The sequence below is a fragment of the Phoenix dactylifera genome, chromosome 9 (genome assembly GCF_009389715.1).
Source record: "Phoenix dactylifera cultivar Barhee BC4 chromosome 9, palm_55x_up_171113_PBpolish2nd_filt_p, whole genome shotgun sequence".
NCBI lineage: Eukaryota > Viridiplantae > Streptophyta > Magnoliopsida > Arecales > Arecaceae > Phoenix > Phoenix dactylifera.
In genome coordinates this window covers 8,100,009-8,172,097 of record NC_052400.1, presented here as the reverse complement: position 1 = coordinate 8,172,097, position 72,089 = coordinate 8,100,009, and the positions used below count along the sequence as shown (strand labels likewise).

Sequence of the window (72,089 nt, the reverse complement as noted above, 5' to 3'; positions counted from 1 at the left end):
ACCCTCTTTTATGCCTTCTCTACTATATCGGTACAGTCCTGACATGGCACAACACGGCCCTGTACCGACCCGTGCCGTCCGGCAACCGGTCTGGTGCCCCGGTACCAACACAGTAGACTATGATAAGAACCATCCAAGTCCACATCACTCCATCAAACTTAAAATTTGGCCTAGCCTCATGAGTGAGTAGATTGAGCCTCCATTAATTCTCTAAAGATACTTAATTTAGGTATTGATTAGGTCTGGATTGTGCCAAAGTTCAATTTTAACCCGTCCTCCTTGAAGCCTTAGCTCTAGACAGTTGAAATCCTCCATGTGACCTGGAAACTCATGTTCAGCTCCTAGAATCCATGTTGGATACAATGGAAATCTCTCTTTCCCTGCTTTCATTTCTTAGGAAGGGTTTTAGTTCAACGTGCTTAGGAAGGGTTTTGTGAGAGAGCTCATCTCATCATTTACCTTCTCTCTCTCTCTCTCTCTCACTCTCTCACTCTTTCAAGCACAGGCTAGGTTTCACAGCTTACTCTATCAAGATTATAGAACTGGCACCAAGATTCATTAGAGCCACTAGGCCACTATGAGGGACAATGGGGGTAATAGGGACAATAGAGAACCTAAGAAACATTGTAGTCGACAATACAATTCTAATCTTAGCTTTCTTTAAGGTTAAACACACAAAATTGGCGAAGTTATCACCTGTTGTTGTATCAAAACTACAGTAGATCGGTTCTTCCCTAAGACTTCCTGTTGTGTGAAGGAAAAAGAGTAAGGCAAAACAACATCAATTAAAATTGCACAACCAGACACAACCCTGTAGAGCAGTACAATCCTAATTATGAAATCTCTGAAACTTGCATGCAAGCTTTGATAACCTGTAGATTTTGACTGATAAAATGAGGCAGTATGTGCAGCTAAATATTCATAGATGCCAAAAGCATTTTCCAAAAATGCTCCAGCATTTTTTGACACTTCATCGTCGTACGGTTATGTGAATGTGTGTGTGTGTGTGTGTGTGTCTGGGTTGGGTTGGGGGGGGGGAGGGGTCAAAAGAGTTAAGCTAAAATTTCCCCAATATAATGGTTTTGAAATGAAGATAATGATCTAAAGCATTTCAAATACCTTAAAACCAAAAATTAAATGTTTTGGAAGGTTCTCCTCTTATGCTTTCGAATAGACAAAATGGGTAATACCAGTCATGAGAATCAAGAATCTATATCACTATGACCATCCCATCTGAAAACATGTACAGACCAAATGCAGCAGGTTCAATATATACAAATCATAAATTAGATCAAGTCATTACTCTTGATATTGAAAATTATCAATTTTGTGGCCACTTGATGCATAGATATGAAATCTGAAATCATATACCATTTGTTTTCAGTTTTCTACATCATAACTGGTAACAGAGATTCTCATTTTAAATAGTCTATCATGTACTTTGCACTATAAGATTTCAAACAAAGGAGTTGCTCACGAAAAAGAATGCTCACTAGATTTTGAGACACACCCTAACAATATGACTCCCAAGGCTAAACCAACAGCTGTTGTTCCAGTGCCAGCATCTACAACAATTCTAATTTGCTGCTTTGTTCCAAATAAATGTGTTTGAGAAAGGTATCTCACAAGCCGGATAACACCTGAAGACAAAAATTAGAACAGATGCCAGTAATTTAAATAATATAACTTACAGATGAGTAAACTGTCACTCAAGACATAACATAAAAAGTGATTCCTTGAGAGTATGAGGAACATTCAATCGAATGTTATCCGTATCTAAGAATGGGGCTTGTGACAAATCAGAGAAGAAATAAATAATCATGTAGACAAGTATGAACTGATGGAGATTTATTTAGATAATACATCGTAATGGAATTGAGCTAGATATAGAATTAAATAATTGAGCATTATGAAACTTGCATCCAATAGACAGGAAACAAACATTATTTTAAGGATGGTTATGTTGGTTCTAATGTCGTAGCCCAGAATCCAATAGAATTCTAGCTCCTAAAAAGTTGCACATATTCAAGTGTAGGTTACATATAACTGTGTCGAAAACTTTCAGTTATGATCATCAGTGCTGATATGTACTAGGTTAACTCAAAAGGAAGTTGGAAACATAGTACTAGAACTACAAAAGCTAGGTTTCCAATCGCAGTAGATTTACACCAAGGAGGATTTGTTTTAAGCAAGACTTGTCGTCTCGGTACCAGACCCCATAACAACTATTCTATTACAGTGTCAATACACGGTATAGTACGAGATGGTGAGGCAAACCGAGTATCGATACGGTACGAGACTGCATATTGGTTCAGTACTAGTACGATAGAATACTGACCAGTATGGTACGATACCGACCGGTACAGTGAACCTTGGTTTTAAGTCCTTATGTTTTTCTTCTCATTATAAATGAGCTTATTAGGCATATTCAAAACGATATTTCTTGATGTATGTTATTTATAGATAATATAGTCTTAGTGGAAGAAACTAAGATCAAGGTTAATTGTAAGTTGGAACTATGGAAGAGTACACTAGAATCTAAGAATTTTAGACTAAGTAAGATGAAGATAGGATACATGGATGGAATGTAGTTCAAGGACAATTAGAAATAGAGATGAGGTAGAACGAAAATTGAGGATCATGAAGTTTCTAAGACTAATCATTTTTTATATTTAGGATTATTGTTTATAAGAAAGGAAAGACTAAAGAGGATGTTATCCATAGGATTAAAGTAACTTTGATAAAATGGAGAAGTACAACTGAGATATTATATAGTCATAGCATACCTGCCAAGTTGAAGAAAAAATTTTATAGGACAACCATATGACCGGCTTTATAGCAAGAAAGGCTGTAGCATCCCAAACTGCCCGATTCAAAATGCACCGAGCTATACCAGGGGCGAACCGGCACAGTCGCGTCCCTCAATTCGAGAAACCGGCAAGGGAGGAAAAGAGGGAGAAGAGAGAAAAAGAGAGAGAGGGGGGAGGAAAAAGAAGAGGGAGGAAGAGAGAGGGAGAGGGTGGCACAGAGAGAGGCAGAGGAAGGAGAAGAGAGGGCTTTTAAAGCCCCCTCTCTTCCGCATCCTTGTTTCGCCATAAATATTTCAAAATAGGGGCTGCCAACTTCACTTAAAAAAATTTCAAAAAAAAAATGAGGGCAAAGCACCCTTCTTATGGCGATGTGGAGTAAAGGGGGCTTCGAAAGCCCTCTCTCCCCTTTCTCTGCCTCTCTCTCTGTCTGTTGTCCTCTCCCTTCCTTTCTCTCTCTCTTTTCCTCTCTCTCCTTCTCCCTCTCCCTCTTTCTCGTTGTTTTCACGATACAGTACCATACCATTGTGTATTATCGGCCTACTGACATAGGTGTCGGCTTCGGTACAGCGGACCTTGCTTTATAGTATAAAATCTTGTGCAGTTAGAAAATATGGATAAGATGAATGTGGCTGAAATAAGAATGTTGCGATGGATGTGTGGTATTATAAGAAAAATAGAAAAAGAAATGAAATCATTCATAAAAAGGCACCAATTAAGGACAAGTTGAGAGAAAAATGACTTAGATAATTTGGGCATGGTACAACGTAAAGTCAATGGATGCACCAAGGATAAAGAAGTGATTTGAATATAGGCTTTTTGGTCTTATTTGTTCTATTTTGCTATTGAATTGCTTATTAATTAATATAGTTCATAGCTTTCAAAAATGGAACTAAAAGACTCAAAATGAACTTTCCAATTTTATGCTTCTCCTTAATTTCTAGCATAATTTGGTAGGTTTCTTTATGGAATAAAAGTTGAAACCTGACATATTATATCACAACCAAAGCCAATCATTATATCTTGCCGCCATCAGATTGTCATTTTCATCCACCCCAACTTGCATGAACAGCTCATAACTCTTCCATATGTAATCATTAAAAGTCAACAAATATCCTATCTCCAATAAAAATTGGGACCTAATTTATTAAGGAAAGTTAGTAGTTCATCGCAAGGTATCTAGGTGTCAGTACAGGGGCTCATTGACTTACTGATTCCCTACTAGTTTAGTATGGGCATTGCCCAGTTAGTCCGATACTCAAATCTTGATATCATTCCATGTTAATACATAACCTCCCCTAATCCTTCAATATTTTTTTGGCTAAGTAAGGTGTTTATATTGATAGTAGTAGAGTATTTGTACAAGGACAGCCACAAGTAATGCCTACAATAGGAATACAAGGAAGTAACTCAATAGCTTAACCCATATGCGGCCATAGGAACTCCATACAAATGCAACATACCCTCCAAGAGCACCCAAAATAATATGGGCCATGGGAACCCCATACAAACCCAAATACACTCCATAAGTTGCGATGCACCACAACATGCAAAAGCATGAGGAACTAACCAATGCAAAGATTGTCAAGGACTTGATGGTGGGGAGCAGGGAACAGGAAGCATTTAATAAAGGACCCTAGGGGCCAACCCATCCTAGGTAGTTGATCCTCGGAATAAAAGCCTTAAGAGGATTATGATCTTGTGGAACCCATGACCATCTCGCAGTCCACATGGCCGCTACACCCAAACTATTTGAACAAAACACCTAAGAGATTATGATCTTGTGGAATGTATGTATAGTATTCCATTTATAGCTTCCCCAACAAAAAAAGTTGCAATATAGAAACTACAATTGCAACGTCCAAGCAAATAAAATTTTTGTCATATGCAGCTAAGCTACAGTTTCACTTGCATGCAACTTCTACTGCAATGTATTTCTGAATTGCAAGCAACCTAAACAGCCCCTTGTTGCATCTTGCAAGAACCACCCAGAATAGACTATCAAGTTACCTAGACAACAATTGGAGATAGTCCTAAAGTTCCACCTTGCAACTCTAGATTTTCAAAATAATCATCTCATTTTGTTTTCTGCTTTCAGAGCCTCTAATATCATCCCACAAAATTCAAAAATGCCAAGTTTGCTAACCAAAAAATCAATGGAAACGAAATTGTCATCCTAGGTGGTTTTATGCAGCAAATTGCTGCCTTGGGATGGTAATGCTGCCTTGAGAGGCCAAGTCAGCCCTAATTCTTAGTCTTTTAGAAACATTTTGATGGGTCTTAGACTTCTATACCTGGAGAAAATTAGGTTGAATCTTTGACCTTTTCCTAGTAATCAACAGAAGAAATTAGCGTTTACAAACCCAAGTAAAAAATGCATTGTATATGAAATCGAGTTCATTATTGTTAAATAAAGAAGTGTTTAATTGCATGATTGCCGAGTAAATAGGGAGCAGAGAAGAAGATATTTTAAAAGAAATATCATGCCTAAGCGAAGCAGGTGCTCAAGCAAGATTTGTATAGAGAAGTTGACATAATGTAGCACCCCTAGGTGGAAAAAGTATAGCTACCAAGATAAGGTCATATACACATGCATATACAAAACAACCAAGGGCAATCAAAAACTAAGTCAAGCATGACCATAGATAAATAAGATAACAAACAAATTTGGGTAGTTTAGCAGGTTAGATACATGGTCTCACCTAATAATGCTGCCACACTATCCTGCACCTTCATTGACAATCACCACTCTTCTCGAACCCTCTTCAACCCTCAGCCTGATCAAGACTACCCCTAAAATCAATCCAAATGCCCAACATGTGCACCCTCCAGGTTTGAATTATAACAGTCCTTTCCAAGAATTTCATCAACCCACACAACAGAACCCCTGCTTCCTGCTACTTGACCGGCATGCTGAAGAAGCATCTCTTTCCTCTGCGCATAGACCGGCCGCGCTATGTAGGTCGTGCGACCATACATCAAAGATATCAGGTTGTAGCCAGTTGGTACCTCCGGTTGTTCCCCCCTTAGGAGAAGGTGGGACCTTATTCCCCTCTCCGCACAGCAGACAGCTGCAACAGTCCCAAATCAGCTTCCACCAGAACAATCCATCAATGAAGTTTTGGCATAGAAAAGAATGTCACAAACATAAATGAACACCAATAAAACTACCAACAGCTGCTGTATGAGCACTCTGGCATCCTCCACATGTGACCTGCGAAAGCAAAATCACTATCTTAGCCCAAGAAATTATAAATTAACAAAGAGACAGAAGAAATAGAGAGAGGGGGGGTGATTACAACGTCGGTGGCTGAGTACCGTTGGAGAATTGGGAGCAGGGCGTCGAGCTTCCTGGCCTTGTTGCCATTCACCAATGGATGCAAGAGGTCGTCGCGGACCACGTAGAAGGATGGGGTTTGTTCTCTCGCGCCAATGGCTTCAGCGCCTAGAGCTGGACGGGGTTCGTTCGAGTAGGAGAAGTGAGATGGAGTGAATCCTTGTGGCCGCTGGGATTGAGGGGGCTTCGAGAGGGATATCTTCTGGATTGGGGCGGCCGGGGAGGGTAGCATCCACTCCCTCTCGAGGAGCGACGCCGAGAGGGAGCTCATGGGAGGACGGCGACGGTGGATGTGGAGTTTTGCGGAGAGAAGCCGCGGCGCGGCGAGCCGACACAACATAAGGCCGCCTACGAAGTCGGCTCCTCCCTGATTTCCACCCGTGGGGAAAAAGAGATGCTGCTGCTGCTGCTGATTTTTTTTTTTTAGTACAATGGCGGATTTACACCTTACTCCGCTAACAGTAATACACATTTGGATTCTGATTCTAGTCGTCTTATTTGGTACTTCCGCTAACAGTAATACACATTTGGATTCTGATTCTAGTCGTCTTATTTGGATTCCACGTGAGACCATTTTAACCATCACAAATAAAATTAAACAGTATTCAGAAGTAAAATGATGAGTAAGTCTAGACTAAATTTTTGAAAATCATAACTAGAACATATAATGTTTGATTAAGATTTTTTTAAAAGAATCAAATAATTTTTTGAGATATTTAACGTAATGTCCTACTTTGTAGGGCTAGCGATCGAGCTCAAATTTTATCGTTTGAGTCTAAAATAGGCAGGTTAAACAAAAGTTTCATTTTCAGATAAAATTTTACCAGACATACTCTCCTTCCGAGAAAATCAAGTGAAGTAATAGAAGATTATTGATGGAAAAGTCGAGATCTACCTCCTAAAGAATTTTTGCTTTTTCAAATTTATTTCTTCTAGTGATTTTTATTTTAAAAAATAAAGTTCTATTAGAACTAGAAAAACGAATCCGACTTAAATTATATAAAGGTGAACCTCATCATTATAAATAAAGTTGTGTAGCTCATTTTTTATCATGAATAAAAGAAAATTTAACATAAACTCTACTTTCATAATTTTTTTATCTTTTTATTTATTTATTTATTTTTAAAATTTGAGTTAGGCAAGTTGAGAAAAATCTTATTCCTTCTGATCGGATCATAGGATATCTTTGCTCAGTATTCCATTTCCATCTTGCTCAATGGGCAGGCGGAGCCAAGCTCAACCTAAAATACTATTTGATTTAGTCAGGTCTGAACTTGGCCTAGCCCGGCCTACTCAATGTGAAAAGTAGGCGTACAGGCCTACTTTTCACATTCGAGCGCACTATTTACGACTTTCGAGCGGGACCTCAAGCTGCCTCCCCCTCCTCCACGATGGGATTTTCCAATCCCCATCCTCCTTTCCATTCCAATGGCAAATGGCAACAGTCAATTGAAGGGATGGCGAAGTGGTTCGATGGGATGAAGGGGTTTGGTTTTATCATGTTGGAAGACGGTGATGAAGACCCTTTCATTCACCAATCGTCGATCAAGACGGAGGGCTACCAGATCCTCATGGGGAGCCACGGAGTTCACCATCGCCGAGGGCGACGGTGACCGCACCAAGTCGATGTCATCGGCCTTGATGGATCAAATATCCTGGGTGGCAGCTGAATGGATGGATCTGGAAGCAGGGTTGAGGCATGGGCGAGGAAGATAAGAAAATAGATAAGAAGGACATATTTTATATTTTATAATATATATTTTATATTGTATTATATTATATAAATTCTAGGTTTGGGTTGAGTCGATATAAATTTGAGCCCGGTCTGTTTAATGGGCATGCTCAAATTTTCAGGACCGATCTAACCCACTGGGTTAAAATCCAAATCAAGGACAAACCCAAAACTCGTCCCCGCTCGGACAGGCCGTTTGGCATTTGAACAAGTCTACCCTCTAGGATTTTGGGTCGTTGCAATATACAGCCAACTATGAGAGGAAGACGTGGATTGAAATTCTATTTCATAACTATTTAAAATACTGATCATTTCATACGCCGTAGACCGTAGTACAGTTTTATTTCTTTTGCATGTTGCATTTCTTTCTCATCTGAGTATTTTACATCGAGAAGAAGATTGGTCGCAATACTTTGTGATCTAAACCGGTTCCATGGCAGAAAAAAGCTGTTTTTTTCCCACCCAACACCTTTTTTATCTTTTGAAGTTGAAATCCATCTTTTCTCTCTCACGCTCCACCCTTTCAAATGCAGCCACGGTTGTAGGATTTTGAATGCCATTTTGGTATCATATCAAATTGGGGATGCGAGTGTGATGCAAGGCTTCTAAACCTGTCTCCTAATTCAGAGGATGCTAAGATCTCCAAAGAGGCTGCACACACCACTCAAGGAGTACTATAATTGGTAATGGTGGTTCTTTAACTTTGTTGTTTGTGGTTTCTTTCTCTGATTCTTGGCACAAGCTATAGTAATAAATCTGATTTTCTTGGCTTATATCAGCAAATCAAGACCTTTATAATTTGTTAACATTTTGATTTTTTTTCTAATTCTACGTGAAAATACCAAACTAACGTCATAGGGAACCCCAACCGTAAATGTTAGAAGATATATATACCTCATAATTTTTTCATAATATCAAGATCATAGCAAAAACTAAAACATGTTTCTAATGGGAAAAGTGCCTATTTTGGATAATATATGGCAATTAAAAATAAGAGAAATGAATTCCTTTCAATTTTGGTTGTTTTATTAACGTGTCCTAAAACATTGAGAGATTTTTCATCATAACAAAGGATTTCTTAAAAAACAAGAGAGGAATAATAAGAAAAAAATATGTTGCTAAGACAGATTGGAGACACTCATGTGAAATCAAGTTAATAGCACAGAGAAGGTAAGGCTGGTAGGTCCTCGGTCTTTGTATTTATAGGTTAATAGAGTTTTCATGCCAGAACCTGTCTGATATGAACTTTCACCAATTTGTTTTTAACTGATATAGAAGCGTCCAATTTCATTTGGATGGTAAAAGAAAAGAAAGAGGAAGAGAGATCAATAAAAATTTAGGGAAAGAAGGGAAAAAAAATATTTTACTCTGTTATGAATCTAGTGTGCAGCCCAAGCAATTTTAGCCAACTCGTGTTGCACTTGAAATCACCCTCGGCGTAGGTGCTTCATCACGCTTTTGGGTTGCCGTATTGGTGTAGGCCTTATGTGTTGCCCTATGCTATTTATTGAAATGAGAATGTGCCGCGGATTTTCCATCCCATCTGGATGAATACTGTAATGTCTGGGCCCAATACTTTTGAAGCCCAGTTTGAGGGTATTTGGGCTAAGTATTGTGGGCCGTATTGGACCCATGGATAGCAGCCCATGGAGAGCTGCCACTTCACGCCTAAGGGCAGAAATAACAGGGCCCTAGCTGGCCAGTAGGGAGAAGGCCAGTTGTTGGCCCCTAACCATGCAAATTAGGAGCCCGCCACTTCTCATCCTCGGTTAATGGAGGACTTAGCTAGCTTGAGGAGGGGAGGCAGCTGGAGGCTCCCGGAGCAAGGGAGAAGGAGAGGATGCCACCTCTCCAAGAGGTCATATCTTAAGTTACATTATATAACCCTTAGCTTGCTAACCCACAATTTACCATACCCTCTTAACCTCTAGCCCTCTGAATTACTGCACCAAGAAGCCGGACCTTTGGAGCTGGAGGTTAAAGGAGTGCTGAAACCCTAGGAGAGGAAGGAGGGAATGCGTGAAGGTGATATTGCTCGGCTGCAACCAACCGAAGCAAGGTAAAAGGCATTTCCCTTAAGTAGATAGGGTTCAAATGAGGTAAGAGGGGTGGACATTGATCTGTGAAGTACTTCTCCCCCCTGTTTCAACAGTGAAACAGAGAGGAGAAGACCCTGGCATAGGGAAAAGACTGTCGGACTCCACCACGGGCCGGACTCACAGGTCGCGGGCCGGCCTGAGAATGACCTAGGTCCGACCTAGGCCCAAGCCCGGTGTTCATCCGGGCCGAGCCCAACCGGACTCGGCCTGTTGGTGGACAGGGCACCGCAGCCTTAGCTGCGGCTACCCTAGGGCACAGGGGCGGCCACGGGCCGCCAGGTCTGGCCGAGCCAGCAACAGATGCGGCCACAGGGCCGCCAGCCCCAGCTGAGCCCTCACCTCTTCTCCGGTGAAAAGGTGGTGGCGCCGCTATAAAAAAGAAAAAGAAAAAGAAGAAGAAAAAAGGGGAAAAGGAAGCAGAAGAGTGGAAATAAACAAAAAAGGGGGACGGGGGGCTTACCGGACCCTTGAGGCTTCATCCTCGGACGGCTGCTTTACCTCACCATGGTCAGAGCAGGTGAGGACCTCCCGGAGGAGATCGGGCCTCGGCCCACCTCCCGACCCTCCTTCTCTTCTCCGGCATTACTTCGGAGAAGAGGAAGGGCCGGCCTCCCGTCCGCTGCTGCTCCGAGGTGGAAGCACCACCTCGGCCGGTGGGTCGAGGGAGTCTCACCCCTCCCTCGGTTGCCAGCAAGAGGAAGGGGAGGAGCTGGAGGGCTGCGGAGGAAGAGGAAGAGGCCGGAGGAGGAGAAGACCGGGGGTTTCGGCCGAAGCGGCTAGGGTTCCGAAGAGAGAGACAGAGAGAGGGAGAGACCGGAAGAGAGAGAGGGGAGCGGGAGACGAAGAGGCGAAGCTTCTGGAAGAACCCAGAACGACCCCTTAAGCGGGTCGGCCTAACGGGTCGGATCCGAGTTCGGATCTGAAACCTGTTAGGCCCAAATAACTTAAAATAGGTTTGGTAAACCCAATAAAAATTAAATTGAACCCAATTGAATAAAATGGGTTAAATTCAAGCCCAAATGGCGTCGGATCTGAACCTAACTGAGCCTGAACGAACCCAATTAAACAAATTGGGTTAAATCCGAATCCAATGAAGCTCAATTGAGCTGGGTCCGAACCTCATTCATGTTATGTTAATCACAGCTCAACAAGCTCAATTAATTTTAAATCAGGCCTAGTTCAAGTCCAATTAAATTAACAGAAGGCCAAATTGGCTAGAAAAGGCTGGACCTAATCATAAATCAGGCCCAACCCTTTTATTAAAAGCCAATTAATCTATGTGGACCCAATTTGGTTTTAATTGAACCCCAAAGGCTTCAAATTGGGTAAATTGGATTGGGCTAAGATCCTTGGATGGGATCCAAGCAAGTCCATAGTAAGATGAATTAAATTGTATAATAAATAAATAGAGCATAATGTGACTCTTATGATGTGATTTTAGGTGACTAAGGATCTGTCACCTGGACTTAAGAAATTTGGAATAACGAATTACTGTAAGCAACTTGCCTTAATCTTTTATGGATCATGTTACTTTATGTTATGTCTTCTTACATGAAATACCAAGTATAAGTTATTTGTCCTCATCTAGTTGGATCATGTATGCAAGTAGCCAATTTTTTTAATCTTAATATGGATCATGTGAGCATCATGATTATTAAGATTTTCTAAGTATTATTCATATACATACTTCATATGTGACATATTATGAAAAGTAAGTAACATGCCTGATCTCATAATTTATGGTTATGCATGCATCATGTTTATGCTGATTTTAAAGTATCATGCATGCATGTTGATATAGTAATTACATCTAGCTATGTGTACTACTTGCAAGAGGTACTATGGGCTCTTGATGCTACGGGCTGAATACAACTGAGCCGGCCTTGCTAGTGGCCGAGAATGACTGAGTGATGCAAATAATGGCATGACTACAAAGGAACCCGTTCAAGTTCTAACTGAGCCGGTTACAAGAGCATGAGCTAAAGTGTTCAAGGAGGCATTAAACGGGCTGGTTAAAGAAGTTTGGGCTCAAAGCAAATTTGTGGAGGTCCATTGAAGGTGATGAACATGTTCCACAAAGCTGGAATTCCATAATTCAAGTTGTGGAATAATCCGAAAGAAATCCTCAAAGATTGCAGCACAATTGGCGTGTTATAGGGGCTTAGTTTCTGTCCTTGGTTGCTTTCCCATTTTGACTCATCAAGGAGAATAAGTGGCTGCAATTTCAAGCAATCTTTTCAAGACAGCTCATTTACTTGCCTTATTTGATATTTTAGGTTTATAATTTCGGTTTTGTAAGAAGAAAGAAATCAGAAAATTTCTTGTTTTCTTTTTAGTTGTTTAGGCAAAATTAAGGCAGCCTATTTTGGGGTTTTCTTTTTTTTCGTAGCTGCAAATTCGTGGACCTTTTGTATTTAAAAAAGCCTTTGGCTTATTCGAGGGGGCAGATCATATTTTTCAGAAAATTGGTGAGTTTTTATTCTCTTTGGTTCTTTGAAGGACTATTCGAACTTATCGGAATTTTCCGTGGCGTTCATCATCAACTTATCAAGCAGATTTCCACTATCATTTGTGGCGTCTTCCTTATACCAAGGTTCTTGTTTCGCATTAAACAACGGGTTGAGGTCAAATATACCAAGGTTCTTGTTTTTGTTGAAGCAACGGGTCGAGGTCTCCCAACCAAACCTGATCGTGGGCGTTCTTGGGTTTCCCTATTGTTTGACGGGTCTCGTTATTCTTGACGGGGTTCGCATCACTGAGCCAGCCCCACCAGTGGCTGATAAAAAATTGAGCTGGCCCCGCCAGTTACCGTTAATGAATTTGCAATAGCATCCGAGAGTATGAAGTACGACATGCCGGGGGCACGATTTTTACAATATATATATTTTTATGAAAATTCTTGTTGATATAAAACATGGATTTGTTTACTCAGTATAAATATTTTATCAAGATGAATTGTTAGATAGTGCACATGTCAGCTTCTCAAACCCTATTTAAACATGTTTAGCATTATAATTGATCCGATAAGATTATGCAAGATTACCTACTGAGCCGTGTAGCTTATACCTATTCATTTATATTTTCTTTCAGATCTTCACCAGTGATCGCCGTCAGAGGCACTTTTCTTTTGCAACAGGGCTTCTTTATTTTTGGGGTGAAACAAATATACTTTTATGTATATAAACTGTGTAGAAGCTCTGTATTTTGTATCAACCAGCAGGTTGTACTGCACATATTTTAATATATGAAAGTTTGACTGCTTTTGGCTACCTGTTACCCATGTATGCGGTAGTCGGCAATAGCACGACCGTGTCACGAATCCGGATTCGGGACGTGACAAATACCAGGGAAAATTGGATTCTAGAAAGCTTGGTTAGAGTGCATAAAATGGTATTGAGTCTTCAACGATAATAAAATTGATGTGTATAGCCATGCCACTAGCGTTGGATCAATCAGAAAGATAATAATAAGAATAGAAGAGAGGATAGAAAGTAGCATGGGTGCAGATGCCTTAATATTTAAGAACTTTTGCTATCGTTACATCATTGTTCAAAAGTGGATAGCTGGTGTAGCGTCGGGCTACAGTAAGTGCGTGGTGCTAGGCTATCACAGATATGTAGCATTTGGCTATGGTAGAGATCTAAGTTATATCTACTCTTAGGATAAAATCTAAGATAGAGTAAACTAAAATAAAAGATTTATTTGATTGATTGTCAAAGGTTCTTTTTTTCAACATTATAATCAAATATTTATAAGTGACTCATTTTAATTGGTAACATAAATGCCACCACTCATATTGGAAGCATGTCTTCACTATTCTATGTCATCTAGTCTACTACTATCAAATATGATAAGTAGTTTTATCCCACCTCTTACATCTTGGGTAGTAGAAAGTTGCATTACTCACTATAAACACTTGTCCTTATTGTCGTGTGCCATATTGATCACTATTCCCATATATGGTAGGTAGTTTGACCGCTCCTCCCATATTTGGATAATTGTAACCACTGGCCAACCACCATTCTTGAATTCTACTTCACTAAGGCTTCGTTCTAGGTTGAAAATGCTCGTTCCCTTAGGTATACACGATATTCACTCAACTTGCACTTTTGGCATTTCAACCTATACCTCCCTTGGTGTATCAGCCTTTTGAAATGGCGGCCTGTCTGGATATGATGTAAACAAATGCCCTCACATCCTATCAATCGATGGTTAAGAGGATGATAGGACATGCCTGATATTACAGCCATCGGCCTAATCTTGGACTTAGATATAATTCAACTTGGCCGATTTGAAGACCATGGAGGATTTGATAGAGAAGATTCAAACTTGAGTAGCAGGTAGAAACCATAGTGGCTCTGGTGGAGGTAAGATCCATTGCCGTGCTTGCCCCTAGTTTATTGGTATGGTGGATACAATTGAACAGATTTCTTCCCAGCATCTAGATTTGGCGTGCATGAGGTGGTGCTATCCTTAGAGGTGGTTGCCCCAGGCCCTCGAAACAAAAGTAATCTATACTGCAAGCTCGTTGAGCTGTTGTTCTCTATCTATTGCTGCTTGGAGATGTTCAACTATAGCAAAAGTGACCGGTGGCGACATGATCCACCAACATCTCCCGTAACAGCTATGTGCAAATCAGAAAGAGACAACCCTGTCGAAGCCCTATGGTGGACCGGAAGAACAGTGATGGCGAACCATTGATCAGGATGGAGAAGCTTGGCCCCTACACACAGCCCAGAACCCAATCTATCCAAATCTCAGGAAAGCCAAAGCTCTCCATAGCTCGCCTGAGAAAACTCCACCGGATCTTGTTATAAGCCTTTTCCATATCCAGCTTGACTGCCATCAGACTCTGCCTCTTCGGGGCCTGTTGTAGGTCCCACATTATCTCCTAAGCCAGCATGACATTATTAGAAATCTTTCTACCTCCCACGAAAGTCCATGCTCCTGGCAGATAATATCCAGCAATAAAAGCTTTATCCTGCCCACCATAATCTTCGCCACGACCTTATACAGAGTGGTACATAGGTTGATGGACCTAAACTAACTAGGTTTTGTCGCACCTTGACACTTTGGTATCGCGGTAATATAGATGGCCTTTCAGTCATCTGCCATCACTGCCCTACTGTAAAATAGCTGGACTGCCTTCACCACTGCCCTCCAGATAATACACCAATACCTTCGAAAGAAGAAGGGAGGAAACTCGTCTGGACCGGGGGCCTTATCCTCCGCCAAGGCCTAGACAGCCTCCCGCACCTCCGTATCCGCCACTGGCCGAATCAAGACTGCATTCTCTGCTGCTTCAACTCTGACTTCAGGCCTCGAGACCTGGCCAACTGCCCCTGATCCACTATCCTCCGTCCATCTAGACCTAAAAAAATCGACCATGGCCTATTTGACTGCACTCTCCTCCTCCACCCGTTGCCCCGTGATGAGAGCACAAAAGTGCAATCATCGTACCACCTTAATTAGTATTATAGTAAATTTTTAATGATAAAATTAATGAATTAACATTGTATTTGTGTTTGAGTGCAAGGAATCTAAGAGACCCAATAACATTGGGTTTGAGTCCAATGCCCGACAGCCCGAGCTCAACAAATTCCCCAGCTGCCATACAAGCATGAAATCCTGCGCCATCCATCAGGTCACCTACCAAATCAGTCCCGCATCAAGGCCCCGCGATCATCTCCTTCTCGGCCATCTGCCCAGCCAGTCATCAACATCTCAAATAAATCCACTCCGTCCGCATCGTCAACGAGTCCTCCTAGCATCTCACGGATCACGCCATCATCACAGCCGTCCATCTCGTGATCGGATCAAGCTTCCACACATGTGAAGCATCAGCGCCTCACAAACCGCGCCCAGCTTCATCCTCCCAGCGATCGCGTCCGGCTCCACCCCCTTCCCGCAATCCCATTCTTCAAGCGGTGAACATCCATGGATCAAGCTCCCTTCCGATTTCAAGCCGTGATCCAGCCTCCCAAGATCGCTCCTCCTCTGCCCCATCCGCGTTGCTGCCAGCGCACCCCAACCGCACCGCGCCCAGCTTCATTCCGTGCGATCACGAGAGACCCCAGTTCATCCCACGATCGCTCCTCCTCCGCCTCTGCACCCACGGACCCACGTCCTCCCGGAATCCCAGCCTTCAATGCCGCGTCCGAGCTCCATGGATCATCGACTCCCTCCGTCCGCCTCATCCGCGTCTGCAAGCATCCCGTGATCGGCTCCTCACCACGTCCATCTCCTTCCATTTCCGCGTCCAACCTTCAACATCTCCAAGCTGTGATCCCTTCCTCTCGTCGATCCCACTGCGCTCTTCATCCGGATCCAGCCGTTTCGCCCACGGATCACGCGATCCCCGCACCCCATGTACCTCGCGGCCAGCCGGGATGAGCATCCCGGACGATCCTCTCCACGAAATCATGGGATCTATCACCGGGTGGGGGCGATCTATAAGAAGAGGGGAGGAAGAGCAAGGAGGGAGCTCGGCTGGGTGGTGGCCAGCGGGTCCGAGAAGAAGAAACAGAGCAATGCTCTGTTCTTGGAAAGAAGAAAAAAAAAAGAAGAGTAGTTTATGTTCCATCGTGGGAGAGAAAAGGAATTTTCTTATTTTTATTTTATTTTTTTTTATTTGCAGAATAAAGAAGCATCAGGCTTCATGTCCAATCTTCCTTTTTACTTTTTGTAATTAGTTTTCTTTTCATGAAGTCAAGCAATTTTCTTTCGTGCAATCCTTGTTCTAGGTTCCGTTTAATTTCTGTTTTTTATGCAAAACATTAAATGTTCCTTTATGTAATTTATGTTCGCTTCAATCTTCTTGTCTTCGTCCGTTTTAATTTATGCCAAAGCTTTTCTTTTCCATTAAATATATAAATACTTTTCGAATTTAAGTACCTGTCTTTCTGTTAATTTCAATTAGTAAATCATTTCAACATCCTCAAAATAATACTTTTCTTCTATCATTCAAAAATCAATTTCAAATTCGAGTGAACGTTCTAATTTTTATGCAACTCCAATCGCCTTCCTGTGGATCGACCTCTTACAACCACTATTCTTCAAGTAGGAAAGGTAAGAGTAAAATTTAAGTTTAACTTTTGTTCGTCGGCTCTAACAACGATCTGTCTAGCATATTTTTAGGTAGACAGGAATCGGACGAATAGAATTTTGGCGCCGTTGCCGGGGAGGCAAATCGAAAAGCAAGAACGATCACGAAGATCAAATTGGATTTTGGATGCCCGGAGTGAACGCACTCCTGTAGTAAATTTTTATTTTTCCTTATTTTGATTATTTTTAGTTAATAATTTCGTAGTTATTAAATTCTAAAATTTGAAATTCGAAATTTAAAGTTTTTTTAAAAAAGTAAAAAAAATAAAATTCAAAAAAAAATTACAAAAAATTGAAAAAATTTCCAAAATTCAAAAATTCAAAAATTTAAATTCAAAAGTTGAATTCTGAGATTCAAAATTTGAAATTTAAATTTAAAAAAAAAGTTAAAAAAAATTAATTAAATCAAAAAAATTAAAAAAAATAATTATTTTTGCTAGTAATTGATAGGGTGCAATCTTCCGAGGTTATCATACCTCTATTGGGGCTCCTCACGGAGTAATCTCAAGAGCTTATTCAACGGGCATTCGGAGATTGACTGACGCATAAGGATTGTGTTTAGTTTACATTCAAGTTATTGCTATATAAAAATTTAAATAAAAAAATAAATAAAAAATTAAGAAAATAGTAAATATATATAAAAAAATTTGCTTGCTCATTTAATCATATCAACCTAATGACATTGCATAAACTTTAAAAAATCATTGATTATTTGCTGCATTGAGTATTAAGCATTTGCATAAAATAATTTAAGGGCAAAACTCATTAAAAAGATAAGGTCGGAAGGTCATTAGCTGTCCTTAACCCAAAAATCACCACCTTGCATACTTATCCTAAGCCAAATTAAATTAAAATCAAATTAGACGTTGGCCTTAGAGTTTTCGAGCTCAATTAGGCTCTTAGAAAGAAGTGGCTGAAAGCCACTCCAGTGAGAATTTTGTAATTGATGATGTCTAGAAAAGTTTTACAACAGTGAGAACTGTTACGGGTATTGTGGTATCGGTGTATCCCTTCTAGCACCACCACACACCCCGGGACTTTCCTGATCATTGGTTACTGGATCGCTTGACTGGTAAGCTCAAGCTTAATTTGAAAGGGAGATTAGGAGCTGTCTAATCTAAAGAGAATTTTAGGAACTTTTTAACCTGATAAATCTCTGTGCAACTAGATTTAAAAAGCTACTAAACCTCACTTAATTCTAAGACTAATAGGGTCAAATTGTTGTGTGGTGTTGATTGTGGTCATCTGTGTCTAGCCCTTCTCTTCTCTTAGGATTTCGTTCATTTTAGGAGTCGAGTCTAATTAAGTTGTGATAATGTATGCATGGTAGAAAGTCATTAAGGGATAAGTTAACTCCATTTGATCCTGAGATTGATAGAATTTTTCATCACAACCTGCGAACTGTAAACCAACCGTTGATCTCTACAATGGGTGAACATATTAGAACCATGAATGAATTGTTTGCACCTGCATCCGCTAGTCCCCCTACTTGCATAGTATTACCAATTAATAACGCAGCCCAATTTGAGATTCGGGCTGCAACAATAAACATGTTACCCAAGTTTCATGGGTTCGAGAGTGAACAACCCTACATTCATCTAAACAAATTTTTGACAATTTGTCAAACGTTTAGAAATCAAATTTAGATGAAGAGGGTATTAAATTGAGGTTATTTCCCATGACTTTAGAGGATCGTGCTGCTGCATGGCTATATTCCCTAGCTTCAAATTCCATCACATCATGGGAACAACTATCTAGAAAATTCATGGCTAAGTTCTATCCCATGGTGAAGATTGAAAAAATTAAGGATGCCATCAGAACTTTTAGAAAAAAAATCTGAGGAGGAATTTTCTCAACTTTGGAAAAGATTCCATGATCTTTTGGTCAAGTGCCCGCACCATGGGCTTGATAAGGCTGATCTAGTACATTTCTTTTACAAAGGATTACCTCCAGCACATAGAAACATGATTGAATCCATGCATAAGGGTAGGTTCATGAACCAAACTCCTGATCAAACCTATGAGTTCCTTGTGGACTTAGCTGAAAATGTTCAAAATTGGAGTAGCTACGGTCAGGAGGTAGATAGAGATGATTATGGATCTAGAGAACCAAGTACCTACGGAATAAAAACAGACCCAGGACTCAAAAATGTCATGTCCAATCTAGTGAATCGGGTGAATAATCTAAGCAAAAAGTTGGATGCTTTTACGGTTTCCACTAACTCAAACTCACAAAAAGAGTCAAATTCCATCATGAAAGTGGAACATGAGCCACAAGGCTTATGCATCTTGTGTAACAGTCCTGAGCATCTAGTGGAGTGCTGCCCTAATATGCCCACCATAAAGGCCGAGCAAGCAAATGCTCTAAATTCATATAGTGCCTTTAAGAAGCCCACTCCCAACTCGTTCAGCCCAGTTTACCACCCTGATAATAGGTTCCACCCAAATTTTTATACAAGCAGAATGAACCTATTCAGCATCAAGGTGGTCCACCAGATTTTCAGAGGAACTTTTCCAGGATAGATCCATCACAAATGAACCAACCTTTGGTTCTATCTGTACCTACTTACAATACCCCTGCCCCACAACAATCTTCAACTTTAGAAACCATGATGGCTAATATGATGAAGCAGCAACAAGACTTCATCCAACAGCAACAACAGACCAACATGGCTCAAACACAAACTAACCAATTCCATGTGCAAGCGATTGGAAAACTTGAGGTTAGTCTGAGCTAAATAGCTAACTCTCTAGGGGATAGGAAGAGAGGTGAATTGCCAAGTCAGCTAGTACCTAACCCTAGTAGGCAACAGAATCAAGGGCCGAGAGGCCAGTTTCAGATTGATTCTAATGGAAACCCTAACCATGAAGTTCAGGCAATTACCACTTTACGGTCTGGCAAGCAAGTGGACAACAAGGTCCAACTTTCTGTACAAGAAAAAGAAGAAAAGCATGAACCGCACCCCACTCATAAAAAGGCACAAGAACAGAGAACACAAGGAGTAGAGGAGAAATCAATAGAGACATATACACCCAAGGCTCCCTTTCCTAGTAGACTACAAGACTCAAAGAAAAAAATCTCAATATGATGAAATCATGGAAGTCTTTAAAAATGTTCAAATAAATTTATCCTTCCTAGATGCCATCAGACAGATCTCCTCCTATACAAAATTCTTAAAAGACCTGACCACGGTAAAAAGAAAAACCAGTATTCCTAGGCAAGCTGTTATGGCTGCACAAGCCTCATCTCTTATTCAACAACAGATTGCCCCAAAATACAAGGACCCTGGTTGCCCCACTGTTGAAATTAAAATAGGAGAAACCATCATTCAGAGAGCTCTTCTAGATTTAGGAGCTAGTGTGAACCTGTTACCCTATTCTGTTTACACAGAGTTGGGCTTGGGGGAATTAAAACCCACAAACATCACTCTTTCGTTAGCAGATAGGACGGTAAAGTATCCCAAAGGAATTGTGGAAGATGTGATTGTAAAAGTTAATGAATTCTACTACCCTGTGGATTTTGTAGTCCTTGAAACTGAACCAGTAAAAAATCTAGAAAGTCACATCCCAGTGATCCTAAATAGACCATTTTTGGCCACTTCAAATGCTGTGATTAGTTGCCAAAATGGAATAATGACTCTAGCCTTTGGAAACATGACTGTACAGCTCAATGTTTTTCATAGTAGTAGTCAGTCAACTGAGATGGATGATTTGGAAGAAATTCACATGATTGAGAACATAATTAGCAGTTCTTTTGAAGAGTCAAGTTATTCTGACCCATTAGAAAGATGTTTGGCTAATTTTGGTCAAGATTGTGAGTCAAGTCAAGAGGTTAATGGATTGTTAGATTCCATTCCTATGATGGATACTAGCAGATGGGCCACCAAGTTTGAATCATTGCCTATTTTAGAATCTCATCTAGTGTCATCCAATCTCAAACCTCCGCAACTAGAACTTAAAGACCTTCCCGAAAATTTGAAGTATGCATTTCTTGGAGAAAACAAGACCTTACCTGTTATAATTGCATCAAATCTGACTAAAGAACAGGAAGAGAAGCTGTTAAGTATCCTTCGGAAGAATCAGGAAGCTATCGGTTGGTCTATAGCTGATATTAAGGGGATTAGTCCTTCTGTGGTCCAACATAAAATCCATCTAGAAGAAGATGCAAAAATTTCTAGAGAACCACAAAGGTGACTTAATCCAATCATAAAGGACGTAGTTCGAGCTGAGGTCATCAAGCTTTTAGATGCAGGGATTATATATCCTATTTCTGATAGTCAGTGGGTAAGCCCAGTTCAAGTCGTACCTAAAAAGTCTGGCATCACTGTGGTGAAAAATGATCACAATGAGTTAGTCCCTACTCGAGTCCAAACGGGATGGCGAGTATGCATCGACTATAGGAAGCTTAATGCCATGACTAGGAAAGACTATTTTTCTCTATCCTTCATCGATCAAATGCTAGAACGGCTAGCTGGCCACTCCCATTACTGTTTCCTCGATGGTTATTCTGGATATAACCAAGTCCCTATCGCACGTGAGGATGAAGAGAAAACCACATTCACCTGTCCTTATGGCACTTTTGCCTATCGTCGCATGCCTTTTGGGCTATGCAATGCACCAACTACATTCCAACGGTGTATGATGAGTATTTTCTCCGACATGGTGAAAATTTTTTTAGAAGTTTTCATAGATGATTTTTCTGTATTTTGATCCAATTTTGATGAATGTCTGCACCACTTGACACTTGTTGTAGAACGCTGTAAAGAGAAAAATCTAGTTCTTAACTGGAAGAAGTGTCATTTCATGGTAGAATCGGGTATTGTTGTAGGACACATTGTATCACAAAGGGAAATTGAGGTGGATAAGGCCAAAGTAGAATTAATTGCTAAATTGCCACCTCCTAAGACTATTAGAGAAATTCGATCATTTTTAGGGCATGTGGGTTTTTACCGCCGCTTTATCAAGGATTTTAGCAAAATATCAAAACCCTTATGTGATTTGTTGGCCAAAGATACTGTTTACCAACTTGTGTAACTGCTTTCGAAAGACTGAAGTCTGAATTGACTTCAGCACCCATCATAAGGTGTCCTGATTGGAGTCGTCCTTTTGAAATCATATGTGATGCATCCGATTATGCCATAGGTGCTGTCTTAGGTCAGCGAGTAGAGAAGCTTCCCCATGTTATTCATTATGCGAGCAAAACTCTGAATGACACCCAACTCAACTATTCCACCACTGAAAAAGAATTGTTGGCAGTTATTTTTGCCCTAGATAAATTTCGTCCCTACCTGATAGGATCTAAGGTTCTTGTTTATTCCGATCATGCCGCCCTTAAGTACCTTCTCACAAAAAAGGATGCTAAGGCAAGGCTCATTCGTTGGATCCTATTGCTCCAGAAATTTGATCTCGAAATTTGAGATAAAAAGGGATCTGATAATGTAGTAGCTGACCACTTGTCCAGACTGATTGTTGAGTCATCTGCAGAATCATTACCTGTATCCGAAACTTTTTCGGATGACCAACTAATGATGATTTCCCGTACCAATGTTTCATGGTATGCTGACATAGTCAACTACCTCGTTACTGAACAAATGCCTAGCTCTTGGACCAAACAGGAGCAATTTCGCTTTCTAGCTCGTGTGAAGTGGTATTTTTGGGATGAACCATACCTATTTAAATATTGCCCTGATCAGATCATCCGACGGTGTATCCCTGAATACGAACAAAGGAAAGTCCTTTCCTTCTGTCATGACCACGCTTGTGGTGGTCATTTCAGTGGTAAAAAGACGGCTGCAAAGGTTTTGCATACTAGTTAGTCCTGGTAAAGTCCCCAGACGGCGTATTTTTTCTATTGGCCTACACTATTTCATGACTCACATGAGTATTGTAAAGCATGTGACCGATGTCAAAGACTAGAAAAAATTTCAAGAAAAAATGAGATGCCCCTGAACCCGATCTTAATTGTAGAAATCTTTGATGTTTGGGGTATTGATTTCATGGGTCCTTTTTCCATGTCATTTGGGCACCAGTACATACTCTTAGCTGTTGACTATGTGTCCAAGTGGATTGAGGCTGTCGCATGTAAGACCAATGATCACAAAGTAGTAATCAAGTTTCTTAAAGAGTCTGTCTTCGCTCGCTTTGGTACCCCTCGTGCTATCATTAGTGATGGAGGGAAACATTTTTGCAATAGAATTTTTAAAGCCCTTACTAGGAAGTACAACATCACCCATAAGGTCGGTACACCATATCATCCACAAACAAGTGGACAAGTTGAGATTTCCAACAGAGAAATCAAGACCATCCTTGAAAAAACTATCAATCCATCTCGAAAGGATTGGTCCCTTAGGTTAACAGATGCATTGTGGGCATATCGAACGGCATACAAAACACCAATTGGAATGTCCCCATATAGGATTGTCTATGGCAAGGCTTGCCATTTACCTGTCGAGTTAGAACACAAGGTGTATTGGGCAATCAAACGCCTAAATTTCGATCTCGACAAGGCGGGAGAACATAGAAAGCTTCAGCTCGACGAGCTTGAAGAAATTAGGAATGATGCTTACAAGTGTGTTAAGAAGTACAAGGATCGCATAAAAGTCATGCATGATAAAATGATTTATCGTAAAGAGTTTAACCAAGGGCCAAAAGTTCTTTTATATGATTCTCGATTACATCTATTTCCTGAAAAACTTAAATCTCGCTGGACTGGCCCATACACAGTAGAGAAAGTGCACCCGCATGGTGCAGTAGTAATATGCAATACCAAGAATGGTAGGTCTTTTCAAGTCAATGGACATCGTTTAAAACCATACCTTGAGTATCTGAGTCCAGAAGTCGAGGAGACACTTCTGACCGACCCTGTCTATCGAAATTGTCTGGCTGAAGACATAAAACTTAGCACTCTTCGGGAGGCAACCCAACATATAAATATTATAAAAAAAAATTTGAAGAAAAAAAAGAATTCAATAAATGACAAACATACAAGTTCGGAGGTTTTTGGCCCCAATTGTCACTTTACACACCCATATCAGGTAACTTCTCCTCTGTCCTATTATTACTTTAAATTTTCTTTAACATTGAGGACAATGTTAGATTTAGGTATGGGGGTGAGAATATTTTTGATTTTTCTTAAAAAAAAAGAGGAATTCAAATTTTTAACTCAAAATCCAATCTTTTGGCTGTATAAAGTAGGAATTGCTTTGACAATAGCTTTGAGTTAAGGAATATGATAGCAGTTCTAGCTTGAATTTTCGTCCCACCTATCTTCTGCTAACATGATACAAGATGATTTAGCACCTACACGTAAACACATGAATAGTGGGGTATATATACTTGCAACTAATATGAATACTTTTAATCTTCGGGATAATTTAAAGTTACATGCGTGATGAACACCCTAATCAAAAAAAAAGAAAAAAAAAAAGAGATAAAATAAAATAAAATAATGAGTTTATTTTAAGTCTTCTCACTGAGTAACCGGGCCTCTTGCCTGGCAAGCAGCGAGTGTTCGCATAAAAAGGTGAGGATGATTGAGATTAAACTCTGAGTGACTAATTTGGCCTTGAAGCCTAGTTAACTTGAGTTATTAAGCCTGTTAGGGTGTCTCTACACCTAGTGCCCTGAGCCATCTGGATCAGGAGTTATTGGCCTAACACTCGCTACATGGGTTAGCTAGAAAGCTTAATAAGGCTAGATATTGCACAAGTCATTCTTCTTAGCATTTAGTCTGAAAAAAAATATAAATGAATAAATAAATCCGGGGTGTTCATTACCATTTAACTCTAGAAAGTCTTGAAAAATGGAGTAATCATGTTGGAAGTAAGTAAAAGCCACTCATTTATATGATACTATCTTGCACCTCACTACATTCTTGACTTGTTAGCAGATAGATGGGGTGTAATGAAACTTGAGTTAGAGTCTGTTTAAATATGATAACAACAAGTCTCTATTGTCCTTGCAATTCTAGTTTCATACAGTAATACTTGTTCAAATTTCGAGTTAAAATTTGGAAATTCCTGACTAATGAAGTTTGTGGGTAACTTCTTTGCAAACCCTCACGAGACAACACTCGTCCACTAGGGTAACCTAGGGGTTTAACGGCTTGTTGTACGTGCTAAGTGCAATCGTAATGCTCTACGAAAGTAAGAATTTATCTTAGTATATTTATATAATAAATAACACTTTTGCACTCTTATCATTTTCGCACTAAATTGCTAGAGACTAGCAATAAGCTAGTTGGGGGGTGTGATGAGAGCACAAAAGTACAATCATCGTACCACCTTAATTAGTATTATAGTTAATTTTTAATGATAAAATTAATGAATTAACATTGTATTTGTGTTTGAGTGCAAGGAATCTAAGAGACCCAATAACATTGGGTTTGAGTCCAATGCCTGACAGCCCGAGCTCAACAAATTCCCCAGCTGCCATACAAGCATGAAATCCTGCGCCATCCATCAGGTCACCTACCAAATCAGTCCCGCATCAAGGCCCCGCGATCATCTCCTTCTCGGCCATCTGCCCAGCCAATCATCAACATCTCAAATAAATCCACTCCGTCCGCATCGTCAACGAGTCCTCCTAGCATCTCATGGATCACGCCATCATCACAGCCGTCCATCTCGTGATCGGATCAAGCTCCCACACATGTGAAGCATCAGCGCCTCACAAACCGCGCCCAGCTACATCCTCCCAGCGATCGCGTCCGGCTCCACCCCCTTCCCGTAATCCCATTCTTCAAGCGGTGAACATCCATGGATCAAGCTCCCTTCCGATTTCAAGCCGTGATCCAGCCTCCCAAGATCGCTCCTCCTCTGCCCCATCCGCGTTGCTGCCAGCGCACCCCAACCGCACCGCGCCCAGCTTCATTTCGTGCGATCACGGGAGGCCCCAGTTCATCCCACGATCGCTCCTCCTCCGCCTCTGCACCCACGGATCCACGTCCTCCCGGAATCCCAGCCTTCAACGCCGCGTCCGAGCTCCATGGATCATCGACTCCCTCCGTCCGCCTCATCCGCGTCTGCAAGCATCCCGTGATCGGCTCCTCACCACGTCCATCTCCTTCCATTTCCGCATCCAACCTTCAACATCTCCAAGCTGTGATCCCTTCCTCCCATCGATCCCACTGCGCTCTTCATCCGGATCCAGCCGTTTCCCCCACGGATCATGTGCGATCCCCGCACCCCATGTACCTCGCGGCCAGCCGGGATGAGCATCCCGGACGATCCTCTCCACGAAATCATGGGATCTATCACCGGGTGGGGGCGATCTATAAGAAGAGGGGAGGAAGAGCAAGGAGGGAGCTCGGCTGGGTGGTGGCCGGCGGGTTCGAGAAGAAGAAACAGAGCAATGCTCTGTTCTTGGAAAGAAGAAAAAAAAAAGAAGAGTAGTTTATGTTCCATCGTGGGAGAGAAAAGGAATTTTCTTATTTTTATTTTATTTTTTTTTATTTGCAGAATAAAGAAGCATCAGGCTTCATGTCCAATCTTCCTTTTTACTTTTTGTAATTAGTTTTCTTTTCATGAAGTCAAGCAATTTCCTTTCGTGCAATCCTTGTTCTAGGTTCCGTTTAATTTCTGTTTTTTATGCAATACATTAAATGTTCCTTTATGCAATTTGTGTTCGCTTCAATCTTCTTGTCTTCATCCGTTTTAATTTATGCCAAAGCTTTTCTTTTCCATTAAATATATAAATACTTTTCGAATTTAAGTACCTGTCTTTCTGTTAATTTCAATTAGTAAATTATTTCAACATCCTCAAAATAATATTTTTCTTCTATCATTCAAAAATCAATTTCAAATCCGAGTGAACGTTCTAATTTTTATGCAACTCCAATCGCCTCCCTGTGGATCGACCTCTTACAACCATTATTCTTCAAGTAGGAAAGGTAAGATTAAAATTTAAGTTTAACTTTTGTTCGTCGGTTCTAACAACGATCTGTCTAGCATATTTTTAGGTAGACAGGAATCGGACGAACACCCCGCCTCGATTCTCAGGGAATGGATCGTATTCCTTTGCCTTCTGATAATGGTCGTCTGGTGGAAGAATCTCGTATTTCGGTCCCCCTTCTTACCCACTAAATTCTGGATTTCTGTCTCCAGAAGACCTCTTGTTTCCTTAATAGAGAGAGATGCGTATTTAGCTGCTGCCGAAGGACCACCATATCAGCTTCCGAGAACTCTCCACCCCTGTCCTCTCCCTCTTAAAGATCAGCAATTGAGGCCTCCACCTCTTTCAATCTCCTGAAGATGTTGCCCACTACCTCCCGATTCCACCAACGGAGTCACCGCTTGGTGAGCTCCAGCCTGCATGACACCCTCTGCATGGCATCGACTCGCACTGGTACCCCTTAGGCCTCTCGAACAATGTCCCAAGACTAGGGTATGATAGCCACACTTTCTCAAAATGGAATGGGCGGTGGTGACTTGAGTGAGAAGCAGTAGAAATCAAAAGAGAACAGTGATCCAAAGCTATCCGGGGTAAGTGACCGGCCTGGTAGGTAGAAAACTGGAGGACCCAGCACAGAGACGTGACGACTCTATCAATTCACTCCCACACCCTAGTTTGGCTAGACTGGTTGTTGCACCAGGTGAATATGGGCTCCGAAATCAAGATCCACCAATCCATTTCTCAACAAGAAGTCCCAAAACTTCCTCCTGTCCACTGAGTTAGTGTAAACCCTGCCACCCCTTTTCCTATTAGGCCTCTGGATACAGTTGAAGTCACCACCACCACTATCAAAATGCCTTCGGAAACTAGGTTGGTGATCTCATTCCAGAGAACTCTCCTCGCTCTATAGTTAGTACTAGCATACACACCACATAAGACCCACAGAGATTCATTAGGTTCTGAAATAACCATTACAGTCTGCTGTGAGCAGTTGCAGAAAACATTCACAGTGGCTGCCCAACACCAAGATGCCCCCCAGCCAGTCCTTGCGACTCCACTACAAAGGACTCCCAATCAGCTGCCAGGCAACACTGCACTCGATGGAGATTGTCTCCAGAAAATCGCGTCTCACATAAAAAGCAGATATCTGGGTCATTCACCTGAGTCAATCTCCTAAATGAAGTCATGAAGGAAGGCTTGGCCGCCCCACTACAATTCCAATCTAGAATCTTCATGATGCACTACCCTGATGAGTGGGCCCTAATTGTACCCCCTAGAGCTTCAGGCTCCTCCAGTCCATCGTGGGTCGGCCCAACTCGCTGCTCACCTTCTTTGCTCATGCCCGAGACCACCCTCATCAGTAAAGCCTTCACCCGTTGCACAACAGTGGGTTGATCCACAACCACCACCACCCTGACTACAGCCTCCCTGCCGGTAGCTCAATCGCCACCACCGCCACAACCCGCTGCTTGCACCGCTGCCCCTTGGGTTGCTCGATCCGCCTAGGCCACTACAGCCCCACTATCGGGTGGCACAGGCCCTCCCACATCCGGCCCCTCCATTAGGCCGCTCTCCGGCATGGCTTGGGGGGATCGGGGAAGCCGACGTCCGCCAGCGCCAGGGTCCCACCTGGACCCACCTTCGTCGTGGGCGGAGCTGGCGGCTCCATCTCTCCCGAGCCCTGCCTTACTAGACATGGGCGACACGCCCAGGTTAGCCCCGGGCCAGCCCACTTGGAGGCCCTTGGCGGGCCCGCCTTGGGCTTTGAGGCCGCCCGCCATGGGCACATAGACTTTTCTCTCGAGAGGCCCGACCTGCATTCCCGGGCCGCCCTCCTGCAGCCCGACCCTGCCTAAGGCTTGGTGCTCGGCTTCTGGGCCTTTTGTTGGAGTGGCTCGAGCCCACATCAGCCATTTGGATCTCTAGGCAGCCCGGCTGGCCCAATTGTCCCCAGCTCCTCCACCAAGTCGACCAGGCCCACAAGTGGGTCAAAGCCAGTGCCAACTCAGCTCCTTCCTCGCATCGACTTGAAGCTGGATCCCGAGTCACCACCCTCCCTGGTTGGGAACTCCTTCAGTGGCGATCGCCGACGAGCTACCTTCGCCGACTTCTGCCAGTCGTCCGAGTCCAGCGGGGACTCAAGTGAACTCGGCCAGCCCATCGATGATTGCGCTTGAAATGATGATGACTCGGTCGGCTCCCCTAATGCTCGCGGCGGCCTAATTGCACCACCATCATTCAAGGGCCGAAGAACGGCCTTTGGATCTCCTCCCTCGAGACTCCGCCCCGCCAAGGTCACCCCCCATCTCCACCACCATGGGAGTGGTGGATCGTGCCCCTCCTCTACCTACGCCGCCTCTAGGTGCCCGATCCTCCCATAGCCAAAGCAAACCTTGAGACATTTTCGTAGACGAAAGGCTACTACAGCACCCTCGTCTTTCCCTAGATCTAAATGCCAGAAAAGCAGCAGCACGGTGGCGTCGATGGCTACCTTTCAGGTGAAACCCATCACCCATTACTGCTCCATCACTCCATCAACAGCGAGCGGCCGGACGACCATCTTAGGTATCTAGAGGATGGTCTCACTAGACCAGTACTCCACCAGCAACCAAGGGAGCTGAATCCACACCACCACATCTTCATGGCATCCAACCCTGTTACAAAGTCGAGCACCCATGGCTCTATGGCTCCATGGCCAAGAGCTATTCTGCCACCACCCATGACCCTCCGATAAGGGCTCGGTCACCGTCGATCTGAACCTCAGAAGCTAGCCTGCCACCATCTCTGTTTCCATCTTTCCTCGAGCCGCTATGTCCTTGGCCACCTAGTCCACCAGCATCCGGCGATCGAGACTACGGACCACCACCGCCAGGCCGTCCCACTCCCTCCATGATGCTTCTATTGGTTCCTCTGGTAGCTCTAGGATGAACAAGAGCATCCGGCGAAGCTTTTCCACCTCCACGTCCAAGGCCCGATGGATAGTCCAGACCCAGGCTTCGCCCGAGCCACCAATTCCTCACCGCGTGCTGGCTGCGCCTGAGAGCGAACTAGCCGTTGGCCTTTGGTTATCGTTGTAGGAAGAGGGAATAGGTACCTTCGGTTCCTGGGCCTCGAGATGGGGGGTCTGTAGGCGATGAGGTATATAATGGGTAGCTACGGATCTGATCCACGTCACTTATATAACCGCGTAGGACTTAACCAGCTGGAACCTGCAATTAGTTTGTTAAGTCGTGAGAAAAGTCAGCTTAATGAGCGATCCTAGACACCAAATGGTGTTGCGGTTTTGGGAACGTTCGATGCTTCCTCTTTCACCTGCAAATAGTTTGTTTGGCGGTGAAGGAATCAGATCAAGCGGTCGTAGAAACTTATGAAAAGGTGTAACAGTATTGGTAACGTCAGAAACTTTTTCTTCTTTGGCAGATATCATGATTAAGATCCCCTTGAAAACCTCAGGAGCGGCGGCCCACGGCATCCCGCAGCGGGGCGGGTGCCGCGCGCCTCCCCGCTGGCCGCTGCAGCGCACCGCCCACAGGCCGCTGCGATACCCATTGAATTCACCGTTCACTTTTTAAACAGTCAGGTGCGGGCATGGCCTGCCCTTGTTGGAGTTTCTTTGGTGGTGTATGGCAGGCTTCTTCAAGTAAGCCCTTCCCTTTCCCTTCCCCTTCGTTAATCGCTCATGGAATCCAATAATCCCTCCTCCCAGCAGCAGCGCGGTTTGTCTCTCTCTCTTTCCTTCGTACGAGTAAAATTTCATATCGAATTTGGAGCGCGGTTTGTCTCTCTCTTTCTTTCCTTCGTACGAGGAAAATTTCATATCGAATTTGGAGCTGCTCTATATGGTATTTCTTTCCTTTTTTGCTTCTGATCAATTTAGACTTACGGAGTTTGAGAAGATAAGCGAGATCCCCACTCAAAAAAAAAGGAAGAAGACATCCGAGGTCGGTCCTAATTAAATTTGCTTTAATTTATTGAGGTTAAACTTGTCTCTGGGTGTTAAAGAGCTTTGTGCGATTCCCTTTTTCGGATTGTTTGGCATCACTTGTTAGAGTGGGAGTAAGTTTTGTTATTCGTGACCTCTGGACCGAGAACGAGAAAGCTGCATCCATGACCTGTTTCTATTTTTAATATTAGGAGGTGAAAGCAGATGAGTTATCTTAGTTACTGTGCGTTATGGTTACTAAACTTTCCTAGAAATTTAATTTGAAATGGCCTAATATTCAACGGCTTCTTCTGCTCCATCCCTGGGTGATCTGTTGCTCTCTCTTTCCCCGCGCGCGCGCGCGCGAAAAATTCAAGTGCAGAATCTCCAAGGGGACCTTTTTTTTGTTGGTTTTTTGTCACCACTCTTTTTTTTTTGTTTTTTTTACTCTCTGCCACTAGGGTTTGAATCTGAGGGCAGCTGAGCTCCCGTCTGTTGGCATGTCACTTGGGATGTTTTCAACACATTTCTTGGACTACATTACATGTCTCTGCATATCAGATGAAGTGAGATCACAAGAATTGTTTCTTGTATCACCAGGAAATGGTGCTGTGTTTCCACAATTACTAGAAACCCATGAATGATGACTCACATGTTTAATCTATTTCATCTTAAGAACAGCTCAAAATCTTACTTTTACTTTCAGTAAAGAACAATTCGCATGTGATTCGATTCAGATGAGCGTGAAGTGAATAAATACATAACAAATTGCAATGCAATCATTGATCCCTCTTGCTGACACCACTATATAGTTTTAGTCCCTGCACTACAAGAAACAGGTGAAGAAATAGCAAATGATAAAAGATTGCAAATCTTGGTTGGGAAGGTGGTGGATTCTGGTTTAAGGGATTTGTTATCTAATATCTATAGCAGCTAGTCCCACTTTAAGTTTCTAGATGTGGCTTGCTATCAAAATGTTTGATAGATGATTGGCTAGCAGAAAGGTAGTTCCCTTTTTTATTTCCGAGGGTTTTGTCAGTGTATCTTTTATCCATAATTTGACTTATATTGAAGTCCACTGTTGCTGGCTTACAAGATCAAAAAAGCACAAAGAAGAATTATGTAAAGATTGTCAAAATAATGTACAATTAGGTTTCTTCATTCAGTCCATTCATACATGAAGTTGGAGAAATTTTAGGTATTGGCCTCCTAGGAAACCCACACCATTAGATGCTTCCAAAATTCAAGGTTAAGAGGAGAAATGGGGAGAGGTGTTTGTGGCATTATGTGATTAATCTACATGCCTTCACAGCTAGGATATTGATTCATATGTGCATAGGTGTGTCTTGAAAGATATATGTTTTTTCCTGAATTCATTTGTGACATTCGTTACCATTCAGTTGCTCAATTTTCTTTTCCTGTTCTTAAAAATGATTTTCTTCTTGTAAATGATTTTCTATTTTGTCATATCTCAAATAAATTCATTTTGTACAATCTTTTTCTGTCCCATTTCTTGGCATTATCAAATGAAGGCACTTGCATTTAGTCTTCAAATCAATAGACTATCTAGATTCACTTTCAACTGATCTTGATGTAGAGGAAATGCTTACTTATCGAGCTTCCTACCACTGCTTTGATCACTGATGGGATGGAATCTTCGATTCAACTTGATCCACTAAGCTGGGGGATTTTATGGCTCACCAAGGTTTTTCTTCGTAATCAGACGGAGATTTCGTTCCATTTTATGTGGGGCAAGCTTTCTCTTTGACTTCCTAGTGGGACTGCATGCAAGACTCTCTCCTTTTTTTTCTGACGAAAGACCTTCTTGATCGCCTGGCCTCATTTATCGATCGAGGAAAGATGAGATCTTGGACATAATTACTACCATTTTCCTTCATGGCGGGGCTTTGACAACTCAACTATCTTCTAAAAGCCTTATTTATTAAGTACTGTCCCCTCACAGCTCAGCCCATTACCCTTTGTTCCTGGCTCAGGCTAGTTTGCTACTCAAGGAAACTCGAGATGATTTTTAGAACCTCTTTTTCTCCCTTAGATGACAAGAAGGAGGATGATTGGCTTTGCAACTCTTCCTTTCCTTTGGATGATTGGCTATTCAACCATCTCTTCTTTCACTTGATTTAGGTCTTTCAATACCCGAAACAGCAAATGCGGAAGCGCAGCCAAGTACTGAAATAGGAGTTGGTTCACTTGTTGGAAATATAGGAAGAGAGATTAGAGAGGAAAGGATGGAGAGGAAGAATATTTCAGATTTTTTCCTATTCACTTTGGCTCTTGCCTTGCTTACAAATCTATAAGACTTATATGTATTTATAGGACTTCTAGGTACATGAATAAACCTAAGTACATGAACCACTTAAATGCACATAGAAAACCCAAAAGACATAAACCACTTAAATGCACATAGAAAACCCAAAAGATATGAACTACTTAAATACATATATATGAATCACCACTCTCAAGGTGACCCTTCACATATTCATGAATCCTCCCAAAAGTCGTTCATTAATTTAAGTTTACTTTTCAACACCCCCCTTTAAACTTAATTTGTTGTAACTCCAAGCATCATCCTCAACTTGCTAAAAATGTCATACTTGAGAGGCTTAGTAAAAATATCTGCAACTTGATCATGGGTCTTCACATACTTCACTTGCACTTCATTCTTTGCAATGCAATTTCTAAGAAAATGATTGTTGCCCAGATAGACAACCCAAGAGGGGGGGTGAATTGGGTTTTAAAATAATTTTGCAATTAAAACGTTTGAGGATGACTAATTAATACTTTTGCAAGATGATTAATTAGTTGCTATGTGCTGTGAGTGAAATGAGAGTGAGAGAGAGAGACACAAGCAATCACAAACACAATGTTTATAGTGGTTCGGAGCTAACCTTTGCTCCTACGTCCACTCCCCAAGTCTCACTTGGGAATTCACTATAACCCCTTGGATTACAGCCGGTTGTTTTACAAGCTCACAACCCAACTTGTTGTTTTACGAGCTCACAACGAACTCGGTCGGTTTTTCCAGGCTCACCGACTAGAACCACCCCGATTGTTTTTCCGGGATCACAATCGAACCCTTACACGTTGGTTTTACCCTCGGCTCACCAACCAACCTCTACACTCTTGATTCAATCCCCTGATTGAATCAAGCAAAGACAAGATGGAAAGAACAAGGACAAACAGAAAAACAGAGCTTCTAAAAAGCAGATATACAGCAATATAAACTAGAGAGAAGTTAAGAGCCCTCAAACACTTTTGAGTTGGAGTAGAGAAGGGCTTCTTGAACTGTGAGTCTCCTCTTGAATGTCTGGTCGACTTGAAGGCAGGAGAAGACTTCTTTAAATGCTGGAAAGAGGTAGCTGGATGGAGTTAATGGCGCTCTTCCTTCTTTTCTGTTGAAAATCAGTTGGCAGAGATAGGATGCTTGATTTCTTTGAGTGGAATGGTGCTTCTCTGCCTTGCTACAGTCCTCTGTGGCTATTGAAGCCATCCCCCACGGAAACTAGCCGTTAGCCACCTTTTTCTGCCCGTTCTGCACACTCTGCACATCCTGACAATATGTCCGTTGGGGTCGGAGTCGACTCGCGCGATCTAGAGTCGACTCGGCTGTAGCGGGAGTCGACTCATGCTTTTCTGGAGTCGGCTCGGCAACTGTTCCGAATTTGAATTAAAGTGACCTCCGCGACTGGGAGTCGACTCGACTTAACCCGGAGTCGACTCCCCAACTTCTGGAGCTGACTTGCCATTTTCGGAGTCGGCTCATCCCATGAAGTCCATGGAGCTAATTTTTTCAACTTGGCCCACTCGAGTCGACTCGACAATCCTGGGAGTCGACTCGGCGCTCAGAGCCCGAACTCCCGATCTTCTGTCTTTTGGCTCGTCCAGTCTTGGAGTCGACTCGAACTGTTCCGGAGTCGACTCGGCTCTCAGTTTCCGAAACACAGCCTTCTGCCTTTTTGATGTAGCGCTGCCTTGGAGTCGACTCGAGCTGTCTGGGAGTCGACTCGGCTCCCAGAGACAATAATTCGGTCTTCTGTCTTTTTGGGGTCGCGCTGTCTCGGAGTCGACTCGCGCATTGCGGGAGTCGACTCGGATCTCAGAGTCCGAAAACTGCTCTCTGACTTTTGCCTTGTGTATCACTGAGAGTCGACCTGCCAACCATCGGAGTCGACTCGCGTTCCACAGGAGTCGACTCGAATCTCAGGGTCGAAAATCGCTCTCTGACTTTTCTGTCTGTAACTCCTTGGAGTCGACTCATACTACTCCGGAGTCGACTCGGTAATCATCGGAGTCGACTCGCGCACTTCAGGAGTCGACTCGCTGACAGGTTTTGAGTTGAGTCTTTCTGTTCGTCTGTCAGTTCTCAGTCGGAGTCGACTCGTAATGATCCGGAGTCGACTCGAGCCCGTGCCAGTGATTCTGATACGCTTCGAGTCGACTCGTAATATCCCGGAGTCGACTCGAGTCTCAGACTTTGGTTCAAACTGACTTCTTAACTTATCCAGAATATCTTGAACCAAGCCTAGAAACACTTAGAGAAGATTTTCACTGAAACACTCAATTGAATTCATTAGTAAACAAAAGATATACTCAAATGCTTTGAGCTCATCAAAATCAAATAGGGTTTTAATCAATCACTCCACAATGATACCTTGTATCTATATGCTTGCTTCTATCATGAAAAACCGGGTTCTTTGCCAATGCAATGGTCGACTTATTGTCAACAAAAATCTCCGTGGCCTCCTCTTGTGGCATTTGTAACTCCTTCAATAATCTTCTTAACCATATGGCATGACAAATACAAGAAGTAGCAGCAACATATTCAGCTTCACAAGTAGAAAGTGTCACGATTGGTTGCTTCTTCGAACTCCAAGTAAAAGCTGTATTTCCCAAGTAGAAAATGAAACCGGTAGTGCTCTTCCGGTCATCCATATCTCCGGCCCAATCACTATCACTATAGCCCACAAGCTTAAATTCATTAGAACATGAATAAAGCAAGCCAAAACTGATTGTACCTTTGATGTAACGAAGAATTTGTTTCGCCGCTTTGAAATGTGTCATGCTTGGTGACTCCATAAACCGACTAATAAGCCTAACTCCAAAAAGTATATCCGGTCTTGTGCAAGTTAGGTATCTCAAACTTCCAACTAAACTTTTGAAGGTTGTAGAGTCTACCTTCTCTCCTTCTTCATGCTTAGACAGCTTTACTCCACATTCCACCGGAGTGTTCACAGGCTGACAATCTTTCATCTTGAACCTCTTAAGGATTTTCTTGGCAAAACCTTCTTGAGAAATAAAATTCCATCCTCCATTTGTTTGATCTGAATGCCAAGATAATAAGACATGAGACCAATATCCGTCATTTCAAACTCTTTAGTTATAGCTTGCTTAAACTCTCCAAACATACTTGGATTATTGCCCGTAAAAATCAAATCATCAACATATAAGCAAATAATTAAATATCTCCATTTTCACGCACCTTAGCATAGAGAGCATGCTCATGTGGGCACTTGGTAAACCCATTTTTTTGGAAATACTTGTCAATCTGACTATTCCAAGCCCTTGGCGCTCGCTTCAAACCATACAATGCTTTCTTCAACTTCAACACTTTGTCTTCATGGCCTTTGATCACATAGCCCAAAGGTTGTTCAACATAAACCTCTTCCTCAAGAATGCCATTCAAGAAAGCTGATTTGACATCCATTTGATAAATCTTCCACTTCTTTTGTGCTGCAAGTGAGATTATCATTCGGATGGTCTCCAACCGTGCAACAGGAGCAAACACTTCACCATAGTCAATCCCGGAACGTTGGCTGTATCCCTTGGCTACCAACCTTGCGTTGTATCTCTCTACTTCACCTTTAGCATTCTTCTTTTCTTTGAAAACCCACTTCACACCAATGGGCTTTTGACCTTCCGGTATAGTTGCTAGCTCCCAAGTGTCATTCTTCTCAATTGACTTGATCTCTTCATCCATGGCAATTCTCCACTTCTCATCTTTGACCGCTTCTTCAAAAACTATGGGCTCACAATCGGCAAAGTGACAAAAAAGAGTTAAATCATCACTTAAATTTTCTGTTACCTCATAAAGATCTTGAAGACTCCTCATTCGTGGTTGCCTTTCACTAGAGCTTCCACTAGAAGATGAAGAAAATGTACTAGGAATTGTTGGTGATCGAGGTGTTATGGGCTCTTGAACTTCTCTTCTTTGCTCCTCTTCATTAAGGAATGGAAAGAAATCATACCTCTCCTTATCTTCATTACTCCAATCCCAAGAATCTTCTTCATCGAACTCCACATCTCTACTTATAGTCGCCTTGCCAACACTTGGATTGTAGAGCTTGTAGCCTTTGGAACGTTGATCATACCCGATGAAGATCTGCTTCTTGCTTTTATCATCAAGCTTGGACCTCTCTTGATCAGGTACATGAACATAGCCAATGCTCCCAAAAACTCTTAAACGGAAAACACTTGGCTTTCTTCCGCTCCATGCTTCTTGAGGAGTTTTGTTCCATAGGCTTCTAGTTGGACACCGGTTAGATAGGTACACTGCACAGTCAACCGCTTCCACCCAAAATTCTTTTGGCATTTTCTTTGTCTTCAACATGCTTCGAGCCATATTGAGAATGCTCCTATTCTTCCTTTCGACGACACCATTTTGTTGTGGAGATCTTGGAACGGTCAAAAACCGCCGAATGCCATTTGCTTCACAAAACTCATTAAACTTGTTAGAAGTAAACTCTCCCCCTCTATCCGTTCTCAAGGCTTTAATACAATAGCCACTTTGTTTTTCAACAAGTGCTTTAAACTTTCTAAAAGCACCAAATACTTCGGATTTTTCTTTCAAGAAATAAACCCAAGTTTTTCTACTGCAATCATCAATAAAGAGAAGAAAATACCGATTGTTACCAAATGAAGAAGGCTTGATTGGTCCACAAACATCGGCATGAACAAGTTCAAGTAGCTCCCTTGCTCTTGAAGTAGTTTCTTTTGGAAAACTCTTTCGGAATTGTTTGCCAACAAGACACCCTTCACATAGTTGATCTGGTTGGTCAATAGTTGGCAAGCCCTTCAACATCTCTTTTTGTCCCAACAACTTCAAGTCTCCAAAATTTACATGCCCAAGCCTCAAATGCCAAAGCCAAGATGAATCTTTCAAACAAGTCTTGAGACATTTAGCAACATCAGTTTGGATGTCAAGCAAAAACATCCTATTTGTTGTCATAAGCACCTTAGCAATCACATTCTCCCTATCATCTTGAAGTAAGAGACTACGATTTTTCATATGAACCTCGTAGTTCTTCTTCAAAAGTTGTCCCAGACTCAAAATATTACTTTTCATACTTGGAATATAATAAACATTACTCATAAGTTGATGGCCACCATTTTTCATACGAATTAAAATCGTACCTTTGCCTTCAATTGGAACTTTAGAGTTATCTCCAAAAGTGACAAACCCGGTCACCGATTCGTCAATCTCCACAAATTTGCTTTTATCTCCACACATGTGATTGCTTGCGGCATTATCAAGATACCACAAATCTTTCTTGCTTCTTTCTTCTCCTTTGAAGGCTAGCAACAAAGTGGCCTCTGCTTCTTCATTTTCAACATGATGAGCCTTCTCTTCAACATTGAAAGGAGAACTCCAACACTCCCGAGCATAGTGCCCAATCTTTTGACAATTGTAACACCGAACTTTGGACTTATCATTTTGCCTTGTGTAGTTTCCTCTACCACGGCCTCTTGACAAATACCTCCTTTCTTCATTGTTGGAGTATTGATTGCCTTGTCCACCTCTTCCTCTTCCTCTTCCTCCTCTCCCTCGACCTTGTCCACCTCCACGTCCTCTTCCTTGTTGACTTTTCCCAAACTCCCTTTCTTTCTCCTTCACCGAGAGCTTGGTGGCTAGAACTTGCTCGATCGGCTCCTCCTTCTTCTTGTTGATTCTCTCTTCATGGGCTTGTAACGAACTCATAAGTTGATCAACCGTCATAGTCTCCAAATCTTTGGACTCCTTGATGGCTACAACGATGTAATCGAACTTCGAATGCAACGAACGAAGAATTTTCTCAATGACTCGGACATCCTCCAATCTTTCTCCATACCTCTTCATTTGATTTACTATGGCCAACACCCTTGAAAAGAAATCCGCAATGGACTCGGATTCTTGCATTCGTATGCCTTCAAAATCTCCTCGTAGCATTTGAAGGCGTACTTTCTTCACTTTATCAACTCCTTGGTAGGAGTTTTGTAAGATCTCCCATGCTTGCTTGGCGGTGGTCGCATTAGCCACTCTCTCGAACATGACTTCATCCAAACATTGATGGATGAGGGTGAGAGCTTGTTGGTCCTTCTTCCGCATTCTGGGTTGAGCCTCTCTTTGAGCAGGACTCATCAAAGCTTCTTCACGAGGCTCCTCATAGCCTCTATCCACGATCTCCCACACATCTTGCGATCCAAGCAAAGCCTTCATACGAATGCACCAATTCTCATAATTCTCTTTTGTAAGGCGAGGGAATTGAAATGGGAAGGTAGAATTGGCCATCTCCAGGATCAAGAAACTGGAGCTCTGATACCAGTTTGTTGGAAATATAGGAAGAGAGATTAGAGAGGAAAGGATGGAGAGGAAGAATATTTCAGATTTTTTTCTATTCACTTTGGCTCTTGCCTTGCTTACAAAACTATAAGACTTACATGTATTTATAGGACTTCTAGGTACATGAATAAACCTAAGTACATGAACCACTTAAATGCACATAGAAAACCCAAAAGACATAAACCACTTAAATGCACATAGAAAACCCAAAAGATATGAACTACTTAAATACATATACATGAATCACCACTCTCAAGGTGACCCTTCACATATTCATGAATCCTCCCAAAAGTCATTCATTAAATTAAGTTTACTTTTCAATATGCCCTTAATTGAGCCGATCAGTCCTTGTTGACCTTTTGAGGTGAAGGGGGATGAGGATGATAGTGTTATTTTGATGATTAACAAGCAATTATCTAGAGCTTGCTATAAGTTAAATTGATACTTCATTTATAAGTTCATTACTCTCAGTATATTTGTTTAATTGAAAATATATATATGGTCTTGTTCATTTGGATGGATCTAATCTTGAGAATGCAGCAAACTGTGAATTGAGTCGACCCATAGGTTGATTGGGTCAACCCCGGGACTTAAAGGAATCATCTGGCACACTCATGCAAAAACAGCACAAATGAACAGTGAGTTGGGTCGACCCAAGGTAGGCATGAGTCGACCCAACCTCCAAAGAACCTCAAAATGCAAAGGAAAAATGCTCTCTGGATTTACTGAGAGGGTCGACCCACACAGTGGTTGAGTCGACCCAAGCTTGAGTCGACCCAAACCCTGAGAGGGTCGACCCAAAGGCAAGACAGAAAGACAGACAGAAAATGGTTCTCTGAAATTACTGAGAGGGTCGACCCAAGAAGAAGTTGAGTCGACCCAAGTGAACTTTGAGTCGACCCAAACCCTGAGAGGGTCGACCCAAATGGAAGACAGAAAGACAGACAGAAAATGGCTCTCTGAAATTACTGAGAGGGTCGACCCAAGAAGAAGTTGAGTCGACCCAAGTGAACTTTGAGTCGACCCAAAGAATGGTTGGGTCGACCCAAGTGAAGGAAGTTTGAAATTCATGTTTCTGTGTTCTCTGAGAGGGTCGACCCAAGGAATGTTTGAGTCGACCCAAGGCCAAGTTGGGTCGACCCAAGGACAGGTTGAGCCGACCCAAACACGGGCTGAACAGTAACGGCTAGTTCTGCAGATGTACTTTTTGTCCTTCCCAAGGCATGTAACGGCTAGTTTTTCAAATCTGATCAATGGGGCTTGTCCAAGGAAGGTTGAAAACTATTTAAAAGGGCACTATTCATCAGAATAAATAACTTTTGAGTGGGAAATCAAAGTATACACAAGAAAACCAAAGAGCCCTAATCTTCTTCATCAAGAGCTTCATTCAAAAATCAAAGAAAGGGATTGAGCAGATTCAAAGAGGCATCAAGAGCTCCTTCCCCCATTGAAGAGTGAAGCTTCCTTGACAAAGAAGAGCCAAGCGACTTCAAAGCGATAATTTCTTTCTAACTCTTCTTCATTGCTCATATTGTTCTATATGCTCATTTAGGAGTTTAAATCTTTTCTTTTCATTTGTTTGAAAACTTTGTAAAGGTTCGTTGGTGAGCCCGCAAAACCAACAAAGGTTTTTGGTAAATCCGGAAAACCAAAGTTGTAAAGGTTCGTTGGTAAGCCCGCAAAACCAACAAGGTTTTTGGTGAACCCGGAAAACCAAAGTTGTATAGGTTCGTTGGTGATCCCGTAAAACCAACAAGGTTTTTGGATTGTGAGCCCGGAAAACAATCCAACTGTAATCCGCGAGATTATAGTGAATTCCCAAGGGTACGCTTGGGGAGTGGACGTAGGTGCTAAGGAGAGCACCGAACCACTATATATTGTTGTGTTTGGATTGTGTTTGTGCTTTCATTCTCTCTTGCTTTACTTTCTATTCTTGCATTAGTTTAACTCACTCTAATAACCTAAGTAAGCATCCATCGCAGTTAACTAAGAAAGTTTTAAAAGCACTAAAGTAAAGAAGAAACCAATTCACCCCCCCTCTTGGCTTGTCACCTTGGGCAACAAGTGGTATCAGAGCAAGGTGCTCTAATAGTACTCATTGATCTAACAATCAAGAGTTAAAGATCATGACAACCCAAGTGGGATGTGCAATGAATGAGGGACAATCCACAAATAGACCTCCTCTATTTAATGGCACAAACTACACATATTGGAAAGCCAGAATGAGGATATTCATTCAAGCTTCAGATTATGAACTATGGCAAATCATCACTAGAGGACCTCACACACCCACACTTAACATAGAGGGCACTATCATACCCAAACCAGAAATGGATTGGAATGAAAATGATAGAAGATTAGCACAGTTAAATGCAAAAGCTGTAAATATACTTTACTGCTCTTTAGATGTAAATGAATTTAATAGAATATCCACTTGCACCACCGCCAAAGAAATTTGGGATAGACTTGAGGTCACACATGAAGGGACCAATCAAGTTAAGGAGTCTAAGATAAACATATTAGTACACAAGTATGAACTGTTTAAAATGGAATCTACTGAGTCCATAACTGATATGTTTACTCGTTTTACTGATATTATAAATGGGCTTAAGAGTTTAGGAAAGTCTTATTCTAACTCTGATTTGGTGCGTAAAATTCTCAGGTCTCTACCAAGGAATTGGGAGGCCAAGGTAACCGCTATTCAAGAAGCAAAGGACCTCAACACACTGCAGTTAGAGGAGCTTCTAGGATCACTCATGACCTATGAGTTGACAATGAGGCAAAATTCAGAAGATGAGGTCAAGAGGAGAAAGCCTATTACCCTAAAGACTACCACCCCTAGACAACAAACTGAATCGGAAGATTCAAATGATGATGAAGATATTGATGAAGAAGGGATGGCAGTGCTTGGGAGAAAATTCAGAAAATTCATGAGAGGTAAGAATAGATTCCATAAAAAGAAGCCCTTCATTAAAGGTAACTCAAGCAAAGAAAAGGGTAAGGACAAAGAAAAGGAGAAAGAAACTCCCATTTGCTATGAGTGTAACAAACCCGGGCATTATAAGATAGATTGCCCAGATTTGAAGTGGATGGCAAGAAAATTGAAAAAGAAGAATTTTATGGCCGATTGGAGTGAGAGTGAGGAATCAAGTTCGGAGGACGAAGATCATCAAGACACGGCCCAAATATGTCATATGGCCAATGACGATGAGGTAGATTCTGAACTTGACTGCGATTTTACTGTTGATGAATTACATGATGCATTTTTAGAACTCATGGAAGAACATAAAAAGGTAATTAATAAAAACAAAGCTCTAAAAGAAGAAAATCAATCTCTCATTAAAGATAAGATAAAACTGTCTCATAACTACGAAACATTAAGTAGGAAACTTGAAAATGAAACCAAGAACTTAATTGCTGAAAATATTAAGTTAAAAGAAGATGCTGAAAAATATAAAACTTTGGTAGATAAATTTACTCTTAGTTCTACCAAATTAAATTTGATTCTTGATAGCCAAAAAGCTGTATATGATAAGGCTGGTTTAGGATATAAAACAAATAGGAAACAAAAATTATTAAAGAATATTTTTGTAAAAGCTAAAAATAAAAATATTACTTGTTATTATTGCAATAAGTTAGGACATAGAGCATATGAATGTAACTTTAGAAAGTCTAGTCAAAACAAATCAAGTAATAATCAAAAGATAAAATTCAAAAAAGTTTGGGTTCCAAAAGGAACATGGAGTACTAACCCTAAAGGACCCAACTTAGTTTGGGTACCTAAAGTTTCTTCTTGATTTTGATTGCAGGTGTGTCTTGCAGCTGACAAAGTTGAAAAACGTTGGTATCTAGATAGCGGGTGTTCAAGACACATGACTGGTGACGAAGATCAATTTGTCACCTTGGAACCAAAGAATGGTGGAGTAGTAACCTATGGAGACAATGGTAAAGGGTATATCATTGGAAAGGGTAAAATTTTCATTGCTCCATCTGTTTTTATAGAAAATGTCTTATTAGTTAAAGGTTTGAAACATAATCTTCTTAGCATAAGTCAGTTTTGTGATAAAGGATTTCAAGTTACATTTGAAGCATCTGTATGTATAATCACAAATCCTAAAGATAATAGTATTGTACTTGTAGGACAAAGGCAAAGGAATATTTATTTAGTAGATCTTCAAGAATTAGGCAAGAAAAATGGTTTATGCTTAATTACTAATGAAGAAAAGAAAAATGAAACTAGTTGGCTTTGGCATCGAAGACTAGGACATGCTAGTATGGAATTAATATCAAAACTAGTTAAGAAGGAGTTAATAAAAGATGTGCCAAAATTGACTTTTGAAAAAGACAAAATATGTGGACCATGTTCATTGGGAAAACAAACTAAGTCATCCTTCAAATCGAAAAATGTAGTCTCAACAACTAGACCATTTGAACTCATACATATGGATTTATTTGGACCTACTAGAACTACAAGTCTAGGAGGGAAGAAGTATGGACTAGTTATTGTAGATGATTTTTCAAGGTACACATGGGTTTTATTTTTGGCACATAAGAATGAAGCATTTTCAGAATTTTTGAAACTATACAATAAAATCATAAATGAAAAGAAACTCACATTGGTAGCAATTCGAAGTGATCATGGCACGGAATTTGAAAATCAACACTTCGAGGAATTCTGCACTAAAAATGGAATATCACATCAATTTTCAGCACCTAGAACGCCTCAACAAAATGGGGTTGTTGAAAGGAAAAATAGGACATTGGCAGAAATGGCACGCACAATGTTGTGCGAGTCAAATCTTCCAAAGTACTTTTGGGCTGAAGCTATAAACACTTCTTACCATATTCTAAATCGAGTCTTAATACGACCTATAACTAAGAAAACTCCTTATGAACTTTGGAACAATAGGAAACCAACTGCAAAATATTTTAAAGTATTTGGATGTAGATGTTTTATCTTAAATAATGGCAAGGAGGACTTAAGTAAATTTGATGCCAAGTCAGATGAAGGTATCTTCTTAGGATACTCCACATCTAGCAAGGCATACAGAGTATTCAACAAAAGAACCTTAGTAGTGGAAGAGTCGGTCAATATTATATTTGATGAGTCTGATAGTGAGTCTGCTAGGAAAGAAAGTATTGTTGATGATGATACAGGAATTATAGACTTTGAAAAGTTGAATATAGATGACGTGCCAAATCAAGATAAGGGAGAAGATTGCCTGCCACCACAACCCCAAGACGTGCCAAAAGAATGGAGGTATGCACATGGACATCCCAAAGACTTAATTATTGGTGATCCATCTCAAGGGGTAAGAACTCGATCTTCTCTTAGGAATTTAAATGATTATCTTGCTTTTGTTTCACAATTAGAACCTAAAACTTATGAAGAAGCTGAAAAAGATACTAACTGGATAAATGCCATGCAAGAGGAATTAAATCAATTTAAAAGAAGTAATGTATGGACATTAACTGAAAGACCAAAGCATAATTCAGTAATTGGAACAAAATGGGTATTTAGAAATAAATTAGATGAAAATGGAGTAGTTATAAGAAATAAGGCTAGACTTGTAGCTAAAGGATACAATCAGGAAGAAGGAATAGATTATGATGAGACGTTTGCTCCTGTAGCTAGATTAGAAGCTATAAGATTACTTCTAGCATTTGCATGCTTTATGGACTTTAAATTATATCAAATGGATGTGAAGAGTGCATTTTTAAATGGTATTATTGAAGAGGAAGTATATGTAGAACAACCTCCAGGATTTGAAAATCATGAATTACCAAATCATGTGTTTAAATTGCATAAGGCATTATATGGATTAAAGCAAGCACCTAGGGCTTGGTATGATAGACTAAGTAAGTTTCTCATTGATAATGACTTTTGTAGAGGAAATGTAGATAAAACTCTATTTCTCAAAAGAAAGGACAAAAATCTACTAGTGGTGCAAATATATGTAGATGACATAATCTTTGGTGCCACTAACGATACTCTATGCAAAGAATTTGCTGATTTAATGCATGGAGAATTTGAGATGAGTTTGATGGGAGAATTAAGCTTCTTTTTAGGATTACAAATCAAACAAACCAAAGAAGGTATTTTCATTCATCAAACTAAGTATACAAGGGAAATACTGAAGAAGTTTGGTAATGAAAATCATAAGGGAATTGGCACTCCAATGAATCCCACTAATAAGCTAGACAAGGATGAAAAAGGGAAAAGTGTAGATATTAAGCTCTATAGAGGACTAATTGGATCCTTGCTCTATCTTACGGCTAGTAAACCCGACATTGTATTTAGTGTAGGGATATGTGCTAGATATCAATCGGATCCTAAGGAGTCACATTTAAGTGCAGTTAAGAGGATCCTTAGATATTTAAGAGGAACCACCACCATTGGATTATGGTACTCGAGAGACTCATGTCTAGATTTGCTCGCATACTCAGATGCAGATTTTGCCGGATGCAAATTAGATAGAAAGAGCACAAGTGGCACATGCCAATTCTTAGGAAACAATTTAGTATCATGGTTTAGTAAAAAGCAGAATTCAGTAGCACTATCCACAGCCGAAGCTGAATACATAGCTGCTGGTAGCTGTTGTGCTCAAGTATTATGGCTCAAGCAACAACTAGAGGACTATGGTGTTAAACTAGAAAATATTCCTATTAAGTGTGACAATACGAGTGCTATCAATCTCACTAAAAATCCAGTTCAGCACTCTAAGGCCAAACACATAGAAATAAGGTACCATTTCATTAGGGATCATGTGCAAAATGGAAATGTATGCATTGAGCATATATGCACGGAAAAACAATTGGCCGATATATTCACAAAACCACTGAGTGAAGATAGATTCTGTATGCTCAGAAGGGAATTAGGTATATGTGATCCTTTTATTGAATGAATATGAAAGGAAGTTAGTAGTCTCATGATACATTCTTCTAACTTCAAAAATCCCATGAAACATGAGTCAAATTTGTTGTCTATAAATTTCTCACTCATGTATCAATGTCCCATAAGGAGCTTATAAAGATTAAAAGCGAGGAAAACTTTTTAGAAGCAAAAAGGGAGAGAAAACCAAGTTCTGCACTTGGGTCGACCCAACCCAGAACAAGGGTCGACCCAACGTTGAGTCGACCCAAGAAAATTCTTGAGTCGACCCAACGTCGGGACCCCACTGTTAAAAGGGGGCCCGAGAGCTCATCTAGGGCACTGTTTGCCCTTTGTCTTCTTCCGAAAATCCTTGTTCCCACTCTCCAATCTCCACTAGACTCCTCCAAACAGTAGATTTCTTTAAGATCTTGGAGAAATGGGTCCCAAACGAGCCGTAGCCAAAAGATCCGGAAGAGTGAGCCGAGTCCAACAAGAGGAAAGGCACCCTACCGAGCCTTCTCCCGTGTCTCCACCGCGTGAGGCACGTGCGGAGGTCCCTCCTCCTCCTTCCCCCTCAGTGCTCCTTGCAAGATTTGCGGGGAGGCCGGTTACTACCGGAAGAAGGATCCATTCGGAGTTTTTCAACCAAGAAGGATTTCGAATTTGGGAATGGATCCAAAGACAAGGATGGGAGTATCTTTGCTCCCTTGATGTGGTGATATACCCCGGGTTAGTCCAAGAATTCTACGCCTTCCTCAAGACTGGTATGGGAGGGCTTGTTTCAGATGTTAGAGGGGTTCGGATCCGTGTATCCGAGGAGAGCTTGAGTGAGCTTCTACACCTACCTTGCACGGGAGCTATTCCGGAAAGATCAGATAACAAAATGAGAGCTCTTCAGCTGATCATGGAAAATGAGAACTTCGATTTCTCTCAGAAGGTAATAGCTAGTTCTCTTTCCGCCGAGATGAGGTTGTTGCTTAATATGATAAATAGAATTTTATTTCCGAAGACCGGGAGATTCGATCTCATCTCAGAACGAGATCTTGCAGTTATGGAGTGCATGATTAGGGGGATTCCCCTAAATCTTCCGGCCATGATATTGAGGCAAATGAGAAAGGTAATAAGCAGCAACAGGGTATCATTGCCTTATGGCATGATACTTACATTGATCTTCCGTCAGCACGGGTTACCTCTCGAGGAGGAAGCATTCAAGAATCTGCAACCCACAGACACGTACACTGCACGGTCACTCATACGCATGGGTTATGAGAAAGTGAACGGGCAGTGGATACATACTGGTGCAGGCATTCAGGGTGAAGCACCAGAGGGAGAGGCACCAGAGGGTGAGGATGAGGAGCCTATGGATCATCCTACTGCACCCTCAGAGGCTGGACCATCGTCATCTGCTCCTCCGACAGATACGGATGACTTCTGGAGCAGGATGACAGAGCTCATGTCAGCTCAGGCGAGGACTATTACTGACGGGCTCACGAGCCGATTAGACGCCCGGTTGGATGTCATGTCTGCTGATATCAGTGATCTGAGGCAGCAGATTGGAGCACTCCGGAGAGAGAGGGAGACACATGGACCATCTGTGCCACAGGCTGCTGAGTCAGAGATATCGGCACAGAGTCATCCAGCTCGACGTGCTCCACGCCAGACTCAGTCTCACCAGGCTCGACCTCCCCTCGCCACGTATGCTAGGAGGATGAGGACTAGATCCCAGCCATTAGATTCCCCCTAGGCTGATCTTAGTATCTATGTTTAGAGCCTAGGCTAGAAATCTAGTTCTCATATGTATCTTGCTTTTTCTCATATGTATTTTGCTTTTGCCTTATATCTTTAAATCTTGATTGAGGAACATTGTACTTATCTTTATTTTGGGCATTATTGTATGAAAATGTTCCTATTTTGATCAATGAAGTCTGAAGTTTGTTCTTTATTGCATCTTTTCCCATATATATGTTTTTTGATGATAACAAAAAGGGGGAGAAGAGAAGGAAAGAGTATATAAAGGAAACGAGAAGAAAAGAGTATATAAAGGGGGAGAAGAAAAGATAGAGTATTCACTTCGAGAAAAGAAAGAGTATTGATTTTGGGAGAAGCAAAGATAGTGTTTAAAAACAAAAATATTAATTTTGTGAGAAAGAGTGAGTAAAGAAGTTATGAAAAGAAAAAAAAAGAGAAATAAATGGGCAAACAAATTGAAAATCATATAAGAAAGCTTATATATCTAAGGGGGAGCAATTTGTAACAATGAAAACCATCAAATCAAAAATTTCTATCATAATTCAGAATTTGGCACATATAAATTCAAAATTTGGCACGCTCCTCTCTCACCCCGATACATAAGCTGAAACTCATATTTTATCTCAAATTTTTGAAGTTTCATTGCTAATGAATTATAAATGAAAGGGGGAGCCATTCAAAAAGTCAAATTGGCAAATTTTGAATAATATAGGGGGAGATTTCACTTATATATATGAAAAGCTGAAATTCAGAAATTCAATCCCTTTTATAAACTGATTTTAAAGACAAGTATCAATAGGCTTATACTCTTTATTTTGTAATCATCAAAAAGGGGGAGATTGAGGATGATAGTGTTATTTTGATGATTAACAAGCAATTATCTAGAGCTTGCTATAAGTTAAATTGATACTTCATTTATAAGTTCATTACTCTCAGTATATTTGTTTAATTGAAAATATATATATGGTCTTGTTCATTTGGATGGATCTAATCTTGAGAATGCAGCAAAGTGTGAATTGAGTCGACCCATAGGTTGATTGGGTCAACCCCGGGACTTAAAGGAATCATCTGGCACACTCATGCAAAAACAGCACAAATGAACAGTGAGTTGGGTCGACCCAAGGTAGGCATGAGTCGACCCAACCTCCAAAGAACCTCAAAATGCAAAGGAAAAATGCTCTCTGGATTTACTGAGAGGGTCGACCCACACAGTGGTTGAGTCGACCCAAGCTTGAGTCGACCCAAACCCTGAGAGGGTCGACCCAAAGGCAAGACAGAAAGACAGACAGAAAATGGTTCTCTGAAATTACTGAGAGGGTCGACCCAAGAAGAAGTTGAGTCGACCCAAGTGAACTTTGAGTCGACCCAAACCCTGAGAGGGTCGACCCAAATGGAAGACAGAAAGACAGACAGAAAATGGCTCTCTGAAATTACTGAGAGGGTCGACCCAAGAAGAAGTTGAGTCGACCCAAGTGAACTTTGAGTCGACCCAAAGAATGGTTGGGTCGACCCAAGTGAAGGAAGTTTGAAATTCATGTTTCTGTGTTCTCTGAGAGGGTCGACCCAAGGAATGTTTGAGTCGACCCAAGGCCAAGTTGGGTCGACCCAAGGACAGGTTGAGCCGACCCAAACACGGGCTGAACAGTAACGGCTAGTTCTGCAGATGTACTTTTTGTCCTTCCCAAGGCATGTAACGGCTAGTTTTTCAAACCTGACCAATGGGGCTTGTCCAAGGAAGGTTGAAAACTATTTAAAAGGGCACTATTCATCAGAATAAATAACTTTTGAGTGGGAAATCAAAGTATACACAAGAAAACCAAAGAGCCCTAATCTTCTTCATCAAGAGCTTCATTCAAAAATCAAAGAAAGGGATTGAGCAGATTCAAAGAGGCATCAAGAGCTCCTTCCCCCATTGAAGAGTGAAGCTTCCTTGACAAAGAAGAGCCAAGCGACTTCAAAGCGATAATTTCTTTCTAACTCTTCTTCATTGCTCATATTGTTCTATATGCTCATTTAGGAGTTTAAATCTTTTCTTTTCATTTGTTTGAAAACTTTGTAAAGGTTCGTTGGTGAGCCCGCAAAACCAACAAAGGTTTTTGGTAAATCCGGAAAACCAAAGTTGTAAAGGTTCGTTGGTAAGCCCGCAAAACCAACAAGGTTTTTGGTGAACCCGGAAAACCAAAGTTGTATAGGTTCGTTGGTGATCCCGTAAAACCAACAAGGTTTTTGGATTGTGAGCCCGGAAAACAATCCAACTGTAATCCGCGAGATTATAGTGAATTCCCAAGGGTACGCTTGGGGAGTGGACGTAGGTGCTAAGGAGAGCACCGAACCACTATATATTGTTGTGTTTGGATTGTGTTTGTGCTTTCATTCTCTCTTGCTTTACTTTCTATTCTTGCATTAGTTTAACTCACTCTAATAACCTAAGTAAGCATCCATCGCAGTTAACTAAGAAAGTTTTAAAAGCACTAAAGTAAAGAAGAAACCAATTCACCCCCCCCCCTCTTGGCTTGTCACCTTGGGCAACAGGGGAAGACCTATAGCGTTTTCTTCGGTACTCGTGGGAGAAAGGGCTCCCTTAGGGAAGAAGGGTTCTCGCTTTGGGGGTAGAACTCTTAGCAGGATATAAAATAGGGTTTCCAGCAGTGCTCTAGAGAAGAGGGGTTTCTTGCCTTAGGGAAAGAAAGGTTGCAGGCTAACAAAGACAGTGAGGCTTCACTAACTATTGAACCTATAGGCCCCTAACTCGCTATGTCCTCGAGGAATAGTCCGTCCTCCTTTGATGAGGTGCACTCCCTACGTCCTTTCGATATCCGCTTCTTGCTTCCATAGGCCCCCCCTATTGACTAATGAATAGAAGTTCATCTTGCTTTCCCTGATCAAATAAACATAGTATTTGCTCCTCATTTTTAGTTGATATGGGACCCTAAACTTCTCCCGTTGGATGGCACTTCGGGAGCCCTCATTCATTGTGGATGCTAGGAGGTGTGAACAGTTGAAAAATCCAACCTATGTACACAGCTTGAACCAGAACTCGATCCTTGGATGATTTGACACTATAGGCATGCTCACCATGCTTTCCAGAGTGTGTGAGGAATATTAAGTACTGCCAGGCATGCAATTGACGACTACTCATTTCTCTTGTGAAGTTTTGAATTTCGATTAGACTGAAGAAGATAGGGCATGAACTATTCAATCAATTAGGCAAGTTCTCGAGCTCGCCCTACCCTAAGAAAGAAGAATGTGGGGACGGAACTGAGACATAGTCTTTTGAAGCCTGGCACCATAGTTGAAGGTTGATATCACGAAGAATAGCAAATTAGCATTGTGTCCACTCCGCTTGATTCAGTTCAACTAAAAAACCTTTATATGGGTACATAGAAAACAAAAAGCAAGATTTTTCAGGCAGAGCAAGGGTCTCTATTCTCTTCTCTCTTCATTTCAAACTGTTTTACCCAAGTCAATCTGATATTGGCACTTAGATGGAAACGATCTTTCACTAGCAAGTGCACGAATGGCTCGGCAATGAACGGGCTTGAGTTGACTCGATGAGATACTGCACTAAGCTAGCGATTTTTCATAAACCGAAAGAAAGACGAGTGGAGAACCACCTTTTTCGTCATAAGGGGAATCAACTGATTCAAACACAGATAAGTTATAAGAACTAATGATGAGAGTAGACCGAAAGAAAGAAAGACGAACACAAAGAAGCTCACTTTCCAGCCGGTTAGGTAAAGGAAAAGCGCATCCGGAAACCAATAACTAATAGATGTCGACTCACACCGCGATTGGGTCGAAGAAAAGAATAATGGTCAGCGAAGGCTATGAAACGGTCGAACAGGTCAGGTAGTTGTTTGATTCCTATCTACCGCTGATAAGTGAGAATGAATGAGTACCTCCTACCACTTCGGGCCCCATTGTCCAAAATAGTATCATCAAGTTTAGTCCTTTATTGGTACTAACGGACAAGTTGCTTGACTACCTGAACCATTACTATTCATTTCACCACCACAGTCATAATCGAACAGCCAAGCCACCTTCACTTGAATTTACGGACCAGACAAATAGGGGAGTGAGGAGTCTAAGTTTTTCGACTAAGTAAAATGTGTGGCCGACTCACGTACCGCTTTCCAATAAGGACGTAAGAGAAAGCATGGGAACACTAGAGCTTGAAACGATAGAGGTATCTTATGAATATATCCCCCCAAGAATTGGGATTTATGTTTGAATTCATCTGGCAGTGCATTAGGCCCCCTGTCCCTTGCTCGTAGTCCAGAAAAAAATAGATTATCATTCTCGAAATTAGAAGAGCACATCCCGAAACTAGCCTCTTTTTTAGGATCCAAACCATGGGAGGAGAAAGTGCCCGGATGGGAGAGCAAACCTTCCCACCAATAAACGTGCTTTCGACGGATCCCGTCTCTTGGAGAGAAAGGATTTCAGATTGGATCACCAACTTTCTTTAGAGCCGGGCGATCAAAGAGACTATGCGAGTCGATCACCTTCCAGAGCTTCAAGCTGCTCGAGCCGTAATTTTACTCTTTGACCATTCATTGCTTAACTGATTATGTATCGCCACCCGTAATGAAGGTAGTTCGACTTCCAGTGGGAAAAGCCTTTAGTCCTCAAATCAGAGCCTGCCTAGTAAATAAAGGCACTTGCATTTAGTTTTCAAATCAATGGACTATCTAGGTATAGCTATCAAGGAGGAACTCAGCTTGTTTGAAACTCAAATATATTTAGTCTGTTAAGTCAAGAGGTTGCAAATATGATGATGATGATGATGATGCTGATAATTACGACGATGTGTAGGTTTTTGGAATCACTTTAGTTTGTCTTCAAATCTCTGATGAGTTCTTTCACTTTGTGTTTTTACATATTTAAAAAATCCTACCTTTCTAACATGTTATTCCTTCCAGTCAAGGTACAGCCTTTTCACCCTGTGGTTATCTGGGTTTTGCATACTTTTTGTTATTAATTTCCTAGTTTAATGCATTTATTTTTTAATCTGCTTTATTTACCTTCTATGCATCATTGTGCCATCATTCGTGTTTAAAATGAGCTGCTTGTAATTCTTAAGGTGGTGAACCTAGTGAGACGAATCAGATGTAATTGCAATGTTGCAGGGAATGTCACGCCACTAAAACCTTGGCAACGAGTTGGGAGCTCGTCTAGGCCTGCACCTTCCAAACCTCTTTCACCTAGAAGCACAAGTAATGTTGTTGAGGCATCTGGGACTGCAAAACCTGGAGAAGCAGCTTCTGGTGCTGAGGGGAATGCGTCGGCAAATTGGAAAGCTCTTGGCAGGTCTGTACCTTCAGGACCCTGGGAACAAAACAATGGGAACAGTTATGGAGGTATTTGCTATCTAGTCCAGCACTGAAGTTTCATGATTTGATGTGCTTTTCTTCCATAATACCCAAATGGTGAAATTCGGATCCCTCATGCAGGATATGTTTCGACTATGAACTACAATTCAGGCTATGGCTCTGGCATGAATAATTCATATGGAGGATCTGAAGGATCTTATGGTGGTGGTTTATATGGTAATAGCATGTATAGAGGGTATGGTGGGCTGTATGGAGGCTCTGGAGTGTATTTAGAGAGCATGCATAATGGCAGGTTTGGTGGCCCAATGAATGGGTATGGGATGCCCATGGGTAGTCCTTATGGTAATTCAGATCCAAATAACCTCTATGGTCCTCCCCCATCACCGCCAGGCTTTTGGATGTCCTTCATTCAAGTAGTAAGTACATGACATCTCCATTCCAATTACCTCATGGATAGTTGTTATGATTGGCAATAGACATTCATTATTGACTGCATAGATCAAGAGCACATTTTGTTTGTAATATGCATTTATCATAGTTTCTCACAAATAGATCTATGGCCTAATGGTTGGACCCTTCATCATTTGGGAGGATGTCCCATGCTTGAACATTTGGAGGTGTTGCTTGAAGTGTTTGACATAGGTTATTCTTCCTTAATCACTATCAAATGATTGACGGATCTCAGCACTCCCACTTTTATATTCTGTCATGTAGCACATATTTGACTGTGTTCTTTATAATCATTGGTACAGCTCTCTCTCTCTCTCTCTCTCTCTGTGTGCACGCGTGCGCGCGCGCGCGCGCGGTGTGTGTGCGCGTGCGTGTTGTGTGTGTCTGATTAGCTTTTACATGTTATACAAGTCCATGATATGATGGCCTAGAGCTAAAAGATGTAGATCCTACCATTCAGTATTGATTTATAAAGTATTTTGCTGCCTTTTCTTCTTGGATGAAATTACTTTTTGACATTCACTCAGATGCGTGTTGTTGTGAACATTTTTGGTCGAATCTCGATTCTTATCGATGAAAACATGAAGGCCTTTCACATGTCTATGTCAGCACTTCTTCAGGTGCCCTTTGTTCATGTATTCTGCTTCATTTTTTTTATATGGCGAGCTCACAAAGATCATTGTTAATTCATTTCTTACTGTTGTAATCTTGTCTGCTTCAGCTCTTTGATCGATCTGGTTTGTTATATGGCGAGCTCGCAAAATTTGTGCTAAGGTTGCTTGGAATGAGAACAAAACCTGGAAGACACTATCAGTTAGGACCTGGGGAGCTCATTGGCCCTAATGCAAAATGGCAGCATCACATTGAAGGCCCAAATTCTACTAATGGTTCTTGGGACAGTGTCTGGGGAGATAATCTTAGTAAAGAAACCACTTGAGAAAGATGCAGGTTAATGTGAAATAACAAAGGAAGTAGTCTAGGTAAAACAGGATGTCTAAGAATATCATATGCATAATTGGGCATATCTAAAAACTACCTTTTTTGCTGGAATGAGAGGAAAGCTGCAGACTTCCTGTATTATGTTGCATATTCTCAGTTTCTATGGTGGATTGGATTACAGATTGGTACTTCAGTGAGTGGCTCCATGTGATACTGTAGTTTGTATTATAATAAAGAGCAAGTCTTGTAATCTTTCAACTCTTTCTCAATATATTCATCATTTGAAAATATGATTGCCTGATCCTCTATAATATTTAAGATTGGCTGAGGCAGAAGTTATTGTCTCAATGCATTGCTGATATTGTTGAGATGATCCATGTGGTAAGCTTGGGGTCTGAGAAAACATATCAGCATTGCATTCTGAATGCTTGTTGGAGGCTCCAAGATGGTAGCAGGAGAGTTGACACATGAACTTTCATAATATTTCAGTCTCATAACCTAGGCAGGAGGGTTTAAGAGTTTATTGCAGGCCTATAAACCGGCCACTAGGTGTGCATTGGTTCTCTTCTTTTTCGTATCGTCTTTGGTTATTTAATGCATTGCCAGTTTAGTTGGACCAAAGGATAAAATGATTGCTAGGCTGCATTTAGTTGCGAAATATTTTGAGAGAATGAGAAAAATTTACCAAGCTTTGTAGAAGGGAAAGGATTTATTTCATGGGATTGTAGCTTTTGGTGTTTGGTCCAAAAAGAGAGAAGAGACAGGATGAAAGAGAGAGGAGAAGGGATGCAACTAAGAGAGAAGAGATGAAAGAAAGTAATTCTTCCTTCGATATTTTTTCGCCTGCCTTGAACACATCTCAAGGGGGCTTTTTATAGGAGGAAAACAAACCAGAAACCAGATTTACAAAACCAGGGGTGCACACAGATTTACAAAACCAGGGGTGCACACAGATTTACAAAATCAGGGGTGCACACAGATTTACAAAACCACTCATAGCTGAAAGTAAAAGGTGACAGGATATAAAGCTGTCAGTGAACCACTCATTTGTTCACTGTATACATAAAGATGTCGGTGAAGCTATTTCTTCACGGGATGGTTTTATCCTGAGCTTGATGTGACCACAGTCTTCCCTTTATCTGTTTTTGGGACAGATTTGACTGCTCCCTTTTGTCCAGGTCTTCGGGTGAGAATAGTTTGCCATACTTCCTCCATTGGAGTAGGAGTATTCTGAACTTCAAGATCTTCATTTGGATCTTGTGCTTCTCCTGCTAAGCAATCATAAGTATTACTTGTGTTTTCGGGAGTATTTGATGAAGATTGTTGGGAAGAGGCAGACTTCATAGATTTATCATCAAATGCTTCGAAGAATTCCTTCTTGATTTTCTCTAGGCATTTTGGCTTTACTTCTTCTTCAGATATATTAGGATATCTCCTACTTAATTTATGTTTCATGGACATAAATAAGTTATCATCATCAGTACTGGATTGTTGAGGAGATCCAAATACTTTTTTCTCCTTATAAAGATGAATATTTCCTTTGATGGTAGTTATTATGCCATCTAATTTGTCTTTGGGCATTCCTACCCACCATTTGTAAAAAGCATTTCTTTTTAGTACTGGAATATTATTGGAGTCAAATCCAGTAGATAGGGTCCACTTCCAGATCCAGGGGATTCTGTTCTCTATGAAATAGATCATAGGACAAGTAGTAGTGCATATTTGATCATCAGTCATTTTGTTGATGACGGGATGATTGTCCACCCATTCTTCAAAAAGATCTAATAATTCTTTAGGTAATATTTTTAGATCAGGGCCGAAGAAAGTCCACCATTTGCTGAACCAACCCGGAATGGGTTTGGCTAGAACATCAGGATGTACCTGTAAAAACCAAGAGTGCTTTCTCTTGAAATTTTCATAAAAAAATAAGTTAGTGAAAGCCTCGACGTAGTCCCAGTAGGTCGCCATAATTTCATAACCATACTTGGTTATCATTATTGGCCTGTTGGGATCTAATCCCCATTCTTGTGGCTGCATGATCCTGCAAATAGTACATTTACTATAATTGATATAATTATTTATATTATTATTATGGAAATTGTGATTAATTTCCACAGATTCAGTAAGGAGCAATAATTTCTCCATTATCTGTCTGTCTTTGTCTTGCATCGAAGGATATCCTTGCTCATCAAAATATTTTTGACGAATGCACCATGGGTCTTCCATTTGTTCGATATCACTTGGACTCAGGTACATTATAATAGTCTCGCAATTATTTTGCAAGAATGAGGTGTCAATAGTATTTTCTTGAAGCACCTCTTTCATTGTTGGTTTAGATGATGATGAAGAAGAGAGATTTTCTCTTGCAGCATTTTGCTGTTCAACCTGCTTTTGTTTTGGTCGTCCCAAGTAGGTTGCTAGGTCCACCATCTGTGGTACCCTTTCTGGCTGTTTATGAAACAGAAAATTTGCTGTATTCATGGGAAGTGCATTGGCACTGCGTCCCCTGATTCCTCGAGAAGAATTTCTTCCTCGAGCATATGCTCCTCTAAGAGGAATCATCCCTGTAAAAATTCACGTGTTAAGAAATCTGGAAGAGAATTTTCTTCGGATTTAATGTATTCAATATTAAAATCAAAAACAGACAACTGTGCCTGCCATCCAGCAAAGATTTGCTTGGATACTAAATTTTTAACATCTTTTTCTATGATCTGTTTTGCTGCTGTGCAGTCTATCCTCAACAGGAACTGTTGATTTAACAGATCACTTTGAAATTTTAAAATACATTTAACTATTGAAAGCATTTCTTTCTTGATAGTAGAATACTTCTTTTGAGTTGGATTCCATTTTCCAGAAACAAATATGACAAGAATTTCTTTGTTATTACCAGGGTCTAATTGCTTTAAAATTCCTCCGAATCCGATATCTGATGCATCGGTTTCGACGATTTTAAACCAATTAGGATTAGCTAATGTTAAGCAGGGTAAACTTTTTACCTTTGACTTAATTTTCTTTACCTGCTTGGTGTGCGAATCACTCCACGGAATCGGACTTTTATTGAGCCTTCCATATAGAATAGCAATATCTTCTGCTAGATTCTTATAATAATCAGATATATAGTTTAAACTTTCTAGGAATCTTTGAATTTGCTTATTATCAATTATTTCATCAGGAAATTTTGATGCAAATTCAATACTTCTTTCTATTGGAATTATTTTTCCTTGGGAAATATAATGTCCTAAAAACCTTACTTTGGTTTGAAACAAGTTTATTTTTCTTTGTGATATTACTAAACCATTTTTATGGGCTACCATTTTGAAGTGTTTAAGATGTTTAATATGACTGGCAAAGTTTTGCGAAAATATCAAAACGTCATCTATATATACAATTATATATGGTATGTCATTAAAAATTTCATTCATAATTTTCTGAAATTCAGAAGGGACATTTTTTAATCCAAAGGGCATTACATTCCATTCATAATGACCAAATGGTACTGTGAAAGCAGTTTTATATCTATCAGATTCTTTGATCTGAATTTGCCAGTATCCTGATTTTAAATCAAATTTTGAAAAGATAATTGCTTCATTCAGTCTTTCTAACAAATCTCTTTTATTTGGTAATGGATATCTTATCCATTTTAACACTTTATTTAAGGGCTTATAATTGATTACTAATCTTGGATTTCCTCTTTCTTTCTCTGCATTTTTATTAACATAAAAAGCAGTACAACTCCAAGAAGAAGAAGATTTTCTTATTAGTCCTCTTTTTAGAAGCATTTCTATCTCAGTTTTACATAATTTTAAATATTCTTGGTTCATCTGAGTTGGCCTAGCCTTAGTAGGAATATTTTGTTCCTTAAATGATTCCTCATAAGGTAAACTGACTTGATGTTTTTTTCTATCCCAAAAGGCATTGGGTAGTTCATTACAGATTTCATTTTTAAACTGATTCTCTATTTCATTAATCTTAATTTGATTATATGGTTTCTTTAAATCTTCTTCTATATTGTATATTGTCATTTCCTTTTTTAAGAAGTTTAGCTGATTTTCCTTTTTTATAAGGATGTCTTTGATTTCATTTATCATTTTGGTATGTGGATCCGTTATAAACAGAAATACTAACGGCTTTCCTTCCTTCTGGGCATAGATTCCAGAATTATCTATTTTTGTTATTGGCATAATATCATTTAGAAAAGGAGTTCCCAAAATTATATCTTGTGTTAAATTTTTAACTAACATAAAAGATGTTTCAATACAAACATCTTGATTACAGATATGTGCTTTAGGTATTTTATACCTGATTGGTAACTTATTTCCTCCAGCTGCAGTTAATGACTGTACTGTCTTTTGAAAATAAGTTGTTGGAATTAATCCTTCCTGGATGCAGTTCAGATCTGCGCCGCTATCTATTAATGCTTTGGCATTTTCTAGTACAAAACTCTTGTTGATTACTAGATTTATTTTATATACCATTTTTGGTGTGTTATCTGGTTTAATATATTTAAATAATCAGGAAGATCATTTGTTTCCTGTTTTATATCCTTATCTTTTATAAAGGATGTCTGAGACTCTTCTCTTGCATTTTCTAGGCTAGATATTCTAGTATTAAACCGTTCATTTTCATTTTTTAACATAGATATTTCTATTTTTAGCTGTTTTATTTCATGTTTTAAATCTTGTAAAGAAACAGGTTTTTCTTTTATCTTATAACTATTGAATCTATTCATAACTTCTTGAAACTGATATCCTTTATTAGGTAATATTAATCTTGACAATTCTCTGTTATTTGGGTTCTTTTCTATTAGAAATTCTAATAACTGTTTTTTTATATTGTGATCAGTAATTTGATCTATGACTTTTAATATCTCTTCTTGACTGTTTGTCAGTACATTTAATGATCTCATTCCTACAAAAGATTTCCAATAATCTTTGTCACATTGTACTGTATTACATTGACATTTATCTGACTTTGTTTGATCTTCTGATGAAGTATGAGCTTGAATAATTATTGTCTTCTTCTGAAGATGAGTTTATCATAAGTTTCATTAACTGGGTTTTCAAATTATCATCTATTTCTAAGGAATTAATTTTCCTTCGCATTGAGCATCTATTTGCATAATGCCCAAATCTACCACACCTATAACATTTAGGTTCTTCTTTGATAACTCTCTTTTTCTTTTTTCTCTTAATAGCATGTTTTTCTTGCTGTTGTTGCTTCTTTTTAAAGTATCTTCTTTGCTTATATGCCTTATACTCTTTACGAGGTGTTTTATGTACATATTTTTTGTACTTTCTTTTCTTTCTATTTGACCCTTCTGGGTTTTCTTGCATGTCATATGCAAATTGGTGACAGAAATCACCTAGTTGGTGTTTCTCTGTTTGTGCTTGCTTTTTTATTTGTTTTTTAAGTTTTAAATCATTACATATATTTAATCCTTCTTGAACACATACTCCTATAATTTGTCCATAGGTGTATTGTTCATAATTTATATTTATTCCACCCTGTCTATCTCTTAAAGTTTTCTTTATTCTTGCCGCAAATAAATATGGCAATCCATCTATAAATTTAGATTTCCATAATTCAGAGTTAGGATCATTTACTTGAAATACTCTGGCATAAAAGTATCCTTATACCATCTAAAATGCGTTAAAGTAGGGCATTTTAGATTAAGTAATAGAGTTCTCATTGAATCTCCATCTTTTAATTCTAATCCTACAAAATGTTGGATTATGGTTACACACAAAGTATATACCGCATCTTGTTCAGTGTCTATACCTATTGTACCACTGCTAGTTGGCCTATCTGGCTCTACCTTTATGGTTTTTATATGTCCCATAATTTCATTCCTTTGGGTGTCATTTAAATATGCCTGCCACCATCCTTTTAACTGACCTATAAATCCAGCTATTATGAATTTAACAATTTCATGATCAGTGTTACCATTCTGTTGGCAAATTGTTGAATACATCATTATTCTATGTATTACATCTAAAATCTGTTTATCAGACATTCCATCTATATTCCATTCATAGATGTGTTTTCCAGAATAAGAATTCTGAAATGGTTCTCTCTCCTCATGTAAGACATCTAATGGAGAGGGCCTTTTGTAATAATATTTTTCTAATGGTCTAGGTTCATATTTTATCGGATTTATTTTTAGTTCATTCATCTGTTATTCAAACTCATCTAAGTCTGAGATATCTTTTTCAGATAATTGTTCATCTGAATCTATTTTAAGAGTTTGTGCAATTTTATTGCATATTTCTTCCGAACTACTTTCGTCTGATTGTTCGCTATCAGGGTTAGTCCTAGAATTCCTATTAACTACCCCTATATGTATTCCTTTTAATTTTTCTTCTAAAACTTTTATGAACTCTGCATTGGGTTTTTCTAGTCTGAAGTTTTTTACTTCTGGAGATGGTTGGATTACAGGAGTTATTGATTCCTTATCTTCCTGTTTAGGATTTTCTTTTAATTTTTCTAAAATTTTTATATCTCTCTCCAGGTCTTTATGTACTGCATTTAATTTCTTTTCTAATTGTAACAATTTTGTTCCTATGCAATATAAGTATGCATTTGTATAATTTTGAGCTCTTATTAGAGTGTTTAACTCTCTGATTGTTATATGAGCATGTTCCATCTTACTTAAGTTGGAATAAGCCATTGCTTCAGTTGACTGAAGTTTTATCATTTGTTGCGGAGGAAAGGGTGAGTTTATTATCTCATCCTGTACCGTTGTCCATGTTTTTTGGAGAACTAATATTTCTTGGTTTTTCTCATTTGTATAAAATTTTAAAAACCAAGGAGTAAAATATTCTATCTTTTGATAGTATTCCAGTTCCTCATAGTATTTATTTTTATAGTATCTTAATTCTAGCGGAGAAAATTTTCCCAAATACCATATTCTGAAGGGTTTATTACCTTCTGATTGAAACTCTTCATTGAGTTTTCTTCTTATGTAGCTTCCTTGACTATAATCCATTAAATATGGAAACTCATTTCTGATCGAGTAGGAGATTCCTTACTCTTATAAATTCCATAGGGAATATTATTTTTACTTATATTTATTTCTTCTACAACATTTGTCTCATTGTTTCTAGTTCTGGAAGTAGAAGGCCTTGTATCGAAACTTCTACTTGACATTGACCTGCCAATTTCAGGAATTTTTACCTTTCTTGTAGAATTATTAAACATGATTTCTACAGACCCATCAGTCATTTGAATTATCTGGTCTATGTTCGTGTTTACTATTGGTGGTGTTGGAATTTCTTCTTCTATAGACCATGATTCTGGAAAATTTATTTCATTCCATGAAATTAATCTATTTGTGGCTATTCTCGTTGTTTCTAGATTTGTATATACTAGAGTTGTTTGACCCTTTTGGGTATCTACTATGTTTTTAGGTACTAGAGTGTTTAGTACTTTAAAATGAAGTCTATAGCTTATTGCTATTACTTCTGAACCTGGTATAAAGTCATAACCAGATGTTATTATATTTAGTTTTAAGGCTTCATATAAATTTGTGTCTGTCAAAGAGAGACTAAGGTTTGGAACACAGTTGAAATACACTGGTCCATGACAGAGGCTAGTTTCTACCACCGCTGCTAAGGAGTCTTTAAATAGATTACATCTCCCATCTCTGATGGTTGACATTAAACTAGTATTATTTCCTAGTAAAGTTAATGGTTTAAAAGCTACTTGAATCATTCCTATATGTAGGAACTGATACTTTTTTCTATATTTTTCAATATCTTCTTTCCTTAATAATTTAAGGGTATGTGGTGTTCCATCTATTTGGAACGTTTGTTCAATTGTTTTTATTATCATCTTTGAACTGAAATCCCATCTACCTATATGATAGATTTCATTGGGTAATACTTTTGGAATTGTCCAATTATTAATTTCATCCATTGATTTTGGATATTCAATGAGTTGAGCATTTTTTACAAGATGATTATCTTGTTGATGTATGGAAGGAGGTTCCATAATTGTAGCAGAATGGTGAATAGGAGATATGAATATATAATATTATTGATCTTAAAAGAATTTATCTTATGCTAGTTTCTATAATTATTAGACTTTTAATTATTTATCCTATCACAGGACTCTGTCTTTTAAATCTTATCAATCTTGCTAGATTCATACCATATCTGAGTTTTGGTCTATAAGTCCCTCACGGATGCGGCCTGAACATCCTATCTCGCCATCCCGGCTTTTAACGGGTACAAATGGCCTTCCTACGGACCATTGCTCAGTTATGATATTAATTAGCATGAGATTAGATTACAAGACATTAAAAATTAAAGTCTAATAAGTACAGAAAAGAGAATAAAATAAAAGGTTTTAAGGTCTGAATATTATACCTTCATATGCTCCTATCACCAGTAGCTTAGCCAGCCATTCTGGCTATGCTCAGTTCCCTACCTTAGTAGGGAAAGGATTTATTTCATGGGATTGTAGCTTTTGGTGTTTGGTTGAAGAGACAGGTGAAGGGGACAAGGGACAAGAGACAAGGGACAAGGGATATAAAGTGCATTTAATATTTAGCAGATTTCACGATGATTTGGATTTTGTCATGGGGTGCTAAGCTCCTTTTTATAAACCAAATGTCCTTGTCCACCCAGTATTGGGCTTATGAGCTCTAAATCAAGTGGAAAATAACTTTTTGGTCATCCTTACCTAGTTTGGGCCTATAAAGATTTGTCCAACTAAAACAAGTTTTCTTTTTCCTTAATGTCATGCGTCAGCTCGTGATTGAAGGTCGGATTTGGGCCACATTGTATGCCTCCCATTTTCGTGTCCGAGCTATTCCTCCAGCTTCGGCTAGGAAAATAGGTCGGCCAATAATAAATCAGCTAAGGACTACCTCATCATGCCTATTCTTTCAAGTCGTATGTCGCTCACCTCACTCATGGGAACTTTGAGTGGGAATTTTGAATTTTATCAGGTTGTCTGGGTGAATTTTTTGAAATTCAAAAAGGCTTGACAATTTATATGCATAAGGTACGTGTACAATGGCCAATAATGATGAGACTTGTGGCACGTGTCAAAGTCAAGAATGATATCAGGTGCATAGATCTCCAGCTGATTAGAGTCGTTGAATGCTCTAAATAAGGAAGACAAACCTCAATGCTTTCATCGCATAATTTGGAAAGCTTCCAAGTTTCATTCAGGTCATCTAGCCCAGGTTCTCGCTTCCGGTCCCTCAGTTCATCTTCCCTAGCTCATCAAGTAGGCGTACCTTCCTTCGACTTTTCTTACATTCCTTTTAGCTCGTAGGAATAGGTTGCAAATGTCTAGCTCTCCCATCAGCTAGTCTCTTTCTTCTAACTCCTCGAGCTCTTCATCTTTTAATAGATCTACAGAAGAGGCATCTCACTCAGTTCTGCCAATCAAACCTGAAACTGAGGTGTGTACTTTATATTAAGTCAACCTAAATATAATTAAAAGGTCGTACTTTATCTCACCTGGCATATCCCTTAGGTTACCTCAGCCCAATAAAAACACTTCAAGTATCCTCCCCAATCAGATTTGCCTCTATGAAGACACCCTCGAGGTAGGGTTGGGATTTTCTCTTCATCTATTCATTGTTAGCCCTTAGATTAGTATAGGCTAGTTATCGCCTAGCTGGTCCCTAACTCTTGAAGGATCTTCCTCGTCTATGCTTCTATGCTTAGTGTTCAGGCTGGCATCAAGCTCTTCAGAGCTTTGTATGCGCTGAAGGAACACCAAACCGAACATGGCTTGTGGTACTTCTCAACTTGGAAAGTGTATAAACTGATCAAGGGCGGCCCTTCTTCTGTACATAGTTGGAAGGGTCAGTTCTTCTATATCTTATCCAAACAGCCATGGGGCTTCAAATAGTTTAGGGATTGCCCAGGAAGCCTTTGAATCGCTACCCCAACCTGAGCAGCGACTAGCAGAAAATTCTAGAGGATCTATGCTGATCTAAGATTCTTAGTGTATAGAAACTCTTGGCCAAGCGAACTCTAGTCAATGTTGGTCTGAGCTGAGCTGGACCTAGCGATAGCTAACAACCATTTGTTATTGTACAAGTCAAGGCTACTACGAGCTGATTGACTTGTACTTCTATTGCAGACGTGATGGTTGACATGGCAGCACTAAAGAAGGCCAACAAGAAGAAAGCCGCTAGCAAGAGCAGCAGGATAGCTCGTCCCCCTAGCAAAGAGGAGGCAACCTGCTGAGGAGGGAGAGCAACCAACTCAAATCCCCCAAGAGGCCCATGCTAAGGTAGAGGAACCCCGAGCTAAGCCATAGCCTAGGGCACAAGAGAGGGAGGAAGTACAAGTCATTAAGTCTTCCTCTCATTAGCCCAGTCCTCCAAGAGTTGAGACATACATCCCCGCGTGCTTGGTCAAGATCCCAGACTCAACTCTAGAGAGCTCTCAGGTAGCATGGTCATTCACTCAAGTCATGCAGCTTCTAAGGAACTGAGCCAATCTCAGCTCTTACACATCCACAACTATACTAGGCTCAACCTTCAACAAGGCCCTCATGGTAAGTGTCTGAGCTCTGACACAGCCAAGATCCCATTTTCACGTCGTACTTACTCTTCTTTATCTTGCTTACAGAACCTCAGCCTATGGATACTTATGGTGGATCGATTTAGCATGCTCAATTCTGAGCTCAAAAATGTTGCAGAAGGAAGGTAAAAAACTAAAAGAGGAGAAGGATGAGGTTGAGCAAAGGGCCAATGCCCTTGCGACCGGATTGGTGAAGGAAGAAGAGAACTTGGTAGCCCTCCATGCCAAGCTAAGGACAAACTAGGATAAGTTGTAGGAGGCTAAGAAGCAAGTCATGGAGGCCAAGCACCAAGCTGCTAAGGCCAAGCGGTGAGCTGCTAAGGCCAAGCAGCGAGTGGTGGAGTCCAAAGAGAGAGATGCTCCAGCTGTGGAGGAGTACAGGGCCTCTGCAGACTTCAAGGAAGAGTTAAATATATATGGTGCTAAGTTATACAATGAAGGCTTTAAGATTTGTAGGGAACAGATCAAGTAGTTGTTCTCTAGGCCCAACTTGAGCAGCCTCGACCCCTACATCAGCAAAGATCGAGAGGATGGAGAGCAAGATGGTGCTGCAAAAGATGCTGAGCTGCCTCCCTCTAATCTGGCCGGTCAGTAGCCCTTTTGCTTTTTTGCTTGTTTTGTCTTGGTAGGTGAAATATAATCAGCCTCCTGGCCCATCTTTTGTGCCTAAAATTTTATTAATGAAAATTGCATTTTCTTTAGTACTTACAGATGGGTTTGGAAAAAAATTTTCAAGTGTTTGAGGTCGTCATTGACCTTTAAGGTCAGCTTGTAGAGGTCATAGTCCTTTTGAAATCAACTTATGAGAACTATTGTTGGTCGAGATCGGCTTCAAGGTCCTCAACCCACCCTATCTGGCCTTTGAAGGCTGAAATATTGGAGGTCGCTTTTTTAGATTCTATCCCCTTTAGATTGGCTACTAGGAGCTATTATCATATGAGGTCGGCTTATTTTTGCCTTTGCCCTTTAGACAACCTTTCTATCTTTAAGGGATCATCCCAAGATGACCAACCAGGCTCAACCTCGATCTGAGCAGAATTTAGGTGAGTTATTCAATGTGTAACTAAGTGATCAGATTGCCAATCGAGCATTTTCATTTCTCTTCTGATCCTAGTTTGAGCTAGAACTTTTCACCTTAGTAGTCCTAGGATAGGTCCTATGGTTGTCACCACAGTGCTCTTGGGTCGGTGGTCCTACGAGATCTCGTGGTTCCCATCTTGTTCTTCAGATCGGTCATCCTGGAGTTACACCTCCTAGATCCCACAACTTATAGGATGACTCCATCCAACCTTAAAGACTTGGCTTCAAGAAGGCTTGCTTTTGTAACATTTGCGAAAAAATAACTTTATTAATGACTTATAGTAAAAATACAAAATTTGCACTGCAGATCTTATGATAGTAGATTCTAGGATTGTCAGAGTTCCAAGTCCTAGGTATTGGTACCTGTTGTGGTTCAAATTCGGCCCAACGGTGACCATGCTGGAGGAGTCGGAGGAGCTACCGGTCGGGATGGAGTGGGGGCGCCGCTTCCTGCGTGCCGGCAGCCCTGCACAAAGTCTCACCGGTGGGATTTCGATGAGAGCCCTCTGATGATTAAGTTAGAGTGGATCTTAGTGGGTCCAGCCAAAAAAAAATCCTTAGGCATTACCTGATGGAGCTATTTATAGTTCCTGCAGAAGTGTCCAGGTGGCGTGCAGCCAGGGTTGGCTTGAGGCACACGGTGTAGGCCGTCCTTGTGAACGGCATGGCATCGACAGAGGTGGCAGAGTATGGCCTTGGTCGACATGTTATGGAGTGGCCAATAAGTAAAGCATGGCACGGTGAGGTTGTAATGTATGGCCACGTATGCGGGCGTAGGTGCGCACGTGGGTGCGGCCGCGGGCGAGGTCGGGCTCGCTTGGAGGTCGCAACATTTACTTGAGGTCAGCTTGATGAGCATTAAGGTCGGGCCGATTTGGGAGCTGCGACATATGTTTGATGAGGTCGGCTTGGCAAATTTCGAGGTCGGCTTAGCCTTTCCAACTCTGACTTTTGTTTGATAACGCCCCGAGCTAGGGCCAGGGCACGTTGTCGAAGATGCTTGGCGCCCCAAGCTCAGGTCGGGGCACGTCGTTGGAGATGCTGGGCGCCCCAAGCTCAGGTCGGGGTGCGTCGTTGGATAAAGATGTTGCAAGTCATAGTAATGGAGAGATCTGGGCGAGGTCGGCCGGTCTTTTGGCGAAATTCAAGCTCGGATGGGCTCTTAGCGGGGCCGAGGTCTGGCCTGGTCGGCGCTGAGGTCTGCTCAGTTGGGATGGGATGATCCCTATCCTGAGCAGGATGATCCATGTTATCCCCTATCAGTACCCTGTCTAAATTCTTCAGTCTGTACATCCCCAGATGAATCACCTTGGTCTCTTGATACGAGCCTTCCTAGTTTGTTGCACGTTTTCTAGATCCTTCATTGTTTGTGATTTTCGCTTTCTTTAACTCTAAATCTCCAAGTCTGAATAGCCATCCTTGGACCCTTGAGTTGTAATATACTTGGCTACCTCTTGCTGATAGGCAACCTCTGATATAAGCTCATTCTCTGACCTCCTCAAATCCAAATTAGCTCTTAGGTCATCATTGTCTCCATGGTCATGGAATTTCTCCACATGATAGGTTGGCATCTTGATCTCTATAGGGATGATAGCTTCTGCGCTGAAAGCCAAGCTGAACAAAGTCTCTCCAATAGGAACTTGGCTCGCAGTCCTATAAGCCATGAGTATACTAGGCAGTTCATCCACCTAGAGACCTTTGCCCAATCCAATCTAGTCTTCAGTCCCTACAACATAGTTTAGTTAATAACTTTGGCTTGCCTGTCGGCCTGAGGGTGGCCAATAGAGGTAAATCAGTGCTCAATATTAAGCTCTTTACAAAATTCTCATAAATGAGCATTATTAGTAATAAGGATCCAAGGTATTCCAAATATGCAAATGATTGACTTCCTCATGAAATTTCAAGCATTCTTTTCGGTAATTTGAGATAACGGTTCAGTCTCGACCCACTTTGTAAAGTAGTCTATGGCCACTATGAGGAAATTTCTTTTCCCTTTAGTCAGTGGAAAAGGTTCCAAGATGTCCATGCCCCATTGAGCAAACAGCCAAGAACTGTTGACCCAAGTGAGTTGTGTTGTAGGTTGGTGCAGGACATTAGCATACCTTTAACACTGATCATACCTTTTTGCAAATTGAGATTCATCTTCTTTCAAGGTCGGCCAGTAGTATCCTTATCTCGACACCTTATAGGCTAGAGCCCTACCCGCTAAGTGATTGCCTCATGCACCATCAAGTACTTCTTTAAGGGTATACTAGGCTTTCGTAGGTCGGAGGCATCTGAGGTATGGGATACCTCAATCCAAGCATAGCAAGCTGCTCGATAAGTGATACCCTTGAAATCAAGGATTCCATTCCATCAACTGCTATTTCTTTTATTTATGTACAAGGCATACTAATTTTGAAATATTACTAAAATGTTGTATAATGTGGCAATATGGCATCAAGAGCATTCTAGGTCCAGGTTGAAAGGAACATCAGGAAGTGGAAACCGTCTGATTCTATCAAAGAACACTCCGATCATACATAGTTTTGCATATCACTTTGTATCCCGATAATCTCGCACGGTTTTATTGTAGCGGCTCTAGGGCTAGTGTTGTCATACTTGCTATATTTGGCTATATTTTTGTTGCCATTTATGTCCAAATAGCCCGATGGATCGATAATATAACTAATAAATGATTTCATGACGTCTATTTTAGAGTACCATGTCCAAGGCCTTCCGAGATATCATTTTATCATTCCCATTTTAAAATCACTTGCAACAGATATATTGCAACGATGAATTATGATTCCCATCTTATATGTTTTTCCTTCACATTTGCTCCCCCTTCTCTTGATTGTCAAAATCTTGTATTGCAATTCCGTAAAACCATTTGTGCATCACCAAAGAAAATAATTGTCTTCCACCATTCACAAGGAGGGTGCCTCAGTAACCCAAGATTCACAATGATAGAATATTGATTCATCATTATTACTCCTTAGTGCAACATCTTGTCCTTTTTATGCACCCAATATATTCTCAAAAGTAATGCATCTACTAATGAAGTTATATGCTAGGACCACTAAAAGAAAAGGAAACAGTAGATCAATCAAATGGTTCATGTAGAAAACGAAAGTATGTATGTACATACATATATTTCAGAACAACTTAAAACAAAATTTTTGCATATATAGTTAGTCCATATAGAGAATTTGGTCAAATCAGACTTTCATGGGTTCAAGGCTGAATAGCAAAATTAAAGTAATCTTGAGTACAGGGTCAATGTGATAGTGACTTACCCTATAATCTACCAACAAGAAAAATGGAAAATTAGAAGGATGTAACTCAAGCCTCATTAATTTCCATGGTCATCTCCTTGAAAAGATTCCTACTCTTCTTGCCCTTTTGTTGATGCTTATGCTGAGGTCAACCACAGGTAGTGTACGTGCAGCCTGTCAAGATGCCATGACAAGGGTTACATTTTCTTGTAAGATTTTTATAAGTCATTTTTAGCATGTAAATGTTCATCGATGCCAGGCCCAATCAAGTTCAACTTTTGCAATGGCTTTTGGGTTTGAAGCTAGCTCGAAACTACAATAGTACTTATCAGGCTTCCAAAGAAAAGTTGGCTATCTAGCTTTTAACTTGTGCCTAAAAGATTGGTTGCTTCAGCCCTTTGCCTTTGTTTGAATGTTGCAAGAAGCAGCCCATCAATGCCTTTATCACTTGAGTATTGCAATGGAATGGCAACCATCATTTAGAAATTCCTATTCATAGCAGATCTTGGTAGGTTTAAAAGAATTTTATTCTCCAATGACAAATTGATTTGTCCCCAATTAAGAGCAACCAGCCCAGTGTATTGCCAATAAAAATCTGCTACATGCCCTCACTGCAGAAATCTCCTACAACCAAGGCTCACATGATTTTCACTAAAGGGGAACTGTGGTAACATAGACTGTTTAATCAAGCAAAGAAAATTTTGTTTATATATTTCTCTTTTATTATTTTCTAATGATAATTGCTCTCTCATAATTAAGATTATCATTTTCTTCGGTTTCCTTTTCCTGCCATACCCTTGTTTATAGTTAAAGTTCTAATATTGATCTTAGAGGTAGCTGCAAATAATACCCAACATAGTTGATGGCATGTTAGAGATTAAAAATTTGTTTTTAGATACAAGCATTTAATTGCTCAGTAATGAGATAGTAAAGATGATTAATCATGCTCAAACAGATTTGGTCAAGCTTGCCAAAGAAAAAGAAAGAAAAGAACAGAATTATAATGCTTTCTCCTATCCAAATCTTTTAATGCTTTCTCATTCTTCTTTCTCCACAATTTCTACCAGTGTAAGAGGTTGGGGGATTGGAGTTACCCAATCCTCCACAGATGATTAAACCATGAATGGGCAGTCTAATAAATAACTGGTAATTACCATTTCTTTTCGGAAAAGGAAGGAGTTACCCGCCACTAGACAGCAAGATCCAGTCATCAAAACCATGGTAAAGAGATGCATCAAATCATAACTCCACGCACATTGATCAACAATGAATCTTGTGTATTTGGACTCCAGTCAGATCAGACCCAAAAATTTATTAATCAAAAATTTTGCTGCTTTATCCCTTAGATCGGACTGAAGAAAGGTGCAAAACCATATTCAATATTATGTCCTCAAAAAGAATCACCTTAGCTTGGCAGTTTACATCATATTATTTTACTTGGAGCGGGTCTTGATTGCTTCATTTTTTTTTCCCCATGAACTTGATTGCATGTGATGACACACATCCAGATGTGTTTCTGATCATTTAGTTAAACATCATTCAGAGCAATCAAGTGCTAAGACTTTATCATGCCACGTAGGGTTTGTTTGAATATTCCTACAGAATGGAGCTAAAAATTTTATAGGAATTGCCTGTTGGCCCATCTAGCTTGCATTTTCTAATAGCTTGTTCAAATTCAGCCCAGCCCCTAGCTTATAGGTTGCAACAAGAAAAAAAGACCTAAGATTTTTTTTTTCTTCCAATAAAATTTGAGCTAGGTAGGACTTGATTGATACAGAACTATACTCAAATAGACGGCCCAATTTAGGAATCCCAAAGGATTTTTAGCCCAATCCTATAAAAATAGCCAAACTGGCTTTTCATTGTAATTGGTTGTGCATAGGCTAACTCCAATATTCTGGGAGAACTAAACAAGCATTGGGCTCATGCATTGCAAGAAAATGTTATTTATAGTTAATGATTATTCTTTCTCTCTCTCACCCACTTCCATGAATGCAGACATTCTCTCTTTAGGCTTGTGCATTTTCATGCATCCTTGTGCTTGGAAGAGAAATATATAGATCCAATGTTGTCTTACTTGTGACATTTTGTTTACAGAATAAATAATATTGCATGTTTTTTGAATTTTTTACTTTTTTTTCTTGTTATAAAAAATAAGATGTGAATCAAGATAGTTTGTTTAATGAAAGAGATTATACTTCCAAAGAGATGGATGGACCAATAGAGTAGAGTCTGGTGAAATGAATACTTCTAAAGACATAAGGAGAGATTTTCCCTTTTTTTATCTCTGCAAGTCTCAATTAAACTTTGTAATTGCAAAGCTATTTGAGCTTTCATAACAATAGATAAGCCAGA

General features: G+C 40.4%; 2 protein-coding genes across 5 annotated transcripts in view; one reads left to right on the top strand and one right to left on the bottom strand.

Moving 5' to 3' along the window:
* The window catches only part of LOC103697385 (putative D-cysteine desulfhydrase 2, mitochondrial), an 18,482-nt gene extending 11,950 nt beyond the window's left edge, over window positions 1-6,532 (bottom strand). Inside the window, 6 exon segments of the mRNA XM_039129927.1 lie at window positions 1,511-1,640; window positions 5,510-5,528; window positions 5,530-5,594; window positions 5,633-5,878; window positions 5,979-6,021; window positions 6,107-6,532. Coding sequence (XP_038985855.1) covers window positions 1,511-1,640; window positions 5,510-5,528; window positions 5,530-5,594; window positions 5,633-5,878; window positions 5,979-6,021; window positions 6,107-6,484 — 881 coding nt within the window. The 5' untranslated portion in view covers window positions 6,485-6,532.
* Window positions 6,533-30,423: 23,891 nt separating this feature from the next.
* Window positions 30,424-55,166, top strand: LOC103723630 (peroxisomal membrane protein 13-like). 4 transcript variants are annotated; one of them, XM_039129925.1, is made up of 5 exons: window positions 30,424-30,609; window positions 53,258-53,488; window positions 53,582-53,877; window positions 54,499-54,531; window positions 54,633-55,166. In XM_039129925.1, exons 1-5 carry the CDS (start codon window positions 30,558-30,560, stop codon window positions 54,846-54,848), a joined length of 828 nt encoding a protein of 275 aa, XP_038985853.1. In that variant the 5' UTR covers window positions 30,424-30,557; the 3' UTR covers window positions 54,849-55,166. The 4 variants fall into 4 exon arrangements, with proteins under 4 accessions (XP_038985853.1, XP_038985851.1, XP_038985852.1 ...); XM_039129923.1 differs by having other exon boundaries at window positions 54,439-54,531; window positions 54,633-55,165; XM_039129924.1 differs by having other exon boundaries at window positions 30,424-30,685; window positions 54,439-54,531; window positions 54,633-55,165.
* Window positions 55,167-72,089: the final 16,923 nt, after the last annotated feature.

Bases quoted from the DNA above. Each gene is read 5' to 3' on its own strand.
- LOC103723630 (XM_039129923.1), top strand. From the start codon at position 30,558: ATGGCCTGCCCTTGTTGGAGTTTCTTTGGTGGTGTATGGCAGGCTTCT. The intron at 30,610-53,257 runs GTAAGCCCTTCC...GCAATGTTGCAG, and splicing joins TGTATGGCAGGCTTCTTCAA to GGAATGTCACGCCACTAAAA. The intron at 53,878-54,438 runs GTAAGTACATGA...ACATTCACTCAG, and splicing joins GGATGTCCTTCATTCAAGTA to ATGCGTGTTGTTGTGAACAT.